The following is a 60,948-nucleotide window of genomic DNA, read 5'->3' as shown; positions in this document are numbered from 1 at the left end:
GTCAATTATTTGAGACCTCCACATAACAAAATCATTCCCATCAAATTTATCAACTCTTGTCTCGACGTCTTCAATCTCCATCTTTCCTCTAGTTCTTGAAACCTTGCTCTTGATGCCACTTGTTAGGAAATTCGGGTCACCCTCCAAATTCCCTAGCCTAAGACCGAAAACCGAATGAAGACAATAATCACAAACTATGCAAGCAAACATAAAATTGTTGACAAGATTCAGTCAAACAGTTGACCCACGTCCCCGAGTGTTGATGATGGTGGATCCACTAGACGAGAAGAAGATTACAAACTTTTGAAGAACATTTTGGTTCTTCCACTCAAATAACCTCTCTCCTCACAACCCAAATTCTCATTAGAGTGTTTTCCACTCAAATAACCTCTCTCCTCACAACCCAAATTCTCATTAGAGTGTTTCCAAATACACCCGACCTCTCAAAGCTTGCAACTCTCAGAATCTCTCAAATTATCAGAACTCTCAATTGATTCACACCTAAAGCTATGCCTCTAAGGTCTTATTTATAGGCTCACAATTAGTCAGTCTTATAATAGGATTCAAAATCACAGAAGGTAATCCTAAACCTTTACTTTCAAGGAAAAACTCCAAGAATCCTAGATAGAATAACTTGCCCAAAGTCTTCAAAAGTAAAGAATCCAACACAAACAAGGAATTAGTTTTGAGCCGCAACCCTAACATCTACTGCTGCATATGACTAGAGCCCTCTCTAGCGTCTCCCTTCTATCTATCGATTTTTAGAACATTGTACAAACGATTAAAATTTTGGCGAGGAGAGAGAAAGTAGACGCGTGATCCCCAATCGCGTGTGAGTATCTTGTGGACTGACTTCCTCAAGAATAAAAAATAAAAAATAAAAAATCGCAGAGACAGCAAACTTTCTCACAAGACCGCAGTGTAAGTGTCCAGCGCCCAGAAGAGAATAGAGAAGAGCAGTCTCGTCGCCGGGAAGAGGACGGAGGACGCGACAGTCGCCGGTAACGCATCCCGATTTCAGGACTCTCAGGTAATTCTTACTTCTATCTCAGATCCTAAATCTCTCAATTTCACCATCCACTGATATCTCTGCTCTGCTGTTCAAGTTGATATGCATATCCCATTTTAGCTTCTAATCTTGTACCCAAGTTCAGTGAATGGGTATATTTGGTTTAGGGTCTTCAATAGTCAAACGAATTTGGAGTGAAAGTAAGACATAATTTTGCAAGTTTAAGCTAGTTAGAATTGCATTGGGTTGATGATGAGTTATAGTATAGGATGATTAAGGCTGGGTTACATCTGCTAATCAGTTTCATAACATGATGATAGGTTATAGAACTTGTAATATGCTATACAATGTGGGAACTTGTAATATGCTATACAATGTGATATGGCAACTCTTAAGGAATCTGAAAATCAAGACTGGGACTTGTAAACGCCTCGTTAAGGAGTTTCATTCTTATGAGAAAGAGGTTGAGAGAGAGGCTGCGAAAACAGCAGACATGAAGGGGAAAGGAGCTGATCCTTATGACCTCAAGCAACAGGTATGGTTAACATTGTTATCATGCAACCGATGGCAATATGGAGTTGGCATTGTATGTAAATGTGTATCTTCTGCAATCTTCTGTGCATGAAACTTTTGCTGTCGTGCAGAGCTTTTATCTTTTGAAAAGAACAAACATGAAAGTCTGTGCTAATTCAAATTTGTTATTTGAATTAGTACAGAATTGGGATTAAATCTGTCTGTCAGTTTTTTACATATCGTCTCCTGAGACTCTTCAACTTTGCAATGCTGTTTTGATCTGTTGCATCCTGTCATGCTGTTCTATTTGAGTCAAGGATCATATCTTCTTGGCAGTTTTATGAAATAGATATGTTTCATACCTTAGGGGAACTATAGTAATGGATATTAGTTACAATTTTGTTGACCTTTCTCAAACAACTTACTATGTTTTCATGGTGATTTTCTGCATGTATTCTTTTTCCTTATCTGTGGCTATTGGAGCCTCATGATGTTTAAAAAGGCTGGCCCCAAATAATGTAAGTGGAAAATCACTTGCCAAGTGAGTACTGATGTCAATGCTCTTAAAGAGATTTAGGGTTTCCCTCCCCATACCATTTTTTCACAACTCTGATTATTTTAAACCATTTCACACCTTAAACCCTTGATCCTCTACGAAATGCAAATGACATATAAACTTCTCTTAAATGGATCCCAGTCAGAAAACCCACAATGTCCTTCCTATTTTGTTGGGGTCTTTGTACTAAACCCAGATAGCAAAATGCCATACTAGGAAGGTGACAGTGGTGTTGATGGTTTTGTTCCTGTTTGTCTTACGAGGTGGAGAAGTTCCAAAGAGTTTTAGCTGCCTGTTAAACTGTTTTTTTTTTTTTCCTCTTTCCTTCTTCTGTCATATAGAGCAGAAACCTTGATGTCTCTGTTAAGCTTGTGAATATTAGTTATTCCAATTGTAAGCAATCTTTATAAGCACAGTGCCTATAAATTGTCTTCGAGCAAGCTTGTTATATGTATGTAATGATACTTGTTTGTAGATAGAGAAGTATAATCAGGTTGGAAACATCACACACAAGATATATAAAGGATTTTCCAAGTAATAAATGGAATGAAACATTTGTGGCTAATCAGTAAGATGTCAATTGACATACTTGACCTGTATACTGTACATATCCATGTAAAGTGAAGACCTATTTGTTTGCTTGCATGCGTGTAGTATGTGCACACTATAGTGATTAACAGTTTCTATTACTGAAGAATAAGGGTATGCAATGCAAAGGCTACAGCCCACAGCATATACTCTGAGGATTGAGGAATGTGGATATGGCTATGATTAGGTGCACTGTTACTAGTGCAGAATTAAACTGCCTTGATTGCTTGATTCATTGCTGTTCTAATCGGTCAATATTTAAATGTACAATTACCTAGTAGATTGTATATTTTGTTGGATCTAAAGTTCATTGACTCAAATCCTTACTCTGATTGCAATATGAAAGTTTTGCTACTTACTAAGGACTCCATTGACGTAGTTTCCATGTGTTGATTTCCAATTAAATTCCTCTGTTCTTGATTTTCTTACAGGAAAATGTGCTTGCTGAATCAAGGATGATGATTCCCGATTGTCAAAAGCGCCCGGAGGCCTCACTAGCTGAGTTAAAAGGAACTTTGATATGTATATAGGTCCTGATTATTCTTACTTGAAATTTCAGCTCTCTTCCCCAGTTTGTTAAGCAATGCATTTATGTTCAGGCTGAGTTGGAAGAAGAGTTGAACCAGAAGGAAGGCCCTGAAATTGAAGAAGCTCGGACCATTATTGCAGAAGTTGATAAGTTGTTCCAGACAACGGAAGCCTAGTCTTCCGGCCTTTGTAACAGTTACTAACTTTCCATGGTTTTCAATCTGCGCAGACTCTATATGTGCCCCCTAACAAAGGGAAACAATGAACATAATGTAGTGTTGCCTTGCCATTGTGTTCCAAGGAATCTTAAGTCTCCTGCTTGTATTGCTACTTTAAGCATATGTACTGAACTGAAATTTCTTGGGTGTTCACTTTCGGTTCCCATTGACTATCTTGAAATCTCAATATCCCAATCTTGGATTTAACAGTGTAGAAAATGAACACTTAATTGAGGATTAAGTTATCCTCACTAAGCTGGTTAGCTTTAACACCCTTATTTCCTCCTGCAGCGTTTGGGGAAACATTCAATCCAAACTTTCTGAAACCCGATGTCTTTGAGCTTCTCTTATTCTTGCAGCTCAGCCAAGCTTGGTTGAACCTCTTTCTGTCACTAGTGTCAACTAAAATATTCATACACCAGCGGATGCTGCATACACCCAGAGAATTTTCTTAATCTGGTTCAAATCTAGCCCTGTTCCAATTTCAAATCTAAAGGATCATTTTTTTCCCAAGTTCCAGACTGATGTCAAGAATGTAAAAAAAGAAGAATGTTATTGTTTACCATCCAATTGACCAATAAACAGGTAAATCTGAGCATGAGGTGTGACAACAGCACACCCCTAGCGCACACTCATTTTTTAACCAAAACAAGAAAAATTAGAAGCTTCAAAGAGGAATAAAAAGATGAGACCCACAAACCTATCCGACACCACTACTATCATCCGACTTCGTCGACCAAGCCGCCGCAAAAATCAGCCCTTCTCCGATCTTCCCAGCCTGAGAACCATCGAATTGAAACCAATCCAAAACCAGATCAACCTTCCAATCTCTATCCATGCCAACACCATCTGCGAGAACAACCAAAACAAAGAGGCCCCAACCTATGAACACGGAGAAACGTCCAGTAAGCCCGCTGTCACCACTGAGGAAAAGATAAGAGAGAGGTGAAACACCACCCTTCTCAATTGCGGGTACAAGATTGCCACCGGTCAGAGCTAGCCACCGTTGAGAAAATTCTCTTTACTTAGTGGAATAATAATAAATAAATAAATAAATAAAACAAAAAAACTTAAACAAACTTAATTTATGATTCCTATTACTTAGTGGAATGAGGAATGATTCCATTTCTCAAAAAAATAAATAAAAAATAAAAAAGAAGAAACGATTCCAATTGAGGTAATCGAATTAAAAAGAAGAAAACCTAAATCCCTAATTTCGAAAGAAAGAGAAGAGGGATAGGGAATTGACAAGGAATTGAAGAATAAAGAAAAGAAAAGAGGGATAGAGAATCGTATAGGATGGGGCGTAGGCTGTGGTGGAGACGAACTATAGCTCGGCCTTGATCTTGTCGTCGTCGGTCTCGTCCTTCATGAAATAGAAGAAGCGCGGGGCCGAGAACTCATAAATCTCGTCAATCATCATCATCGTCGAGGATGCCGTCGTGTTAGGTTCCTCTGTCGCCGGCAGCATTTGGTGTCTGAGAAATCCTTCTGGTCTTAGAGAGAGAGAGAGAGAGAGAGAGAGAGAGAGAGAGAAGAGAATTGGGGGATTAATGAGAGAAAGTGGCGACGAGTGTAGGTGTGGGAATTTTGGCCAAAGTGTTAAAACGCTGCCGTGTTAGTCATCCAAATGGAGGGAGTTGAAAAATTGAATTTTGGCTAAGTGTGGGAATTCAATTAGGGCAGCAGCGTTTAAACGTTTAGACAACAGAAACACACATAGTCATGGTCTGAAGGAGAGTTGCACAACAGACATAGAAAAACTGTTGTCTGAATATATGGTCTGACAACATCAAATACTAACATTATATGAATAATAATCGCACAACAGACACAAAAAAACTATTGTTCGAATATATAGTCAAACAACATCAAATACTAACATTGTCGGAATGATAATCGCACAACAGACACAGAAAAACTATTGTCTGAATTAAATTACTCAGACAACATCAAAATGTTACCATTGTCTGAATAATAGTTGCACAATAGAGAAGTATAACTAATGTGTGATTAAAAAGAACCAGACAACATAATTTCTCAACTATTGTGTTAATCAACCTTGGACAACATCAATGAAATAACTGTTGTCAGAATTGATTGATTTAGACAACATCAGAAAAACAATCATTATCTGATTTATAATTGCACAACAGCAATGTAACAACTGTTGTCTGATTCAAAAACTCAGACAACAGAATAATTTTTGCTGTCGTCCTAAAGTATCAGACGACAGTTAAAAATTCTGCAGTTGTCTGAAATGTACGTGTTGTCTGATGCCACTATTGGCGTAGTGGGTACTGAGTAACTGTGTCTCTCTTTCTCAAGCATTCTTCTGCCTGCATAATTCAGAAGACAGTGTTAGACTAGTCTTAAAACGACGCCACATCCAGAACCATAGTTAGATTACAAAACTCGCCTTCAACATATAATCTGAATAAAGAACTTTCAAAAATCCATTTTGATGCTTGACTAGCATAGAAAGCCCTGGTATGTTCTATTATATCACTCTCCAAACAATCTCTGAATCCTATCCCAATTGAGCCATAGCTGTTTATGACTTGCTTTAGCAATGAGCTATCAATTAGCTCTCCTTCGAGTTCTTCACCAATCTGACGAAAAAAAAGGGAAAAAAAATTGCTATATAACTTCCATTGTGACAGACAACAAAGTATTGAAAAAAGAATGAAACGTACCAAACGCAGAACAATACTTGTGACATTAGCTTGTATTTTCCAAAAAGCCTGCAAGATTAGTAAAATAAATAAGCATATAATTGACAATTTCCCTCAATAAGGGATTATAAGTATGTCACAACTCAAAACTAACCATCTCCCTAAAACACTCGAGTCCGACTTCTTCCAGGGATCCATGAAATCAATGCCTTCAATGTAGTATTCAGTCAGCCAATAGAATGTAGCGGACATCCACCTCACCATTACTTTATGATTGTCCCAACGGTGAACTAGCTCCCGCAGCAACCATTCACCGTGCTTCTCAAGTAAACAAGGCAACACCTAATAATTATATTAAAAAAAAATTATAACCAACACAATAAAGAAATATGACAATAAAGATTTCATTTCTCACCGTTCAATTCATGTATTTCTGAAATACTTCAATGCACTTTTCATATACAAGTTCACAACTTCTCACATCGTTCGTAGATTCTTCAACAGCACTATAATGGCTAATTAAGGAAAACATCACTCGAACAGAATATAAAAGGATACTCTGTAAGATGAAATAAATGCAGGAAATTCAACACAGTTACTTAAGTTAGAACTTGCATAACAAAATGCTAAAATAGGAACTTCAAAAGTTAATGTTAACTGATCTAATACACCTAAAATAGGCGTGTAAAAATATAATTGTGTAAAAAGTTATCATTTTTCCGAGTATTATTCTAAAACTTTACATAGTAACGGCCCCTTAAAAATAAAATAAAAAATAAAAAAGTCAACAATTCAAATCTCAAATAGGGCATAATAGCTGTGATAGCTTCTGGTGAAGCGCATGGGGATCACGCACAACTGTCAAAATTTAAGGTTCTTGATTCCCAAGTTTCTGTGTGTTTATATGTAATAACCGGATTTTTTTTATAATTAATCAAAAGCAAGGAACATGATCATTTCATTCTTTACCTTTCATGATGATTGTCGATTAGAGCACTATGAATTGTTGCCGACACTCGATCGACCGACAGCAGAAACTTAATTCCTTTCCTCTCTATTTCTCTCTCGTTCTCTCTCTCGTTTCCTCTCGTCACAGTCGAAGAAACAAAACAGAGCTTTGTTCATCGTGCTGCACCATCCACCACAGACCACCAAACAACCTCAGACCACCTTCCACGGCTTCGCCTTGACCTTGCGCAGCTACCGGAGGTAACCTTGCGCGGCGGCACGGCCGGCAGCGACGGCGGCGACCCCGAGTCCGGTTTAGCTCGTTTTCGTTCCAAACTCGATATCTCGAGCTACAGAGCACCATTTCACTTGATTCTTGGCTCATTGAGCTCGCCTCATCTTCCTATACAAGCACCAAGAAGGATCGGAACTGGATCGAACGTTTTCACGTTCGTCGGAGCTCGACCCGTGCGGATCGAACAACCAACCTTCGGATCAAGATATCTCGAGCTATACACGATCGTTTCTTGTGATTCTTGGCTTGTTGAGTTCATAAGGAAGTTCTGAACAATTCTCCAGAAGGGATCGAGGCGTGAGGTTGTAGTTTTCACGTCGATTTTGGAGCTCGCCGGTTTCTGGAAAAATTCCGGCCACCGACTGATTTTTGGTACATTTCGATCCCTTCCTGTCATTTTTTGGTCTTGTGCTAGTTATGAAAAGTGTCCAGAATGAGAAAACGAAGGGGACAAGCACAGCCCCGATACCAATTGTGGTGGTCGGCGGTGGCTCTGTCCCTAACTCCGGCGGCCCTTTCCGGCCACCTCCGGAGGTCAAAAATTTAGTTTCTGTCCATTTTATGATTCTATGTTTCGATACGATCATTTCGGCGTATTATACGTATTTTTCGGTTATCGTATGAATTAGTTATGAATTTTGAGATTTCGATCGATTTCGATCGTTAGATTTATGATCTGTGGAATTAGGACCGTCAGATGAACCTATAATTTTGATATGATGATCGTATGACTGCCCCAGAGGCTTTGTGTGGTCATGGGCGAAGATCCGACCGTTGGATCTTCGTATAATTGCTAAACAGTGATTAGGGAGGCGATTCGTGAGAATCCGTCCGTTGGATTTTCGTATAAATTAGCGGAGATGTTAGTAAGGACGATTCAGGAAGATCCGACCGTTGGATCTTCGTAATGATTTTTGGAGGATGATCCTAAAGGCGATCTGTGAGGATCCGACCGTTGGATCATCATTTGATTTCGATCCGACCGTTGGATCATCATTTAATTTCGATCCGACCGTTGGATTGTCGTTTGATTTTGTCTTTGAGTTATTGGCTAAGTTAAGGTCATGTTTGATTAGGTGATCGACGGTTGGATTTGGCGGACGATTCGTGAAATTGTATTTTGAGCTGTTAAGAAGACGCAGCGGGAATTTAGAGGTGAGTAAACCTCACGTGGTTCATATTACGAACCGAATAAATTTAATTACCTTATTTTGTCGTAATTGCGTGAAAATATTTATGAAATAAATATTTGTTTTAAAATCATATGGACTTGATCAACTACGGTCCATGGGTAAGTAAAATGATTTTTACTATACAAATGAATTTCTCGGTTTTATTGCATGTGAACTATAGTTGGTATTAGTGATTATCCCTGAGCGGATAATTACGTATATATATATTTACGTGATTATATGTGAATGGTGTGACATTGAAGAGTGTGGAATTGGGATGATTAAATTATTATGAATTGACATGTGACTTACCATATTTATATGTGATGAACATGATTGATGAGTTCTTGTTAATATTCATGATTTACATTGGAGGATGTATAGAGTTAGAGAATGTAGGGTTCTGAGGATGAGGTGTCCGAAGTTCGACGGTTAAGGATAACCGGAGTGTTTGTGTGCTGAGGACGGGGATGTCCAAGGTGCGACGGTTTATTATTAACCGAAGTTGTGTGCTGAGGACGGGGATGTCCAAAGCGCGACGGTTTATTATTAACCGAAGTATATGGTGCTGAGGACGGGGATGTCCAAAGCGCGACGGTTTATTATTAACCGAAGTATGTCGCATTACTTGCACCTAGGCCAAGGTGACTGGTAGCGATGTGGTTAGAGCTCTAACGTGCTGTTGGGATGGACCAAAGTGGTGTTATGTGGGTTGGGTTTTTGCAGGACCAGTGTGGTGTATTGTGATTTGAGGATTGTGAAAATGTATTCCTTGTGGTTTTACATGAGTGGTTTGATGTCTCTTTGCAGACGTAATACTGTTGAATTTTACTTGAACTGAAATTTAATAAATCAACAGTTCTTTCTTTTTACTCATACGGGCTGTCAAAAGCTTACCGGGTTTTGTGTTGTTGCAATCCCGGTACACTATTCAAACGGTGTAGCGGATAACCCTGCAGGTCAGGAGAACCAGGACGGTGATCGGGCAGCTTAGAGTAGTGTTATGTGAATTACAGCATTATATTGTGAGGTTTGTTATGCTCATTTAGAGCTTTACAATTTTACTTTGTAAGAGTGAATTGTAATAATTAACTCGAGGTTTTCGAGTTTTGTGTTGAGTGGCGAGTGGTGTGTTTGTTTCTGAGAAAAAAAAATTCAGAACGTTATTTGTATTAATTGTTTATTCATGTTTCGGATTTGAATTGGTTATTCAAAATTCGGGGCGTGACATTATAAAATTCTAATGCCCAATTCACACTTTCTGAAACTTATTCAATTCTCCCAAGCACCTCTCTTTCTCACGTTTCAATTCTCCCACATCTTCGATTTCTAAATCAAATTTTTTTTTTCAATTTCTTTGAGAAACTCTTTTATCTAGTGAGTTTCCATGTTGGTATTAAACACATCGATCAATTATAACTCATAAGTTTCTCAAATCGTGGTGAAATCCAAATATCTAGAGCTTCCAATTCCCTAAGAAAGAAAGAAGATTTCTGAGAATATATCGATCTTCTACAAAAAATTTAGATAGCATTTGTTAACTACCAAGTGGCATGAGATTTCATGCAACTGACAAAGAACTGGTAGGTTATTACCTTCAAAACAAGGCTGCTATAGGCCACCAGTTCTGTTCCAATATGGTCTCCTATTGTCTAGATTTTTATGGCCAAAACGAGCCTTGGATTATTTGGGATAAAAAAAAAAGTGGGTCAAGCAAGACATAAGCTATGCGTTTCTTTACGGTGCGTTTGGATGAGAAAATCGTGAAATGCATAGGAATTTATAAACGATGGAATCTTCAACTCCATCAGTAAAAATTTCACTAATTGCAAATTCTATTTTTTTTTTTTGGACGAAAATTTCAAACTCTAATTTTTTGTTATCCTTGTCAAGTTCATGGCACTAGCAACGAGGTTTGAGAAACCCAATCTTGGCCAGCCAATCAATGATGAGGATATCCTCAAATCCCCTAACCTTCTTATAGAGCTGAGGGTGCCTTCCCCATCCATGTAGGTTTCAGCATTGTCTTTGAGTCGGTAAAGCTTCTCTGTGATATGGAAGATCGAGCATTTAAGGCCTGCGTTGGTGGAGTAGAATTCCAAGGAGGAAATTGGCTCGAGCTCCTTAGAGGAGTTGACGTCTCCACTGAGAAAACTAACCTGCGAAATTTGCAAATCTCATAACAGTAGAACTCCGCATTCTTTGCTTCATCCACAAGCTTCTGAAGAGGACTTGTGATGACAGGAGTGGAAAGAGTCACCGGAGTGTTGGGAAGCGAATTTCAACTGCTAGGGCAAAGATTATCTGCCGCTGCTAACACACTGCTCAGGCTCTCGGCTATGGTATCGATAAGAGCTTCTTCTGCCTCGACATTCATCTGGGGTGGAAGATTGATGGAGAGCTAGTTCTTAGCCATGGTGAAAACTAGAGCAAAGAAGAAGCACAATGGGAAGAAGGAGGTGAAGTGAGAGAAAGAGTAGGAGAGGGGTCTGAAATGAGAGAAATGCGGCTTTTTGGGAATGCGGGAATGTAGGCGTATGCGGTTAGAGGGGAGTGGGGAGTGAGACCCCATTCCCCCACTCTAATTTTTTTGTTATATGCATTTAGGATTTAGAATGTGTGATAAATTAAGAAAGTTTAAAACAAATAAAAAAAAATAAGTGGAAAGCAACATTGTTTAGGAATTAATAAAGAACTAAAAATTGAATACTACGAACGAATTCGAATGACACCTATTTCGGTGGGAATTTAAGATTGGAATTCAAACAATGAACTCCTTCGTTTTTTTTTCCACAAAAAATATGAACATTCCAACTTGAGAATACTAAATGAGGGAATTGCCTTCTAGATATTATGAAATCCTCACTTTCAGTTAAGTTCGATCATCCTTTCCTTCACCCAAACACACCATTATTGTTCGTAAGAAACTGAGTTCAGCTGCTAAACGTTTTGATAGGAAGGTTAGTTCCGGAACATGGAGCGGTGAGTCATCTAAAAAGGTTTATAGTAGCAGTGGGAGTGTAATTAAGGTTATTCGAGATTTTCAGTATGAAGGTGGATGTGACTCTAATCAGAATGGGACATGGTTGATGGAAGAAGGCCAAATGAAAAAAATTGATATTACTGTACTTTGAATTTTGAGGAAAAGCCCTAAAAAGCTTCCACCACCAATAATAACACAGCTACCAAGATTAATGGTAGTGATACTAAAAAGAGAAAGAAGATTATGGGTAATGGTGGTGATGAAGATCATTAAGTAAGGAGAAACCCCAAAACAGTGAGAAAGCTCAAAAAGAAAGATGTCTGTCCTAATTAGGATTAGGGACAAGCTTCAACAGTGCTCTTGATAAATAACCCCAATATGGTTTTATGATATTTTAATATTTTATTTATTTTATTGAATTTAGTTTGATTGAATTTAATTGCGTATTTCAATTCCCAGGCCATGCTGCACAAAACACCTTCCATGCATTGCTTCATGTCTACTGAAAAGGAAATGAGTAATCATAATCTGGCAGTAGAAAATCTGAATCCCGAGTCTCAGTAGATGAATCTGTGTCCTCAAACAAGATCTCCACGTTGAAGTAGGCCGGCAATTCCGGATTTTGCAAAGCCAAAATCCTTTCAGCCAACGTCTATAGCTTCTCACCCTGATGAGATGAGGCTATAGACGTTCGCTGAAACGAAATTGGCTTTGCAGAAGGCTCTTGATGAGGCCGCTGAAAAGGCTCTTGATAAGGCCGCTGAGAAGGCCCTCAGTTCCCAGGCCATGCTGCACAAAAATGCCTTCCATGCATTGCTAGATGTCTACTCAAAAGGAAATAAGTAATTAGAATCTGGCAGCAAAAAATCTGAATCCCGAGTCTTAGTAGATGAATCTTTGTCCTCAAACAGTCAAACGAGAACTCCATGTTGAAGTGGGCTGGCAATTCCGGATTTGGCAAAGCCAAAATCCTTTCAGTTAATGTTTGTAGCCTCTCATAAGGGCCCTCATCAAGAGCCTTCTCAGCGGCCTTATCAAGAGCCTTCTCAGCGGCCTCATCAAGAGCCTTCTGCAAACCAATTTCTTTTCAGCGAACGTCTATATCCTCATCTCATCAGGGCCTTTTTCATCTAGCCAGTTTATAGGTTCAATTAATGTTCCCAGGTTATTTTCTTTTTTTTTCTTTTTGCATCTGGCTAGTTTTAGCCTGGTGTGTTCACTTTTGCTTTTGTAAGGATTTTTCTAGGATGGTCCTTGGAGGCTTGGGTTTCATTCTTTGTACCTTTGCTAAGAATGGCTTTGGCTACCTTCGCCATTCCTATTGCACTATTTTGGTGTAATTAATAAATTTTCGAGAGAGAACGATGAGCTAGTCCTCTTCTCGTTTCATGAAAATAAATAAATAAATAAATTGCGCATTTCAATTCAGAATTGATTTAGGAAGGTTTTGATTTTTATTAGTGTAAGTCATGGTGGTATTTACGAAAATAATCACGCGCGTAACAAATAAAGAATCAAAGTATGGTATTGGTGCTATTTACAAAAATAAACAAAAGAATAGAGGAACGTGAAATTGTAATATGGGATGTGGGGAAAATAAAACAAAGAATGTGGTGGGATTTAAAATAATATGGATAAATGGAATGTTAGAAACAAAAGAATCCACCACAAAAAAAAAAAAAAAGAATCCACCACAAATATATGAAAGAAACAAGTTATATTCTCTACGTTCATATCAATTGCACATGTCATGGGAAAGAAGTTGACCAAGTGAAACGTTAAAAGCAAACAATTTCTCTTATTTTACTTTGTTTCAATATTTAATTTAAGTGAATGATCTAAATTAAACCTATTGAACATGCAATCATAGTCTAGAAAGCTAGCTAATCAAAAACACATTCAACGCAATAAGAACAAAGAAATGATTTCAACTTTAGTGCACAACCTAGTACAAAAAAGCTTGTCTATTTGCAATCTTATTTAATTGATCTTAACTTGTGCCCAAAGCCTTGACTACTTTAGAAATTAGGTCACAAAACTATTAGGTGAATTGCTTAACCTAATTCTAGCTCCAATTACTTGCAAATCTTATATGTTTCGAATCACATAAAACAAGCATGCGAAAGATATGTATAATTCGAAACAATCTCACAAAAGCAACATAGCAACCAAGATGTAGAAAATATAACTATACTATCAATCACATAAACGGGGCTTCAAACCTTGCCCCTAATGTCATGTTAACTAACTACACATAGTTGAGGGATCCAACAAAGAAAAACATAAGAGTTCTTAAAGAAAAAACTGAAAGACACTGTGAAGGAATGAAGAGAAACACTTTGAAACATTGACTTGAAGATCTTGAAAGCAATTATGCCAAGGTGACGCACAAAGGTGGTGGATGGCTAGGAAGAGAATATATTGCACAACTTATTCTTCTCCTTGGTTGAAGACACAGACCTCTAGAAGCTAGAAAGGGATTCACGAATTTGTGAGTGTAGAAGGATGTTGAATGGTGAAATTAACGTTGGAAATAGCATCTACATATAGACGACGACATCCTTGATAATCTTCTCCAACTCTACTTCATCTTGTAATTCAAGGAATTAATTCATTAGTGCAAGAGCCAATAAAATAATTTCACGTCATCTCTTCTGCATCATTCAAGCAATAGAAATCTTCTAGGAGCAAGTACAATCCAATATTAAATCTAGGAAGTTGTCTTGCCAAATTTCCTTAGTAATTATCTCCTTATTTCGGCAAAAAAAAAAAAATTATGATTTATCTATTAAGAAATCCAACTTTGATAATTATTCTTCTTTCCTTATCACATAGGAGTTGTAAACCTTCCCAAATTCCTTTTTGATGTCTCATCTAGAATATTCTTTTGATTTTCGCGGCAACAAGGTTCCCTTGTTGATTCAGGACTCTTCTCCTGACGTTTCAAAAACCAATTAGGTTTAGGTCTTTCCACTGCCGAAAATTCATAAGTCTTTTAAACTCTTCTTGAACATTCTTGAGTAATCCTAATGCCACATGATCTCCTAGTGCTTCTAGGTTTCCTTGTCTACCCAAGTTTCCTAATCCTGCCAAGTCTAGGTATCTTAGTCCACTCCACTTCTGTCATTTCCGCCATTTTTCCGAGATTGACTTCTAGTTGACTCAGGAATCCTGCTTCAACTGGAAATCCTTTTCCTAGTAGGATTAGAAAAACTCAATTTGTTCATTTCTGCTCAAATCTGCGTCTGTTGTGCCTAGCTTGCACATATATATCATTTCTGACGTCTCACATGCTTCTATTGTTCGTTAAGCTCATTTCTTTGTCATTTTCTCCAATGTACCGAGAAAATGAAAACTAAGTTAAAAATGTTAAATAACGGAAATGACTTAGCAAAATAGATAAACATTAAAAACGGAGCATTTTATACTCCTATCAGTCTTTCTAATTTCACATGTTTAATCCTCGTACTCTTAATTTCAAATCAACAGGTCCATTCAATTACTCTCCATCTAAAAACTCCGTTAAGTAGCTCACATGACTATCCTTCCGCGTCAAAATATCTATTATACCCTCACCTTTTTTTTTTTTTTTTAATTAAACTTTCTCTCTCTGGATTTTTTTTGGTCCCTTTTAGTAAGCGAAGATATTGACATTGTCGAGATTGACAGCAAGAGGATAGCAGCCATATTCTCAATAACAAGATTCCACACACACATGCATTTAAACTGCGGCCGACGCCCAAAACTAGATACGATCTTCAATTTAGGCTCACTTCCAGTACGTCTATATACAAAGACAACAGCTCTCTCTATATCACAAATGTATGATATCTGGAGGTTCCCAAACAAAATTTCAGCAAGTAACTGGAACCACAAGCAAACAAACTACAAGCATACAATATAAAAGGAGGGGACTGCTAAAGGTTTAACTAGCAGAAAACAAGGGATTGGTTCCCATATTTAGAACCCACTTGAGTCTACTAACGAGGAATAAGGTGCATTTTCATCGGTGATTGTTGCACTTCTGTTACCAGTCGATACTCTGTTACTAGTCTTACGAATCAGATCTGTGTCAAGCCCAGCCATATCATATAACTCAAACCGTTGGAGCTTTGCTGCTTCAGTATCACCTTCCCAGCAGGTATCTGAAATAATTTCAGAAATGTGATTAAAAGGTAGCAAAATAGCCTGCAATCAATTTTGTGAGTGGGCTCATATGTTTTGCTAGCTTAGGCTTCACCAAAATGATTGCAGGCAATATGATTTTGTGAGTATGATATCAAAGAAGGGTTTCCTTGAAAGTGGCCAGAATTCATCGCCATGCAATTCAATTGTGGGAGTTGCTCTGGATTGTGCCGAGTCTTCCATTTCAGACAAAGAGAGTCCCAACCTCGAATCCTATCTCATAGATGAACCTCCTCACCTCTGGCTTCATCAAATGTCCTTTTGTTCCTCTCCATCATACCACCCAAGAAATTACTAACACACCACATCTCTCTAAATACATGCCCCTATTTCTGCCTCCGAAAGATTATTATTTCTCACACAATAGGGCAATACATGGTTCTGGAGAAACATATGTCAAACTTGACTTGCTAAATTATTTTTACCAGTAGGAGAAAGCAATGGAGTCATGAAGAAGAACATAATTGGAACTATCAGCTGCCATATCACGAGTATTTAGCCTCCCAGTAGGAATAACCAAAGCTCATACATGTGCCTTAAGTAGTGGTTCATATTGCATGAGGAACCAAAAAAAAGTTGGAGAGGAGTAGTCAAGCAAAACATTTGAATATGGTTTACACGAAAAAGCTTCTGGCTACCAAAGCTTCTATACTCTTCTATCTGGCCTATTGGAACGAGCCAAAAGAACGCCCAACAAGTATCTATATATTGTTTGTTTGCTGTTCAGCAAATACTGCAGAAGTTTTTTACTGACGAAGTAACAAAGTCTTCACAACACTTTCTGCTTCTTAATCATCATCAGTAGGGGTGCAAAATTTAGCAAGACTCGTTGATCAAAACTCACGGTCCATAACTTTGTTTATGATCAAAACTAAAACAGAGAAGTATGATTTGCACCCCCATTTGATTAATGCAATAATCAAATCCAGCAGTAGTAACAAACACAAGCCATTACTAGTGTGCATAAGATAATGTGTATGATCCAAGTTTATTTTCATCACAATCTTTGGCATGACCCAATTCATGATTTTACAAGAAAAGGCCTAATTACAATGAATGCAGGCAGTCTCTTCATCACTATCCATGGTGTCCCCTTGAAAACTTTGTTGAGAGAAGGGTGACTTGTCCCCCAACAATCTGCAAATGCAACCAGAAATGACTCATCAGGGCAAATCAATCAAACAGAGAATCGGAGGGGGTTTAAATGACATGTCGTCTGTACTGGAAGAAGAGCCACTCAAGAAGATCATAGCACTCCATGCCTGAGTAGAGGAGAGACTGAGCAAGCGCATTGGCTCTTGGGTAGTTCAGCAACAGTTGACAGCAAGTGTACTTGGGTTAATATTTGGAAGGTATCTCAAAGAATGGAGTTGCTTCTTCCAAGCGAGCAAAACAGTCAGATAATGCTCTACGTACTCCTAACTGACAGTAGATGTTAATCCTTCACAAAAATGTAACTAGTCTGAAACTTGATTATCACATCTGTATAAACCCTAAATACAGTTTATCAAGAGCAACAGATCAAAACAGGAGGCAATAATACCAATTTATAGGTCATATTACAAGTTCATACATGAAAAGTAAGATTAGGAGCAAGAAAGTTACACATATTAGGAAGTGTCTCATATAAGGACTATGTACCAATTGAAGTCTTGCATCCTTAAGAGCTAGCTAGCAATGATAATATCATTCCTAACCTCAAGGGCTAGGATGGTCGAGCTAGTACTACTGCAACACCAGCAACGGTGTCTCCTGATAAAATGCAGCATAACAGCTTGAAAATGTAAAGAACGACGTGATTGAATGAAGCTTCTTGCATGTGTGTTTGAATTCTTTGTATTTTCATTCAATCTGAATTGAATTTGGTCCACGAATCTAAGAAATAGTGAAAATTCTTGATCTCTCTCAAATCGAAAATCCAATATTTGAATTGATGTCCTTTCATTAAGTCCTCCTATATTGTATTGATTTATTTCATTTGGAATTTGGTAATGCAGCATATACGAGCATCCCCGCTAAGCATCTATGATAGTTACAATTTGTGACTACTTGTACAATAATCAGAGTTAAACTCTGAAATGATTGTTTTGGTATTCAACTATATGAGTACAGCTCTTTACCTTCCCCTTCATCTTGCCTTGAAAGAGCTACTGTGGGTTGAATTAATAATATATCTTCAGCATCCCCAACATCCTTCCTGATTATTTAGATAATTAATTAGCACCTAATATATCAGAGAAATAAATTTAGTTCCTCGTTTTCTGCTTCGCCAAAGAGTTTGGTTATAATCCAACTAGTTTAAAGGCAAATATGGTCTATTTCAATTTCAAAAATCTTTAAGCAAAGACCAGGACATCATCGCATATTCGCATGCAGTTTCCTATCAAGAAAACAGAATACATAATCTGGTAAAACCATAAAAGGAAAGTGTAACAATTTTTTTTATCATGATTATATGATCAGAGATATAATTCATATACCTTATAGCTTCTTATTCTCAGTCCCCTACTACCTTTGCTACTTTGTTGATGGTGATTTGGGCAACTTGGCGTAATAGAAACGCAAAAGTATGGGGAGATGAAGCTAAGTTAGCTTCGGAAGTTGTGCCACTTACTTTAGGATGGTGGGAGGAATTTAAGGTTGCTCATTCTTCTTCTCGCCTTGCATCTCCAATACAGAATGTTAGATGGAAGAAGCCCCTATAGGTATGATCAAGCTAAATGTGGATGCGGCTTTTAGCAATGTGGATGGGAGTGTAGGGGTTGGGGGTGTGTTTCGAGACTTTGAAGGCTCTTGTTTGGGAGGTTTTCGCCACACACTTCCTGCAGCTTCTTCAGCTCGGCATGCGGAACTGGTAGCGCTGCTGGTGGGCGTCCAGCTAGCTATCTCTCATCAATTTGTCCCTCTGATAGTGGAAACTGATTGTCAAGATTTGGTACAAGCTGTGGCGCATGATTCCCTTGATCATTCGGAGCTGGGCTACCTCTTAAGTGACCTTCGAGAGGCCCTGCAGCTAGCATCCTTTGCACAGGTTCACCATGTGCGCCGTGCAGCAAACATAGTGGCTCATACTTTAGCACAAGATGCTAAAAATGCTCAGTTTTTTATGCAGCTCTTTACTGTACCTCCTCCAAAATTGACTTGAAATTGCTATCAGATGACCTTCTCCATGTGTGCAACCAAAAGGCAACATTTTGCAACATTTTTCACTCAGCATTTTAGGTCTCTAGCCTCAGATAAACATGAAATCAGAACAAAAATAAAGCCAGCAACAAGAACTAGTGAAAACAGAGAAGAAATATTCATCAATCCTAACAGAAATTTGACATCGACATACAGTCACTTTGATAAATCAAAGAGAGATCATACTCCTGGAATTTGGTAGCTGATGAATAACAAGAGCAAGTTCACAAAGTTTATTAGGTAAAAAACTAAGCACCTACAAGGCTACAACAGACAAACTGCGGCGTATTTCTAATTCTTCTTTTCACCTCCCTTTCTTTTTAGCTGTCACCTGCGAATACAAGAATGTCCCAAATATGCCATGGCGGATGCAAGAGCATTAAGAAGTCTAACCGAATTTCTGAACACCAACATACCTGACACCAAAAAAAAAAAAAAAAGCAAGGCTATGAGAGTCAGTAAATTAACAAACTTTCTTTATTAACAGTTTTTTTATTGCCGTTTTGATCACTCAAATTTCAATTTATAATTATGCAATCTCAACTAACAGCTAGTGCCATAAAAATCAGAGAAAATTAGATATAAACCCAAAAATATAAGCTTTTATTGGGAAATCCATAGATATTTTTCTTTCAATTTACACCCACTCTACTCTCTACATAAGCAAACTGATGCAACATGATAGTTGTTGGTGGCAGTAGCCTAACAGAGCTACGTTTTCTATATTATTTTCTTTATTTATTTTCCTTTTCCTAGCTCTTTTTGGATTTTATCAATTACTAGTTGGTTTAGGGTTTGCAAACTATAGAGATGTTGTCTGACCTAGCCGCTCTGCTAGGGTTTCCTCGTTGGCCCTCTCGCCTTCGACAAAATTCCAAATCTATGGCTATTGCCACAAACTCCCCCTTTTCCGGCGTGTCATGCTTTGCTTTAGGGTGCGCTGCAGGTCGTTTCTCTTTGCTTTTCATTTTCCTTGGACTCGCTGTTAGCGGTTTTGATGGAGGACTGTTTGATCCGGGATTGGCTCTTTCTTTGATTCCTGTTGGGTCAGGTGACGGAGGTTCTGGGGATAACGCAATTGATCCGTGGAGGTGGAGGGGTTTTCTACCCTCTGGTATTCGCGTCAATGGCAGCCTAACAACCTGCTTGAGCCTAGAGCATCATCGAGGGCCAGTCGCGGCTGCTGCTGCTGAAGTTGATGGCGGCAATTTGGTGTTGGTGAAGGACGACGCTCTGACTCCGTCTGGGAGTGGTCTGTGTCGGCTTGGTCGTGGTGGCTTGTTGGTGGAATAGTACCAGTGCTTTACGGCGGCGGCACGGGACCGAGGTGGTGGTTGTGCAGGTGTCACCCACTGGGCCGTGTTCAATTGGAGCTCTAACCCTAGCGTTTGGTCTCCTGGCTTTGGGCTTTTTTGGCTCAGGTTTCTTTGGGTGTGGGCTGGCCCTATGCTTTGGGGTTGCTAGATTAGGGTGTCTTGGGCCCTAACTACATGTTGCTTTGTTTTTTCAGATGATGGAGTTGAGGGTGAATTTTCATCCTCTTCTCCTAGTACTCTTTAATTTCTTCTTCAGGTCGCAGGAACTATTAACTCTGTTGTTCTTTTAACTATTCGGAGTTCTTAGTTCTTGTTTAGAATAAAAGTGCGTAACTTTAAAAGGTGGGTGTACTTGGGGTATTTGGTTTCTTATTCTATCTTTAGAATAGGATTTTAGAGTACTCTGTAAACGACGTTTTATGACGACTCTTAGGGGTACGTCGTTTTTGTACTGCTTGCTAAATTATAATGAATGGATGACCTTTTTACTCAAAAAAAAAGGGTTTGCAAACTATTTAAACCCCTTATTTGGTTGTAGTGGTCATTTTTCTGAATATCAATAAAATTGAGAACTTTCTCTCAACTAGCTCTATCAACTCGGCCATTCCGTAGGAATCAACAAGGTATAGGCACTCTAAATCCTTGGCTATTCTCACCTTGAGAATCAACAAGGTTTAGATTTTATCTCGTTTTCTTTATTCATCATATTGGTTTTGTTCTGGTGACATAATTAGAAGTTGGGGTTTGAGGTTGTGAGTTGATTCCCATCACGGGCTGCATCAGTTGGTACCAGAGCTTCAGTCGATCCATTCCAACAATCATGCCTGCTAGGAGAGGTGCTAAGGTTGGCGGAAGGAGCAGAGGAAACAAGTTGGATGATCTCTCTAATGTTTACACTAGAAAGGACATGGCAAAGTGGCAGCATCAATTTGAGCAACAGGCCAAACATCAGATTGATCAATTGTCCGAGCAGATAGCTGCCCTGTCTATGTCAAAAGGAAAGAAAAGAACAAAGAAATCTGAAGATGAGGTAGGAGAAGATGAGGAGGTTAGCATGGGTGATGACTCGTCTGATTCTTCTAGTGATAGTGCAAAGGAAGAGAAGCATGATTCTGGACGTTGGGAAGCCAGAATGAGGACTGAAATTCCTGAGTTCTATGGAGGTATTCAACCAGAAGAGTTCTTAGATTGGTTAGGCGTTGTAGAAGAAATCTTTGAACTCAAAGAAGTGCCTGAGAAGAAGAGAGTTTCCTTGATTGCTACAAGGCTTAGGGGACATGCATCTGCATGGTGGCTACAGTTGAAGAAGCAGCGTGTGCGACAGGGAAAGAAGAAGATTACTTCTTGGGACAAGATGAAGAAGCACATGCGAGCTGTTTTCCTACCTCCCAATCTTACCCGATTAATCTATCAACAACTTCAAAACATTCGGCAGGGTTTACGTAATGTTACTGATTACTCAACTGAGTTTTATCAATTGGTGGCCCGTAATGACTTGTCTGAGACTGATGAGCAGTTAGTTGCTAGGTATATTGGGGGTTTGCAGTGTCAGTTTCAAGATGTCGTCAACATGTTTGATCTTTGTACTATTGCAGAGGCTCATGCTAGGGCCATTCAGTTAGAGAAGCAGATGGGTAGGAGGACAACTGGAGGCAATATGGGGTTTGCAAATGGAACTAATGCTTGGAACGGGGCCAGCTCAAGTGCTCCACCAAAAGTGGTAGCGTCTCATGTTCCACCTAGACCTGGTAATGGTGGACAACCTGCTAAGGCCATGTCTTCAAAAGGGAGAAGGCCTGGGATGAAGTGCTTTAATTGTGGGGAGCCAGGGCACAAAATGAGTGACTGTAAGAAGGATGGTAGGGTGAATAAAGAGTTGTTCATAGAGAATGATAATTCTCAGTATGAGTTCACTCCAATTGAGGGAGATGCGGGTTATGATGAATCATATGAAGATCTTGTGGGTGAGGAAGTTGTGTATGGGGATGATGGTCAATTATTAGTAGTGCGCAGAGCTTGCCTAACACCTTGCAATGTGGAGGGAGATGGTTGGCTTCGTACCAATATTTTTCAGTCTACCTGTACTGTTGGGGGAAAGGTGTGCAAGATGATTATTGACTCTGGCAGTTGTGAGAATGTGATATCAGAGGAGGCTGTAGCTAAATTGGGTTTGGAGACTCAAACTCATCCTCAACCATACAAGCTGTCTTGGCTTCAAAAGGGCAATGAGGTAACAGTTTCTAAACGTGTTTATGTTTCTTTCTCTATTGGCACTAACTACAAGGATAGATTGTGGTGCGTTGTTGTGGCTATGGATGCTTGCCATATGTTGTTGGGGAGGCCTTGGCAATTTGAGAGGGGTGTCATGCATGATGGTAGGAAGAATACTTATAGCTTCATGTTTAATAACATTTAGATTACATTAGTGCCCGCTAGAGAACAAGGTCTTAAACCCCAAGGGAAAAATGTGACTAATCTGTTGTCCATGAATAAATTTGTGGAATAGGAAAAAGAAACTGGAATGATGTACTTGTTGCTGGGAAGGGATTCTAAAGAAGAAGAAGCTAGTGTGCTTAAGCCGGTTCAAGAGGTGCTCAAGGAGTTTCAAGATGTCTTTCCTGAAGAGATGCCTACAGGGTTACCACCTGTTAGAGATATTCAGCACCAAATCGACTTAATACCGGGTGCCTCCTTACCTAACAGGCCTCATTATAGGATGAGTGCTTTGGAGCATGAGAAGTTGAGAAGACAGGTAGAAGAGCTGCTTGAGAAGGGCCATATTAGGGAAAGCTTGAGTCCTTGTGCAGTGCCTACTTTGCTCACTCCAAAGAAAGATGGTTCATGGAGTATGTGCGTCGACAATAGGGCCATCAACAAGATTACAGTACGCTATCGGTTTCTTATTCCTCATTTGGATGATTTACTTGATCAGTTGAGCGGGGCTAAAGTGTTTAGTAAATTTGATCTTAAGAGTAGGTATCATCAGATTAGGATAAAGAGGGTGACGAGTGGAAGACGGCCTTTAAAACTCATGAAGGATTGTATGAGTGGTTGGTGATGCCTTTTGGGCTTTCTAATGCCCCAAGTACTTTCATGAGAGCTATGGATAAGATGTTGCGCCCCTTCATTGGTAAGTTCCTTGTGGTGTACTTTGATGACATACTTATTTATAGTGCTACACCAGAGTTGCATATGGAGCATTTAAGAGCGGTATTGGAAGTTTTGAGGACAGAGAAGTTCTATGCAGGCCTAAAGAAGTGTTCGTTCATGACTGACAACATTCTATTTCTGGGATTTGTTGTGTCGAAAGAAGGAATTAGTGTTGATCAATCGAAGGTAGAAGCCATAAAAAACTGGCCTATACCTACAAATTTGCATGAGGTTCTGATAGGACCATAATGTGCGATATTTTTATTAATATTTCCTTTCATTTTGTCACGCTATTTCTCTTAATAGAAAGTATTAATGTTTGTTTTATTGTTTTAGGATTCTTGTGGAGTAGAGGAGAAAATAAAGGAGAAAAGACGCATGAAAGGCGAAATCAGGAAATCCGCCTGTGCAGATCAGTCAACTTCGACAGAGTACTGAGAGCAGCTCAGAACGAACCAGTTAATGATCTTTATATTTTTGAAAAGCCTCAGATGTCTAGTTTCCACAGCTTTTTATGGTTTGTCGATATCATTTTTCTAGAAGAAGTTATGGCCGATTTAGTACAGGAAGGTCGAGCTGCGCGTGAATCTGATTTTTGACGGGAATTTATATTTCATGAAGATTCTAGAGTCTATAACGTCCAAAGGATTCCCCAATCATACTTGGATACAAATTGGAGATGATGACTCAATCTTGATGACATGGAATTATTTTATTGGCTTGAAAGTAATTAAATTGTACACCAATCGAAGGAAACCTCAAGCAACTAAGGAAGGTTTGCAAAGCAGAATTGGAGAAGGAAACTAGGGTTGTATCCCCTATATAAAGAGCCACTGCAGCACCTTGAAAAAGGACCGCACCCTCCACCTTCTCTTCTACCTCTCTTTCTTGTTCCTCCGCCAACATCTTTTTTATTTTTCCCTATTTTATTATACTATGTTATTTTGCTACAATGTATAACTAAATTACTTTTGTGAGGAGTTATACTTTTGTTAGGGGTGAGGTTTGAAGCCCTAAGACATATTTTTGACATTGTTTTGATTCTTAGTTTTGAAACTACTTTGTTGTGAATTTGTTTATTTGGTTTTGGTTTACAGATAACTCTTGCATGTTTATGTTTTATGAATGCGCACATAAAATATTATGATCATGTGAGTGGGGCTAGAAATATGTATTTAATCTCCTAAAAGGTTAATAATGCTTGTTTCAATGGTAGTAAAACCTATAGGACAATAGGTGAAACCAAATAAAAAGGATTGCATGCTAGGTAGGCGTTCCACACTAGTTTTGCATACTTGTTTCGATCAAACTTTCACATGTGATTAATGCTTAGAATAAATTGTTGATAGGATAGCGTTCTATACCTTGATTGTTTATTCTAAAGGCTTAGTAATGGTGCGTTCATCTTGCTTAAGTAATCTAGGGAAGTAATAAAAACTTATGCAGTGCGTTCACGGTTTTTTCTTGATTGAAACCTTTTCATTACTTGGTAATTGAAACTAGGATAATAAACTTGTCTCAAGCATGTTTTGGTGGTGGATTTCCTAATCTCTAACATCTTCATTCATATCATTGTAAATCCCGCATTGTTTTTATGTTTTACTTTAATTTTCTGTGTTACAAAACCTAAAACCCCCCTTGTTACGATTTCATGTTCACTCATTCTTTCATTATTTTCGTATATACTTATATTCATACTTTGATTCTTTATGTAATTACTTGTGTACCCTCAATCCCCGGCTTGAACGATCCCTACTTATTCTATACTAACAACTACATTTTGCAGGGTTAAGTTGAGCGTCTATTTTGGGCGTATCAGGTTCGGAGCTTTCATGGATTGGTCTCTTTTTACCGGAGATTCATTCCTAACTTTAGCAAAATCATGGCTCCTATTAAAGATTGCATGAGGGCAAGAAGGTTTAGTTGGAGTGATGAAGCAACTACAACATTTGAGCTGATTAAACAGAAATTAACTACGGCTCCAATTCTTATACTTCATATTTTAGCAAACCATTTGAACTCCATTGCGATGCTTCTAAGGTGAGTATTGGGGCAGTATTGAGTCAGGTAGGAAGACCCGTGGCTTTTTATAGTGAGAAGCTTGGGGGAGCTAAACTTAACTATAGCACATATGATGTGGAGTTTTATGCCGTGGTGCAGGCTTTGAAGCATTGGAGTTCCTATTTGTGTTATTCTCTGATCATGATGCTCTCAAGCATATCAATGCTCAAGATAAGCTTTCTTCTAGGCATGCCAAATGGGCAACATATCTTCAACAATTCACCTTTTAGCTGAAGCACAAATAACGAACTTTGAACAAAGTTGCGGATGCTTTGAGCAGGAAGACTAGCCTCCTTACCATGATGAAAACTCCGGTGATGGGTTTTGAATCTATTAAAGATCTTTTGGTCACTGATCCTTATTTCTCTACTATTGTAAAGGAGGTGGAAACATGTACTAGGGGTGATTACTCTTTAAATGAAGGGTTTCTCTTCAAAGGTAACCAATTGTGCATTTCGGATTGTAGCCTGCGTCCTAAAATCATAAGGGAGTTGCACGCTGAAGGGCATGTGGGGCGTGACAAGACTATACAATTAGTCTTGGCTTCATATTATTGGCCTACAATCCGTAGGGAGGTTGCTAAATATGTGGAAGGTTGTTACATTTACCAAATTTCTAAGGGTCAAGTTACTAATGCTGGTTTATATATGTCATTGCCTATCCCTGAACAGCCTTGGGTTGATATTAGCATGGACTTTGTGTTAGGTCTTCAACGAACGCAGCGAGGTGCGGATTCTATTTATGTGGTGGTTGACAGGTTCTCTAAAATGGCTCACTTCATCCCTTGTAAGAAGACTACTGCTGCTATGAGCGTGGCTCAGTTATTCTTCAGAGAGGTGTATAGGCTGCATGGGTTTCCTACTTCAATTGTGTCTGACAGAGACACCAGGTTTCTTAGCCATTTTTGGAGGTGTTTATGGAAGTTAGCTGGCACCAAATTGAACTTTAGCAGCTCTTATCACCCTCAAACAGATGGGCAAACTAAGGTTGTCAACCGTTCTTTAGGGAATTTGCTAAGGAGTTTGGTGGGAATCGAAGAACTTGAAGTCTTGGGATCAGAGGTTGTGTCAAGCGGAGTTTGCTTATAATAGATCAGTTAATCGAAGTACAGGACTCAGCCAATTCTATATTAATTATGGCTATGATCCTAGGTCCCCAGTTGAATTATCTCTCGTACTCGATTCTCAAAGGGTTAGCACCAAGGCAAAAGACTTTATGACACAATTGCTGGACATACATGAGTTGGCAAGGAACAATTTGAGAGAGTCGAATGCTAAATACAAGGGGGTTGCAGACAAGAAAAGACAGCACCTAGAGCTGGACGTTGGTGATTTTGTATGGGCAATCCTCACCAAAGATCGATTTTATGTTGGTGATTATAATAAATTGGCTGCAAGGAAGATTGGTCCTGTGAAGATTATTGAGAAGCTTAATTCTAATGCATACAAGTTGAAGCTTCCAAGTCATATTCATACATCAGATACTTTTAATGTCAAACATCTCATTTCATATCATGGGGATAGTTTAGCAGATGAAGAGTTGAATTCGAGGGCGAATTATTTCCAACCTAGGGAGGATGATGCAACATGATAGTTGCTGGTGGCAGTAGCCCAACAGAGCTACGTTTTCTATATTATTTTCTTTATTTATTTTCCTTTTCCTAGCTCTTTTTGGATTTTATCAATTACTAGTTGGTTTAGGGTTTGCAAACTATTTAAACCCCTTTATTTGGTTGTAGTGGTCGTTTTTCTGAATATCAATAAAATTGAGAACTTTCTCTCAACTAGCTCTATCAACTCAGCCATTCCGTAGGAATCAACAAGGTATAGGCACTCTAAATCCTTGGCTATTCTCACCTTGAGAATCAACAAGGTTTAGATTTTATCTCGTTTTCTTTATTCATCATATTGGTTTTGTTATGGTGACATAATTGGAAGTTGGGGTTTGAGGTTGTGAGTTGATTCCCATCACGGGCTGCATCACAAACCTTCCTTGTAAAGTATATGTCTATTTACATCCTTAATTTATTCCTTGCTTTATATTTCAATTACTAACTTGAGTATGTATTTCTATATGTGCTCATTACAATAGTCTGTATTTCATTTCCAACAAAAATTTTAGTTCTTGTTTTCCTTATATGCTCATTACCTTTAAGTTAGGTTACAAGTAAAATAGAAAGTTACCTTTAAAATAGAAAGTTTAAATTATTTGCTAATCACATTCACGTACTTAAATCTATGTGAGAAACTGCAAACACCCTATGGGTGTGGAGAAGTGGGTACTTACTTGTTTAGAAATGGGTAGTTAGTTTCTAAAAATAATAAAACTTCTTACTAATTGTTTGTTGTTCAAGTATATCTGAATTATGTGTCTGGCCCAAACTCTAGTTACTTGTCTGAGTTGTAATAGGGTTAATTTTAGAGATAATCTTGGAGATATCTTCATAGATATCCATTCATTGTACGATTATGTTTCCATGTACAACTCTGATTCTATGCTTGTAATCCTCTATATAAAGAAACTCCTATTATCAATGAAAGACACAGCAAATTCTCTCTCAAATTTCGATTTCCTTAAACATTTGTTTAATTTTTGACTTTTTTATCCCTAATAATTAGAAAGATATATAAAATTATTTAATATTTTAGGGGTATAAAAGTAAAAAGTTTCGGTTATGGTGATAAAAATTCTGAAGATGCGGTACTTATTGGTGAGCAAGCCATATTCTCTTAAATTTAGTATAGATAACCTTTTAATTCAGAGAATTATATAAAGAAAAACTCTATAATTTTAGCAATCGTGATGAATTTAATGAAAACTTCGATAATAATGAGGCCAATAAAAAATATCTACAATTAAGATATTTAAAGATGATGTTAATCTTGCTAGTTGATTTATGTTTGTCAGATTAAATTACGACAATTTGTGTAATTCTTTGAAAAGTTGGCAATAATTGAATATAGATTGAAAAGAAATAATAAGTGGGTTCTTTCCATTAGAGTTTTTAAAAATTGGGTGTATAATGAATTGCCCCTAAAAATCACAACAAATGCACAACGCATGGTCCAAATAATGAGAATAGACGCTCAAAAAAGACATCAACGTCACCAACAAAGTGCGCAGATATGGTTTAGAGAACAAACTTAATGCAGATGAGATTCTTACATGTGCTGGATATACACCTCGGGCTGGCTTTACCTTCTCATTCTTCCCATCCTCGAAAATCAGCGAAAATTACTGCCGTTTTGTTGTCGTACAAAATGGGCTCAAACAGTATGCTGTTGAAACGATTAAAGGAATTTCCACTGGTTTCACTCTCAGGAAGAACCACTGTTGTTTCTCTTCCATGGGGGGTGTCCTCAGAAAAGCTTGTAGTTCCTAAAGAGTCCATCTGATCATCTTCATGAATTGGCTCCTCGTTATGTCGAGAATCGTCTTCCTTATATGGTAGACTGTGATCCAAGTTGTCAAAGACAGAGGCGAAGCACTGTATAATTGTTTGCTTATATGCTTGCAAGTCTTGCTTGTATAAGATTCGGTAGCTACATTCCTGTACCGACAAAGCTGGGGAACCACTCTCAAATGAAGCTTCTAGTTGACGACGGTGTTTATCCATGGCAAACTTAAAAATTTCACCAGATATGAATTGCAGCCAAATGAATCCTCTACGAGATAACCACATGAATTTGTTGTTTGGCCTGACGCCGAACACACCCTCATTGATAGAAATGAATCGAGAAGGATCAGAACTCCACCGAAAATTGCACTTAACATCAGAACTCAGTTCTGAGTCCTTATAATTGCCAAGGTCAGTTGGAAGTGGGTGTACTGAAAAGGCAGCACATACAACAAGTCCCATCCAATTGTTGTCACTTTCCAAATCATGGGGAAGTGGGTACACATACGTAGATGTGTGAGATTTTTCTTTGAACCAATCTGGAATTTTCTTTTGAGGGAAAAGACAAGCATGATTGAAGCAATCCTGATAGAAGGCGATGGTGTCTTCTTCGAGAACGAGTTCTACGGATAGATCAAGCCTGAAGAAATATTGAAGCAAAATCTCAAAGTTTCTTCTCCACTCGGTTGTATCTTTCTTGAATGGAGTGTCACCATGTATGACCAAGTTTACTTTACCAAATTTCATGGATGGAACCAGTGGACTTTGTGCGCTTCGTGTGGGCAGGATGCAGGCATTGGAGTGAGCAACCAAACTCGAGGCCATATGTATGGGCAGCACAAGCCTCCCTGGGGAAAAAATTTCTGTTTTTTCATCTTGGGAGAAGTAAACAGGCGGAGGACTCCTGATAGTGCTCTGAGTAATTGTTTGGACTAGCCCTTTTATATCTTCATCGTATACTACACGGATCCCACACATTTCAACCTCCGAACCTGGGCTAAAGAAATCAAACCGAGCAAAAATGACAGGACACTGATCACACTGCTCAGGGAAGCGCGCACGTGGTATATGAAAGAAACAAAGTCTTCGTGATCCGGAAAATTGGTCTTCATCGATGCATGTGCTTATGGAATGTACTGAATGTCCTGGGAAGACAAACAAACTACACATGGAGCAACTATGTGAACCTGGAGACTGAGTAAAGGCAACATATAGAGCAAAGCCTACCCATTTATTATCTTTATACAAATCCGGAGGAGCATTAATTTTTACTTCTTTCCCAATGCTTTGATGACTAAACCACGGCAAAACTGCTCTGACTCTAGGAGATAAAATAAAGCCATAATTATAGTGGCGTGCGCTGCCCCCCTGCTTCATATAATGCATACAGATTAGTATATGGAACTCGATGTAATAGTATATGAGAGAGATGAGAAAGAGAGTAACAGATGTACCTGAAATAGTTGTTCAAGCGATGACTCTATCATTCTCAGTTGCCGTGTAACTTCGGTTGAACTTGAATCCGTTGAAGCTGGAGGTTCAGTTTCAATGAAAAATGGCATTAGCTCCGGAGAAGTACTGGATGCAGAACCTCGTTCACCCTGACAAACGGGTGTAGTGCCTTTCCCACTAGTTTCACCCTGACAAACAGGTGTAGTTCCATAATAATCTCTCTCATCTGCTTCAACTGAGGAGACATCAGAAGGGCCTTTCCCCTTCCCATCAGTTATGGGTACATCTAATCTCTCATTGTGAGTTTGCTCAATGACAATATTGCCACCAGTTGTACTAGATGGTCCCATCTCATCTCCATGATTTGGCCACTTATTATGTCCAGAGTCCTCTTCTTCTATATATCGCTTAATGATATCCTCGTTGTCAAAGAAGGAGGTAAAGCACTCTATTATTGTTTGCTTAAATTCTTCTACATCTTGCTTGTATAAGAAACGGAAGCTACATTTCTGTACCGCCAATACTTGGGAAGAATCACTCTCAAATGAAACCTGTAGTTCAGATAGTTTATTGAAGAGATGCTCAACATTGTGACGGGGTATGTAATGCAGCCAAATGAATCCTCTACGATAAAACCACATGAATTTGTTCTTCGGACTGATGCCAACCATTTTACGAACTACTACACCAGAATAGTCAGAACTTGATTGGAAATGGCACATAAGTTCGGGATGGTGTCCTGAATCCAGATATTTGAGGACATCAGCTTTAGAGGCCTGGACTGAAAAGGCAGCACATACAACAAAACCCATCAAATTCATATCATTTTCCAAATCTGGAGGAAGTTCGGGCACCATACTGGCAGAGTGGTGTGGTGAAAACCAGTCTGGAATTTCTTTTTGAAAGAAAATACCAGTATGAAGATTATGATCCTCTGAGAAAGAAATTCTGCCTCCTCTAAGAATGAGACTTATTGATAGACCAGAAAGGGTTAAGAAACGTTGAAGCAAAAGCTTAAGGTTTCTTTTCCACTTGACTACTGTTTCTGTTTTCTTGAGTGAAGTAAATGGAGTTACAGCAAGTATCATTAACTGAATTCCTTGGATGGATTTTAAATCTGTTAAAGGCTCTTGCAAGGTTGAAAACTTCCTGCAATCATTTAAAACAATAAAAACGCATACGTTAGTTAGGAGAAGAATCAATGAGAAGCATCACTGGTATGAAGTATGCATTTCAATGGGAATTAACCTCTTGCTGGATTTAGCTGCTTCAACCAAACTATTCCTCATGTGTGTGAGCACTTCAGACCACCTTCCCGGCACAAATGGTTGGGCAAGTCCATAGTAAGCAGAGGGACTGCATATTGTGCAGTTGGTAATGGTTTGGATTAACCCTTTTAAATCTTCCTGGTATACTACCCGCATACCACACATCTCAACCTCCACACCTGGCATAAGGGATTCAAAAGAAGCACGAATGGTACTCCAGTGGTTCAACTGTTCTCCAAAATGTCTTTGTGGTATGTGAATAACCAGGAGCCGATGTGAACCCATGAAATTGTCTTCACCAGTGGGCGCTAAGTTTAGGCAATACCTTGGCTCTTCAGTAAACAACACAATTTTAAAACAAGAACCTTCTTTAAGCCAAGCACCTGGGGGCAGAGTGAGGATCACATATAGAGAAAATCCTATGCATTCCTTGTTGTTATACAATTCTAAAGGAAGAGGTACACCTATCACGTTCCCAATGCCTTGATGTTTAAACCACGGTAAAATTGCTCGAAGAGAGAAAATGAAACCTAAATCATAGCGACGTGCTTTGCCTCCTAGCTGTAATACATAGACATAAGCTACTGATATCAGCAATTTTTATTTTTATTTTTTCATCTGGGAGTTAGGAAAAATTGAACTTTGGATCTCATCCACAATTGTGGAGAGGAATTATACTAGACTCTACTTAATTGATATCAATATTTTCGAGCAAGTGCTTTTGTGTGTGTGTGTGTGTGTGAGAGAGAGAGAGAGACGTACCTCAAACAGTTCTTCAAGGAATGACTCTACATTTTTTCTCAATTGATCACCAACAATCTTGGTTGAACTTGAATTATCTCTTGAAGTGTGTGGTTCAATTTCAATTAAGAATCTAGTGTCTGAAGCATAACCACATTCTGCTACATGTGTAAGGTCAGAATTAGTTTCATGCACTTGCTCATCGGACTGATCGTTGGATTCTGATCTTTCTAATATTTGAACAGGTTCTTCAGTACTGCTGCCAGTTCTACTAGATGATCCTGCATCATGGTCAAGGGCTTGCATGTAATCTCCAGAATCCTCTACTAAATATGCTCGAATGACATTGTCATTGTCAAAGAAGGAGGTAAAGCACTGTATTAATATATGCTTGAATTTTTCCACATCTTGCTTGTATAAGATGCGGAAGCTACATTTCTGCACCTCCAAGAGTTGGGAAGAATCACTCCTAAATGAAACCTTGACTGAAGTATCTTTATGCAGCAGATCCTTAAATAAGTCACGGGGTAGGTATTCCTGCCAAATGAATCCTCTGCGATATAACCACATGAATTTGTTCTCGAGACTGGCATCAATCATGGGAGCTCTAAGACCATAAGAATGATCAGAACTCAAATTTTGGAAATGGCACGTAAGCTGGGGATGGAGTCCTGGTTTCAGATATTTGAGGACGTCAGCTTCAGAGGCATGGACTGAAAAGGAAGCACATACAACAAGTCCCATGAAATTCACATCATTTTCCAAATTTGGAGGAAGTTCCAACACCATACTCTCAGAGGGATATTGTGGTATGAACCACTCTGAAATTTCCTTTTGAAGGAAAATACCAGAGCAAGGATCAAAATCCCTTGAGAAAGAGGTTCTGCTTCTGTTAAGAGTGAGATTAATAGATAGATCAGAAAGGGTAAAGAAACATTCAAGCAAAAGCTCAAGGTTTTTTTTCCAGTCAACTATGGATTCTTTGAACTTGAGTGGCATGTATGGAGTTCCAGCCTCTATCTGTAAATAAATTTGTGGACCACTGAGGAACTTTGAATCTGTTAAAGGCTCTTGCAAGGTTGAAAGCGTCCTGCAATCAATCAAAGAAAAAAAGAAACAGCACATCAGTTAGCCTGAAAGAATTATCGAGATGCGTTAAAGGTATGAAATATATAAATTTCAATGGGAATTTAACCTTTCGCTGGATTTAGCCGCTTCAATCAAATTATCCTCCATAATAGCTAACATGAATGACTCTCTTCCATCTGGCACGTATATATGAGCAAGTCCATAGTAAGCTGCAGGCGGATTTCTTATGGTGCATTGGGTAATTGTTTGGATTAACCCTTTCAAATCTTTCTCGTATACTACACGGATCCCACACATCTCAGCCTCCACACTTGGAGTTGAGGACACAAAAGCAGCACGAATTCCCCAGCACTGATTCGACTGTTTCTTAAAACGCCCTCGTGGTACGTGGATGACAAGGAGTTGATGTGCTCCCCTAAAATTGTCTTCACAAGCCGCCAATAATTTTAGGCAATGAAAACGTCCATCACTAGTATACAATACACACTTGAAGCGACATGATTTTTCAAGTGAAACACCTGGAGGCAGAGTGAAGGCCACATATACAGCAAATCCTACCCATTCCTTATTGTTATACAATTCTAGAGGAAGAGGTAGGCTTACTGAACTCCCAATTCTTTCTTTTTCTGGAATGAATACATTCCCAATGCATTGATGATTAAACCACGGCAAAATTGCTCGGAGAGGGAAAATGAAACCTAAATCGTTGCGACGTGCTTTGCCTCCTAGCTGTAGTACATAAACATATGGTACTGATATCAGTGTTTTTTATTTCTTAATTTAAATTAGGAAGAGAAAAATTGAATTTTGATCCTCATCCACTATTGTAGAATGTAGAGAGAAATAACACTAGACTAATTGGTAATTGGTTGATAGCAGTATCTCAAGCTAGTGATTTAGCGTGTGTGTGTGTGTGTGTGAGAGAGAGAGAGAGAGAGAGAGAGAGAGAGGGACCTCAAATAGTTCCTCAAGGAATGACTCTACGTTTGTTCCCAATTGATCATCAAAGATCGTGGTTGAAGTGGAACTCTCTCTTGAAGTGTGTGGTTCAATTTCAATCAAGAATCTTTTGTCTGTAGCACAACCATAATTAGTCTCTTGCTCTTGTTTGTTGGACTGATCGTTGGATTTTGATATTTCTAATCTTTGTTGAGGTTCTTCAGTGCTGCTGCTGGCTCTACTAGATGATCCGGCATCATGGTCAAGGGATCGCTTGTTACTTCGTTTAGTATCATACAATGAGATCATGCGGTTCATTTGGGCCTGATATTGGACAGGTACATGTTTTAGTTCCAGCGGATGATCACAAACAGTTTCTTGTTCTTGTTTATTAAACTGATCGTCAGATTTTTCCTTTTGATCCCCACTCGACAGATTTCTCACATGAATTTCATCACGGAGATTCAAATTCCAAACAAATTCTGTCACACCTCCAGAGTATATTAGACTTGCCCGACAGGCTTTCACTTTCACCCCTGGTCTGTTGATTATAACTTCAGCTCGAACAGAGCGTTTGATTAACCTTTCTGCAAACAGTCCTCCTGCTATATAGACCCAATGTCGAAAAGATCCAACATAATCATGATCCATGAGTTTACACACGAGGAGGGGATAGTCATCATGAGGACCTCCATATGTGGACAAGCGACAACTGTAATTGCAACTATATTTTACTTCCTCAGCCGAGATGCTAGAAGCTGTTGATTCCATATTCTCATGCTCCTGCGCTTCATAAACAAAACATAGAGCAAGTCCCATCAACTCACGTTTGCCATCGAAATAATCTAGAGGTAGCTGGAGTGTTACAGACGACTCTCTACCCGGGTGACGGAACCATGATGGAATTTCAGTGTGAGGAGTAATATATTCAAAACCACAACCTTTATAAATTATATCCTGAAAAACAGAATTAAAAAAAAAAAAAAAAGTCAAAACAAGTTTTGAACGTGGTAATGAGAGAGAGATAGATAGAGAGAGAGAGGAAACCTCATAGAACTTTTGCAAATGAGGCCGCAGAAGACGTTGTTCTGATATCGGAATCCTCTGAAGTTTACGTTCTTCACTACTTTGGGAATTTATGAAACAAAATCCTGTAGCAGTTGAACTCATCACAGTTAATTTATTTGAATAAGTTCTGAGCAGAGGACAATTCCGTGCAAAAACACGTCGTATACTTGGTGGAAGATGTGGTAATGATCGAAGCTCGCTACAATCATTCAATAGAAGGACTTCAAGGTTAGAAAGTTTAGTGATGCTTTCCGGTACACTCACTAAATTGTTCCCACTTAAATTTAGATGATTAAGTGAAGATAAGCAGTCAAGATCAGCAGGGATTGCTCCACCAGACAGTTTGCAATAGCTTAGATCCAATTTTGTCAAAGAATCTAATCCCGAGAATGAAGCAGGCAACTGCAAACCCATGGGACATGCTGATGGCGGCAAACCTCCACATCCACAGAAAGATAAACTTTCAAGGTCCTTCAGAAGTAGAATGGAGGAAGGTACTTGTCTTATACAACTTCTGCTTGCATCAAGTTCCTTCAAACCTACTAAACTTCCCAGGTTTTCTGGCAAAGCAGCAAGATTTGAGCAGCCAGATAGGTTGAGAACTTGAAGTTTTGTCAAACTACAAATGACAGCTGGCAGACTTAAAAGGTTCTTGCAGTCTTTTAGATTGAGCCGAATAAGACCAGTCAAGTGCTCAATTGATGTTGGTAGCCCTTTTATAGCTGTCCCCTCCAAATCAAGTCCGGATAATTGTTTCATGTTTTCCCCAAACTTCTCCGGAAGATTTGCAAGTCTGGAACATCCCGAAAGAATGAAAGTTTCGAGAGATCTCATGCTGCAGATACCGTTGGGAAGACTACTAAGAGATTCGCAACCTTCCAGATTCAATGAAATGAGCTTTTGGAGTTGATCTCCATTGGGTAGGCGTACCTCAGACAATCTTTTACAACCTTTGAGAACTAGACTCTCAAGATTTGGCACTGACTGGAAGTCTGGGGTACTGGTCAACTCTTTGCAATCACTAAGGTCCATTACAACCAACTTTTCCAAAGGCTGTAACAAATGAAAAGTAACATATAAATGAACGAAGAATAATTAGCATTCCCTTAACGGCACTAAATGAATTCGATAATGTATATGAGATACAGATATGAAGTGTAAAATCTTACAGGCGTCATATTATCCTCCCATAACTGCTTTATTTGGCTTCGAGGCAACTGCAGTTCAACAAGATTCTTCGGTTCAAACTCAGACGGCAGAAATGTTGAAGGAAAGTCATGCCATTCCAAGAAGCTTAATTTATTTGAAAGATCGTATTCATGGCATCCAGAAAATTTCACATTCTTTATTTTCAACAATCTAAGAAAGTCCATTTTTGAAAATGAGTCGGCCTTCAATCGCACTTTGCAGAGTTGAGGTGAGCTTAAGAAAATACCTTTGACAGCGCTTGTCCCCTAACATCCAAAGGCCCAAAGGATGAGGTAAGGTGCATGAGATAACATAATATGGAGGTAATAAAATATTCATAATACAAATACAAAATACGAATTAAACAGAAGCAATTATCTATTTTAAGAAACCAAGTATTGCATGAAAAGTTTAAATTGTTTGTTTTCTTTTTTCCTCTTATGAAGCCAAGGCATCAAACAGTTGGTGGGCAGTACGTATTTGCACAAGACAGCCATGTAAGTACAGGAATCTCAAGCAGCATAGGTGGAATATGAAATCCACATCAACCAGAAACCACACAAACAACAAGATTGAGAAGGGGTGCATTGAGAAGCCATCATACAATCAAATATGAGGTTTTAAACAGGGAAAGGAACTGAGAGAACAAAAAATCAAGAGAGAGGTTGCAATACAAAAACGGAGTGATTACTCCATTCAATGGAACAGTGTATTTCTTTTTGGCATGAATTGAACCGTGATTACACTTCTGCTATTAAACAGTCAATTTTCTCCTTCAGAATGATATATTTTTAGATAAACAAAGGTGAAAATTAAATACAAGTTGCTACATCTTTGACATGATCTCGTACCTTCTTTAATCAACAAAAATTATCGATCAAGTCAATTTTTCCAAAAATTTGCTCATTTAATCAAACTTTTCCGTCCACGATACTTTCTTCTTTTATCATGTTTAGATGAGAAAAACTCCCTTCTTTGACATTTATTGGTCAAGGATCCTTCTTCAGAAAACTTAAGAACAGATGACTTCAGAATTAAAACTGAATTACTATTTTATCCCATTTATGAAACATAGGCATTTGAAACCAAGTTATGAAATCACATTCTCGTTGACCAAAAATAATCACAGACAGTCTTGAATGACTGGGTAAGATACATTAATAACTCACCTTATTATGTTTAAGTACCGAAACGGCTTCTTCACGATCCCACAATCTGCTGCGATTCTCTGGTAATTCGGATTTTCGAATAACCATTTTATGGCCAGCTTTTTGTATTAAATCATGCATCCACAATTTTCCTCCCACAATTCTCACTAGAGATTTCTCGACGAGAATGTTCAATTCAATGCCTGGATTGAGGCCGCAGCTTTCAAATATCCTTTCTACACGTTTTCTGTCATCTCCTTTAAAGAAGCATGCAATGTCCAAGAAAATTTCCTTTCCTAAATCACGTAATCCATCAATACATAGCTTAAGAATCCCAAAAGTTTTCTCATCATTAGCATCATTATTAGCTTCTAGTGTGCGAAGTTGAGCTTCCCATTCACCCAAAGATCTGTTCAATAACAAGGTTCCCAAAACTACAATAACCAAAGGAAGACCGTCAGTTAAATCCACAAATTTGTAAGCCAACTCAGCATACTGACGCATAGTATGGTCTATCTTGAACTTGAAGTCCAACTCAGTACAATCATGCAGAGGATGGTCTTTGTTGAAGGCTTTCCGGAAGAAGAGCACACGAGGCTCATTTTCAGAAAGTGTCTCAACCTTGTGTGTTTTTGCCTCATAATCCTTCAACAGCTTTTCATCTATTGCGGTTATAATGATTCTACTGCCTCGACCAAACCAATTGATTAATTCTTCACCACCTCTTCCTGCTAGCTCAACAACAGATTCTAACTCAGTCACACCATCAAGAATGATAAGCACCTTTTTGTGAAGCAATTTTCTCCTTTCCCCAGGGACATCATTCATAGTTATAACTTTGCTATCCAACAAGTCGCGATAAAGTTGCTTCTGTATATGCAATAATCCATTCGTCTCACGTATCTCTCCAACATTAGCAAGGAAACTGTTAGCTTCAAAATGGTGCCAATTTCTTCGAAACACAAGTTCTGCAATTGTTGTCTTACCTACTCCTGGCATCCCGCAAATTCCAATGACACCGATTTTATCCAATGCCTCTATATCCAAGTCCAATTCGATTTTCCTCACACGATCCATCCCAACAAAATCCTTGGAATCCTCAATTGAGAATGCAGGATTAAATTTGAGCTTCCATTTTGTCTCGACACATTTTACTATCTCTTCAATAACAGAGGTTTCCGACCTGGGAAAAAAAAAGAAAAGATAAGGTAGAAACATCATGCATGAGGTGATTTTATTCAAATTTATTTATAGGTACCTCAAATGCCTTTGGTTGATTAAAACTCTTAAGATACACCAGTTAGAAGGCTAGTATAGATGTTCACCTTGGGAAAGAAAGAATACACACACAGTGGCAAATCCAGAATGTAAACTTGGGGTGGGGTAATCTATGGCTTGCTCATAATTTTTTTTTTTTTTTTATCAATAATGCTTCTAAGAATTTTGAGACTAAATTTTAAAGAAATATTAATAGAAATTGTTGTAACTAAAGAAAAGAAGGGAGTAGAAAATTGGGAAAGAGGAAAAAAAAATAGGCAAGAAAATTTTAGTAGGAAGAGAAGAAGGGAGGAAAAAAAAACGTAACAGGAAGAAGAAAATGATAAAAACAACCAAGAAAAAAGGCATGAATTGCTATCCACAGGATTCAAGCATGAATTGCTATCCACAGGATTCAAACTAAGGTCATTACGGAAACATCTAGTCAATTTGCCAGCCGAACAAAACATGGCTATCAAAAATTCCAACACTTATAATCAATGAAATATTAAAAGAATTTTGGATTGGGCTACAGAGAGACGCCCCTGTACACAAACACACCCCACAAACACACACAAACAAACATACATACATACATACATACTAGCTTCTTAGAGTGCGTGCCATTTGACTTTTTGTTTCCTTATGTGATATAGTAAAGGATTAATTTCAGTTTACCCACTTCAACTTTGGGGCAATCTTCATTTTAGTACCTGTTCTTTTAATTTCATCAGCTACACCCCTGAGCTTCCAAAATTAATCAACCGTGTCCGATTTCGTAAATTTTGTCCAAATTTTCCGTCAACTGCTGACGTGGCAGGAAATGGGTGGGAGAAAGTCGATAATACCCTTGGTGACCGTTTTCCCTCCTCTCGGCGTGCATCCCCAGAAAAGTTTTCATCCCCAAAAACCCTAAAATTGTATCCATTACGCTCCCATTACCACTAATTCAGTCAAAACCATCGACTCCATTACGCTCCCATGACGGTCCCGAAAATTGAAAACCTTAACTGAACCCAGATTACGGTTTCGATTATAACTCCGTTTTCAAAATATCCACCCCAATCTCTAGTTCAAGGTTGAAGGCACATGGCTGGTAATGAGATTGAAGAGTGGGTACCCAGAACGGAAGGAGGCGATGAAATCCCCTATTATGGTGAGTTTCGAACAACAAATTGTGTGTTAGAAATCGTGATTAATGGTTTAGGGATTTAGCTTGGTTGATTTAAGGGCTATGTGGACCTGTTGGGTTGAGATTCGAAGCTTCTGATTTGGGTGTTTCAAAGCTTCTGATTTGGGGGTTTCGAAGCTTCTGATTCGGGGGCTTCGAAGCCTCTGATTCGGGGGTTTTGAATCCTCTAATTTACGGGTTTCGACTGTAAGGTTTTAAGAATTTCGAAAATTTTCATTTTGGGGTTTCGATGAACCATGAGATTTAGGGTTTAGAAGCTTCTTATTTTGGTGGTTTCGAGTTATGGTTTGGGGTGATGTTTCTGTTAGAACCACTGCACTGCACTTTGGTTTATATATGCATGTATTGAATCTGGGTTGGTGGGATTTAGGGTTTCTTTATCGAATTTTTGTCTTCTTGTGTTTTTTACTTAGAGAATTTGTGATTAAAGTAAGAATGATATGCATGTGGACCTTGTTGGGTAGCTGAAATACTACAGTTTGTGTCTTGTTGTGTTTAATACTCTATCTTTCAAAAAGTGGTGTTGCAGTCCAAAAGGGTGTTAGTGCTGTTGTGGTCCAAAAGGGTGTTAGTGTTGTTGTGTTTAATACTGTATCAAAGTGTTTTTGAATTATTGTTTATGGAATAAATGGCTGTCTGTGCTGCTGGTTAATGTTTCCTTAAGGATGCTAACTGTTGGTTATGTTTGTCATGCAGTAAATTGTGATTTATTCACAGTCAAAGTGTACCATGGTGGAATCATAAGGGAGAACAAATATGTAGGAGGGGAAATCAGCTACTATGACAATGTGGACAATGACAAGATGTCCCTAATTGAGGTGGATTCTATGGTGAGAGGGATAGACCCTGCGTATGTTGGAAGGAGGATGGACTACTGGTATTCAATTGGGAGTGAAGATGATGCTTTGACCAAGCTTTCCACAGACTTTGATGCCATACAAATGTGTTGTTGTGTACCTCACATCAGGTTGGTAATCATCTACTTAGATCATTTAGATCTGCATGACGACTACCAATCTGATGGGGATGATGTCGAGATGCTTGATGATGAACCAACTGCATGGGGGTATAGTCAAGCTGGTTCATCAAGGGTGGTGATTGAAGAACTTCCTGATTCACCAAAGAGGAAGTGATGTGTAAAGATCGAAGAGTTGCCAGATTCACCTAAAAAGAAGCCTGACGTTGTGAAAGGAGATCCAAAGTTAGGACGTCGGGTTAAAGTATGTGCAAACAGAAAAAGGGTTATGGGAATTGTGATTAGAGAGGTCGAAGAAGAGGTTCCAACTCAAGCAAGCAAGGCTGCAGTATGTGACAGCAAAGACAAAGGGAAACAAAAAGTTGTAGAACAGCAAGAAAGAGAAGATTATGAAGCTGAGATGTTTGAGGACTTGGTAGACATAGATGTCAGTGATGCAAAGTGTTACATGGACCCTATGAGCAGTGAAGATGATGCTAGTGAGGATGCAGACTATGATCCATGTAGGGATGATGAAGACTATGCTAATTATGGTGTTGATGATGACTGGTTAGATTATGTGGAATGTGAAGAGAGTGTGGACAAGCATGAGCAAGCTACTGAGGATGTAGGAACAAGTGCTGGAGATACGAAGGGAAAGAAGAAAGAGGCAAAGTCATATGAGCAAGCTAGTGTTGGAACAAGTGTTGATGTGGATGAGAACATGGAGGTTGAAGATAATGAGCCAATGTATGGGGCTCTAGACTCTGATGAAGAGGGGATTGGTCATGAAGCAAACTCAGATGATGAGGGAGATGATATGCAAAGGTTTCCAGAGTTCAACCCCAAGACAGACATGGGGAACCCTCAGTTTTGTAAGGGTATGAGGTTTGCATCTGCTAAGATATTGAGAGCTGCTGTAAGGGAGAAGGCAATACAAAAGGGTTGGGAGGCCTTGTTTGTGAAGAGTGATAGAGTGAGGGTGAGGGTGATTTGCAAAGCAGAAAACTGCCCATTCGAGCTGTATGCCTCTAAGATGCAGCATGAAGACACTCTAATGATCAAGACATACAATGGTCAACACAACTGTGCAAGGGTGCTAGATAATAGCATGGTTAGAACCCCTTACCTGACTGAAAAGTTTATTGATCAGATAAAGCTTAACCCTGATTGGTCCACAGGTAGTTTCCCCAAGACTTTATCAATTTAATTCAATGCCTTTACTTACTAAGCTTTATTTACAATAGCACACTAATGCCTTTAACCCTTTTGTGACACAGAATCTCTAGTCCAAACTATGTCAGCAAAAGTGCAAGCAAGAGTCTCAGTTCAGCAAGCATATAGAACCAAGAAGGCTGCATTGAGTATACTTGAGCGATCACATGCAGAGCAGTATTCAAGGGTGAAGGACTATGCAGCAGAGCTGAAGAGGGTTGATCCAAGCACAACAGTGGACATCCAATGCGACTACAATAACCCTGGCCAGAAACCTATTTTCAAGCAGATGTATGTTTGTCTGGGTGCACTGAAGAAGGGATTTAAAGCAGGCTGTAGGTCATTGATAGGACTAGATGGTTGTCATCTGAAGAGTCCTTATGGAGGTCAACTTTTGTCAGCGGTTGGAGTGGATGCTAACAATAGTACTTGGGTAGTTGGTTATGCAATGGTGGAGCAGGAGTGTAAGGATAGTTGGATATGGTTTCTGGAGTTGTTGGCTAATGACTTGGACATTAGGAGTGATGGAGCTGGGTGGACGTTTATATCTGATAAACAAAAGGGCCTTTTACCAGCATTTGAGGTGGTTTTGCCAAGTGCGGAGCACAGGTTCTGTGTAAGACATTTATGGATGAATTTCAACAAGAAGTTTCCAGGGAAAGCTTTGAAGGACCAATTATGGGCCATCGCAAAGTCAACCACAATGGCTTACTTTACTAAGGAGATGGTCCTAATGAACCAAATGGAGCCAGGGGCTTATAACTATCTCAGAGGTTTGTAATGCTACCATTATTATCACTTCATGTTCTTTATATTCTTGACATTGAATTTTCAATACATTAACTGCCAATGTTGTGCATTTTGTAGAACCTGAAAGACCTGCAAAGCACTGGTCTAGGTCACATTTCAACACAGTGCTTAAATGTGACATTCTACTCAACAATCTCAGTGAAAGCTTCAATGCCTTCATACTGCCCGCAAGAGTCAAACCTGTAATCAGCATGTTTGAGGAAATGAGGATCAAGTTGATGAAGAGGATTCACATTAGGAGGGACAATATGATGAAGGTTCAGGATACCATCTGCCCCAAACCAAGAGAAATACTAGAGAAGAACAAAGTGAAAGCTGCCACAGACTGCATCCCATTTGGTTCAGGAAGCTCAAAAATCGAAGTGGAAAGCATTGGAGGAGCAAGATATATAGTTGATATTGAGAGAAGGAGTTGTGCTTGTAGGAGATGGGATCTGAGTGGGATCCCTTGCAAACATGTTGTATCTGCCATCCACTACATGAGGGAAAAACCTGAGGATTATGTTGATACAGCCTACTGGACAAAGACATACTTGGCCATCTACTCAAACACCATCAGCCCTGTAAATGGAATCGATCTTTGGGAAAGGACTGATGATACTGCAATTCTTCCTCCTCAGTACAACAGACAGCCTGGTAGGCCAAAAACCAAGAGAATTAAGGATTCACAAGAGAAAGCTACTGAGGAAACCAAGCTGGGAAGAGTGCAGAAATCATTGAAGTGCAGCAGCTGTGGGATTTTGGGGCACAATGTGAAGACCTGCCATAGGCACTTGCCACCTAAGGAGAAGATGAGCAAAAAGAGGAAGCTAGACACTGGAGAGGGCACCTCATCTCAATCCAAGGTATTTCAAGTTTAGGATATGTGTGCTTTCTATTGTTCAACTTGTTTATATCTGTAATATGACAATTGTACATTTGAATGTAGGCTAAGGGAACCAAAAATCCTCCTCTGACAAAGAACGAGCTTAGGGCCAAAGTTGTACAGAAAGCAGACAAGATGAAGGTAATTTGTTGGGGCTGTGTGTTGGAATTATTCTATGTTTTGGTTATTGTGGTTTCTGTAAATTGTAGTGGCTACTGAAAAACCAAGGTTTCTAATTTGTGGTTTAATGTAGAAAAAGAGGGATGCATAGAAGGCAGCAGCTTTTGCTCCTGCAAAATCAACCACTGCTAAAGCAGCAACAAAATTGAGCACAGCTTCAACCACTACCCGTGCTGCTACATCAATCAGTAAAGCTTCTGCCTCTGCAAAGTCTTCAACACCAACAAGATCATCACAGAGGATTAGAGCTGGAAAGGAGGCTGGAAAATAGACCTAGAAGGCTGGGATTAGCAAGCCAGGTTATTTTATATCAATTGATGAAGTGTTGCATTATTTTGTGCAACCTTGTGCTGTGTCACAAGGTTGCTAGCTCTAATCTTTTGTTATGATGATTAGAGCTAATCTGGACAAAGCAACTATTTCCAACTTCTTTTTTGTTGTTTGGATGTAAAACAGTGAAATGCATCTTTATTGGCTGCTAATTCTTAGGACAATGTCAGTATTATTCCTATTATTAATGAAGAGTAGGTTGTGTTATTTTACAGCTTTTTAAACTCTATGTTTGGTTATTACAATATCAGTGTTCTTATGCCCAGCTTAACCCAAAAAAGTGAACTTTTCTTCCTCCTATCTGAATATGTAATAAAAGATGCTATTTGGAGGGAAAAAGTATGGTTGTATTTGATTATTAGGATGTTTTTTGCTTTTGTTGGTAAAAGATACAAAATGTCCATTTTGCCCTTCTTGTGGGCCCGTTTCTCCCATCCATTTCCTGCCACGTCAGCAGTTGACGGAAAATTTAGACGAAATTTACGAAATCGGACACGGTTGATTAATTTTGGAAGCTCAGGGGTGTAGCTGATGAAATTAAAAGAACAGGGACTAAAATGAAGATTGCCCCAAAGTTGAAGTGAGTAAACTGGAATTAATCTTATCCTACAATAAAAGATTGGAGACGTTAGATGTGAGTTTGGACACGTGGTGGCTTGTAATGAAAAGCTCAAGCAGCTCAGGTTAAAAGCTAGCTCAGGAGATGATCTTCTCCCATCTTGGACACAAATAAAGTTTTTCCATACTAAATAGTATGAATTATAACTAAAAGAAAAAATAGATTTTCTAATAAAAAAGAAAAAAGAGGTAGGTTTTTTTTTTTAGAAAATTATACATAAGTGTCATTTTGAGACTTTAATTAGCCATAAGGCCACCTAGTATTTCTTGTACATATAAGGCCACTTTCATCTCTAATTTATTTTTGTCTTGACTATTTTGCCCCTCCACAAACAAAACAAACAGTCTCTCACTCTCTCTCTCTTAAATCAAAACCGTATCTCCCTCTCTCTCTGTAAAATCCAACTGCAATTCTTTCCCTCCCTCACTCTCTCAGCCATGAACCGCCGTGCACTAATTAACCACCCACTAGTCCTCGCCGAACCGGTCTGAGTTGTTCCTCAAGTACCTAATACCGGAGCCCTAGCCCAAATCGGAGACTAGCGAATCAACAACTCCAGATCTCACAGAATCAACTGGATCTCCCATATCCGTTCGACTCCGCCGTTGTCTCCCTTCGCCGACTCTTGTCTCCCACAGATCACTGTCGCCGCCGATGGATTCCCTTGCTTCTCCCACAGATCGACAGCGACGACATCGTCTCGGTCATCGAAGGAAACTCCAACCCGGCGACGATCCCGGCGAAATCTTGCCTCTCTCCAGCGTCGCCGAACTAGAACTCCGATATGGAACGTCGAACTCGACGAGACCCGGTCGATCCGGTGTGCTGTCAAAGCCATCCAAGATGAAAACTTAGACCTTCACCGGCGACAATGACTTCCCCCCTGACTCATTGACCGCCCGAGCTGCATGTCGATCGCTTTTAGGAAGCTTTTTTTGATTGCATATTTTCTTTAGTTGAATTTCAGTTCAAATTGAGATAATGCTGCATAAGGAACAATTGAGGTGGAAGAACTGTGAACTTTTTTTTTTTGATGTGCTAATTTTTGTTGTCAATTTACTTAGGTCGATTGCAAATTAAACATATTATGATCCGATGCAATTTTTTGTTTTTATTCTCACCCTGAATATGTATGGTAGCATGATTCTTGTAGGCAATTGTTAACTGGGAGGTATTGTATAGCTTTCGTCTAGTTTATCGTACCATTTTACAAGTTTTAGTTTTATATTAGAGTTTACAACGTGTTCTTGTTTGTGTGGATTGATTTAGCAGTTTGATATTTCTTTTGGCAACGTGATCTTGTTTGGTTGAAATAGGAGTGTTTTGATTGGAGTATTGGATATTGTAAATTTATAGTTGTTTTGATGTTTTGATTGGAGTGTTTGGAGTGTTTTTATCAAGTCCATTTCATTTTGATAGATTTCACGTTAGTAGCTCTTTATAACCGTTACGGTGGTTTTTCAACAAGGTGGTGGTAGCTTTCTATGTCTCTGTTAGTATCTTTTCAAGCTGATGTTAGTAGCTTTTGTTATAATGGCTTTTTAGCACATTGACAGTAGCTTTCGACATTTATTGTAATAGATTTTCATAACTATGGTAGTAGATTTTTAAAACTATGAAAGTAGCTTTTATTTTCATAGCTTCATTAGACTTTGAGAATAGCTTTCTCAGTCTATGAGAATAGCTTTTTTCTACTTGGTAGTAGCTTTTGGTTTTTGTGAGAGTAGGTCTTGGTGTTGGTTAGTGTAGTTTTTGTTTTACTTGATAGTAGCTTTTGGTGATGGTGAGAGTATGAGACTAGCTTTTGTTACTGGTGATGGTGATAGTAGCCATTTGTTGCTGGTGAGAGTATCTTTTTGTGTTGGTGACAGTAGCTTTTGTTAATGGTGTTAGTAGCTTTTGATTTTTGGGAGTGTATCTTTTATTGGTGACATTAGCTTTTGTTAATGGTGATAGTAGTTTTTGTGACTTCGCCGAAAATCTCACCAGCGTAGCTTTTGTTGCTAGTGACAGTAGCTTTTATTGTTAGTGATAGTAGCTTTTGTGACTTCGCCAGAGGTTGCCGGAAATTTCATCAGAGTAGCTTTTGTTGCTAGTTACAGTAGCTTTTTGTGTTAGTGACAGTAGCTTTTGTGGTCGCTGGAGTTTGCCGGAGACTCGCCGGAAGTTGGCCGAATGTCGGCCGGAGTTGACCGGAGACATCGCCGGAGAGGAGAGAGAGAATGGTTGTTGACTTTTTACTCTAGTGGTATTTATGTAAATATGTTAGTTTTTATATCTAAAATATAACACCATTTTTAATTTAGTGGCCTTATGAGGGAAAAAATTAGTTGGTGACTTTTTACTCTTTTTTTTTTCCACTTTTTATGATCAATGGTAGTTTTTCTATCTCTTTTGATAAAATGTTATAGAAAGTTCAAACATTTAACCATTCGAATGTGGAGTTTGCTTTATATAAAGATGTTTAATAAAATTATTTATTTAAAGTAAAAAAAAATTATCAATTAATCTATTTCACTTACCCTCTTGACACCCACTTCCATTTGGTTTTGTGTTTCCACTTTCCATATGTGAAATAGTAAATAGGCATGGATTTATAACAAAATAAAAAAATAAATTTTCTAAAAAAAAGATTAGGGGGTTAAACCTGTCTTTTAAATCCCATCCGGAGAGACCACCTATTTCAGTCAACGCTTTCCTCCAAATATCGACCTTCTCTATGCTGTCCTTGTATTCCTCTTCATGTTCATCAAAGTATTTCTTGAAACTTCCTGTCTGGCTTCGTACCTGGGTTGGTTCGATCTCATAGAATACCGGCAAAGCGATGAGTCCGGTCTTATTTCTGCATTCGGCAATCTTGGCAACTTCTCTCAAACACCATGTCGAAGAAGCATAGTTACTTGAAAGAATGACAACTGCAATTTTCGATTTTTCAATTGCCTCAAAGAGTTGTGAAAGGTCTTCTCCCTTCTCGAGCTCTTCAGAATCCCTAAAGGTGGGGATGCCTTCCCGAACATGTAATTCCTTGTATAAATGGTCTGTAAACTTTGTGCGGGTGTCCGCACCTCTAAAACTGAGAAAAACATCATATTTTATTGGATGGTTCAAAGGTGGAGGAGGAGGAGTAGAAGTTGAGGAGGTTTGGATCACCATGGAAGCCATGAGAGACTACCCACTGACCATACTGTGGCAGCTCTGCCAAGTTAGCTGAGCTATGGGTAAAATGTGTTGCAAAACTAAAACCACAACCAGCTGGGAATGATAAATTTATTGAGACAGCATCGGAGAAAGAGAGCACTCCACCCACCCAAGTCCAGGCCAAAGACAAAAGGACAAAAGGACTACAGTAACCAGTCCACCATCTAAATAAGTTTATTGAGAAAATCTTGCGTATGTAGATTGGTACCGCTTACCAATCAGTGCCATACAGGAGCGCGTACGTAAGAATTTCTCTTCCATCATGTATTACATTATGACAAAAAGAAAAGAGAAAAAAAGGACACCCACCAATCCAACAAGTATTAAAACAAAATTGCCACCCAAAAAACAAAAAGGCTACATCCACTATGTATTAATTAAATATCAAATACCGAAGACACGCAAAACATGGATTAATTAATATCTCTAGTGCAGAAGACCACAAAATCTAGGGCTATTAGATAAGATTAATAATAATCAACTACATTGTAAATAAATACTAATCTTCTTTAAGCCTTGGATTCTCTGACAGGCTTTCTAGCTCACCCAGCATTGAACAAGAAAATAATGGTGAGGAGAACAAGACCAAAACTATGATCCTTCGCTGATATTGACCCACATTGTTAGGGTTTTGGCCCTAACCACTGGAATTTTAGATAAGGTACGTTGAAATGAAAAAGAAGAAAGGAAGCAAAGGAAATTCTATTATCTTCGATGAAAATCAAGTACAAAGGTAAAGCAGTTCGTATAGGCTGGATCGTTCTCGTGATTGCCACGTGTCATGTCAACACTGGGCAAGAGAAAACAACGTAACAGCTAGATAGATTCCTCAATGAAGCCAAACCAAAACGGTGCGCAGCATAAAAATAAAACGATGCGTTTAACTCTACAATAAAAGAAGTCCTAGTCAACCGAGGATGCCGGCTAAGTTGACCCTCCTAACATTCCACCCTCCTTCAAAAATTACTTGTCCTCAAGTACAGCACCAGTAAAACCGGTATTCACTGAGATGGACTAGTTTGATCTGCATCAGGGTTAAAATTGGGAACCTCAACAAAATCATTTCTGCATCCTCCCAGGTAGCTTCTTTAGGGGTAGTTCCATGCCACTGAACCAACCACTGTGTAGCTGCAGCCCCACTCTTCTTGAAGATTCTTCTTTGCAGAACTGCTGTAGGCCCCCATTTTGGGTATTCAGGGTCTACCAAGTAGGAGGTGAAGGAGTTGCAGAATCACCAATTTTCTTTTTTAGCAGTGAAACATGAAACACATTATGTATCTTGAAATTTTGAGACTATGAAAATGCAATTTCATAGTGGTGAAAGCCAATATCTGCTACAAGGTGAAACCAAAAACGGTGCGCAGCATAAAATAAAACGATGTGTTTAACTCTACAATAAAAGAAGTCCTAGTCAACCGAGGAAATCGGCTAAGTTGACCCTCCTAACACACATGAAATGGGAAAACTTGAGCTGCCATCTCCGATTTGCCACCTCCGATCTGCTACCAAAGTCCATGACTTCAACCTACACACAGAAGCAGTGGTGGCTCCCAGTCGAGAGATGCGCAACCCTACCCATCATCCATTCACCCTCCGTCGTACCTCTTTGCAAACCCCTACGATCTCAGGCGAGAAAAAACCGGCGCCGTCAACCTCATCGGAGCCCCACCGCCGCAAACGCACCGGAATCAATATCTAATTCTTATCAGAATCGAGCTTGTTGATCACAGTCTCGGCCTCTAGATATGGGATTTGGTTGGAGTGCATCAGAGAAAGATGGGTGCCTAGAGCACTTTTGTGGGTGCCCAGATCAAATTTGGATCTCATAAGGAAAATAAATCAACTAAGACATGAAGGGACGAAAATACCGTTCAAAAATTACCACCTGGCAGCCTCCGTAACGGAGCTAACGACTCCAGATACCAAAGTTCGGTCGAGGTTAGTACGTCAGGTACCGTTCTGAAGTTTTTCAAACTTGAGGTACGAAAATTTAGAATGGCCGAAACGTCAGATACTGTAAAGACCATTTTCCCTAATTAATATCTCGTGCAGAAAACCACAAAATCGAAGACTATTAGATAAGATTATAATTTTCAACTACACTGTCACTGTAAATAAATACTAATCTTCTTTTGACTGATACTAATTTTCTAACGATGATGATTTCGAGCACTCTATTTTTACTACTTGCACAGTTGCAGTTCATTTTTCATTTTTATGCCGTTAAAGATTGGTGCAAGTGAAAATCACTCTTTTTATATATACAGAATATTAAGTTTTATAATATGATTATGTACACACACACAGAAGAAGAGACAAAACAACTCAACTTAATAATAATTCTCTCCACCATTGAATTTAAAGGGCAATTGAACATTATTTTCTTGGTCAATAACTAACCGGGTGAACATTTATGTGTTGATCTAACAATATCAACTTCTATTTCAAAAAACAAGTAAATAAATAAATTCAAAAACCAAAATTTCAAAATCTTTTATGTAAGACTGACCTCCTCCGTATCCTCCCTCATAGTCACCGTCGTCAGCGCAAGAACCGTCGTGGTCTTCCGAGTTGCCTTGAACCGCCTGCCATTTTGCGAATTGGGCCTCTTGGGTGGGGGAATAGTTCGTGGCTGACGTAGTCGTCATCGTGAACGGCGTGGCATCCTTTGGCGCGGAGTCAGCTTTTTTGGGTTTGAAGGAGAAGAAGGGGTTAGTGAACCGAAACAACAATCCCTTTGCCAAAAAAATAATATTATCCCATTGAAAACCGAGAGTTTTACATTTTTTTTACACAAATGGCTAATTCCTATTGGTTCTTAAAGAACCACCCGTTGGCACGCATGTACTTGATCATAGTCCCAATAATCACTCCTGGTGGGACGCTGATAAACTTCATCCAAGATAGCCAACAGGTTTGTTACTAATGAATTGTTTGTGCCCAAAACTACACGCAATCTTCGATTTAGGCTCACTTCCAGGAGTACATGTATATACAGAGACAACAGCTATCTCTATAACACAAATGTATGATATCCGGAGGTTCCCGAACAAAATTTCGGCAAGTAACTTGAACCACAAGCAAACAAACTACAAGCATACAATATGAGAGGGGGATTGCTAGAGGTTTAACTAGCAAAAAACAACTTCTTAAACAAGGGATTGGTTTACACATTCAGAACCCACTTGAGTCGACTAACGAGGAATAAGATGCATTTTCATCGGTGATTGTTGCACTTCTGTTACCAGTTGATACTCTGTTACTAGTCTTACGAATCTGATCTGTGTCAAGACCAGCCATATCATATAACTCGAACCGTTGGAGCTTTGCTGCTTCAGTATCACCTTCCCAGCAGGTTTCTGAAATAATTTCAAGCGCTTTGTCGATCTTGTCTTCAGCCACAAGACCCTCATTTTGCAAGAGAACAAGGTAAACTTGTTCCGCAGAAGCTTTCCGTATCTGGGTCAAGGAAAGCAGAAATAACTTATAAGGAAATAAAACTACAAAGCCCTTCGATAAAAAGAGCAAATGACTTACGAAGGCATGATGCATCCTGAGAAGTAGGCAATGCAACTATGAATGCGATTTTAATTCATAAATGCTGAAAGTTCCACAAACCTTAGGGTAACGATGGCCTAGAAAACGGAGAAGCTGAGAGAAGGCCCGACTATTTATGGAATCTGAAACTGAAGCTATATATCCAAGTATTGCAATGCCCGCATATAGCTTCGAAAAGTCCTTTGATCCTTTTAATTCAACTTCCAGAGAATCCAAAGCACCAGCACAGAAAACAACTGTTTGACTCTGTAAATTGAAATCGAAATCTAAATAAATCAGAACCATGAATATCAGGTGTATAACAGGGGACTGACAGCAATATCATATATGGAACAGAAATCAGTCACATAAGTAAAGATTCAATATGACAAAGGGCTAACCTCCATAGTCAAGAATATCCTTTTGCTGAAAAGAATCTCGATGGTCTGAAATAATAAGGTGATTTCATCAAAATCAACTTGACCAAGCTAGCCACAAAGTAAAATTATAAGCTAGTGGGTTTCTGCCAATCATGCATGTGCTCAATGACTAGGTTACAGAAACAATGCAAAGGCATAAACAAAGAAACACAAGAAATTGAAGAAAACAGAAACTATGAAGCTTATCTAGTTATGTGCACAGAAAAAGTGTGTGCTATATGTTGTGGACAAATAAGAATGTTACTGTAATCAACTGTGATCATGGACAACTAAGAATTGTCAGCCAAAGCTAACAAAGTTTATACACGGTTCTGGCATTCTCTTCCAGGCCAGCCAATGTTCCAGGGACAACATCTGTCAAAGTCATCATCTTTTGGCAGACAAAAAACAGAAAGTCCAAACATAAACTCATCTTGCAATTTCAGTAGAATGAGTGGTATATAAAATAGGGAATGAAATGAAAGAAAGAAGGGCTAAAGATAAGAATTCATTTTTCTTAGCAATAGGTTTTATATGTGACTACCTTCAATAAAGGTACAATGACTCTGTCACATCTCCTATAGTGTTCGAGAACCCAAAGCATGTCAGTAGACAGCATATACTCTCTGGACTTTTCATTCTGGTCTTCACTTTTTACCACTTGAAGATACTCTAACAATGCTGTGAGTGATGCCTTCCTCAAAGAATCTTGCAACCCACCAATAGAGATAACTAACCCAGATACCACTGATCTGCTATAACAGCCAAACTGAAGCAATTGCACAAAACGAGGATACGAAAAGGTTGGTACCTACAAGCAAGTACAGGATGCGCTCTCCATCAAAGAACTCCAATGACTCATCAACAATACTATAGAAGTTGTATGTGTTAACTTACCCCCCACTTTAAGTCAGCTTCATTAGGAACAATTTCTTCCAACTTTTTCCTGTGTGGTATATGTTCGACGTAAGCTACATTATTGTACAAAATTCTCTGTAGCACCTTTGCAGCTGCTTCTCTCAGTTTATCCATCTTCTCTACAGCTTGCTTACATATTCCCCCAACTATACTGGTAGCAAGATTTGCATCAAACAACAAATGTAACTGGTGATTGTCAGCATTGGGCGCCAGCTCAATTGCAGAATCGATTCCACCTGATCTTCCACTCAGACCAATAGAATCTCTCTTGCACAGGATATATGTACATCTCTCAAGGCCATTCATAGCAGCCTCGCGGACCCAAGAACCCACATCACCTCTGTTATCCACAGAATAGTCATCGAGAGCTTTCAATAAAGCTGTCATTATTCTATCCTTGATAAGAAGGAACAAAGACATGTCATCCTCGATCAATTGGACTCCAGAATGCTCCTTCTCCTGAGTTAATGCTTCACATACTGAAACAAGCCCTTTGACTGCATTTACTCGTGCTTCCGCATCTCTATCATCAGGGTTGTCCTGCAAATGGTAAATATCCAATTAGGAGATCATTAGAAATATTCTTCATCCAAAGAGGTTAATCACAAAGAGTTGCACCTCAATTGCACAAGAGTTACAAAGCTTCAGAAGCACATCCTTCCACCTATTGGCAAGAAGTTTGCAGGGCAAAACACCTATTGCCAATGCTGATCCTCTTCTTACAGCCACATTTGGATCAGTCAACAGTTCCAGGTACTTTGATGTTATACTAGCACCTCCAACATCTGCAGCAATTAGATATGCTTGCACAAAGTGCTTCAGAGCTTTAACTGCTGCATCCTGCATAATGGAAAAACTTGATTACAAATTCAGATATCACAAAGAAATAAAAAAGCAGTTAGGTTGAAAACCTAACATTAAGAGATAACCACCTGAATCTGAGAATTAGGATGTCTCAAGTTCTCATTAAGAGTATCAAGCAAACTGCGCTTTATCTTTTCCGGTAACGACACAGAAGATACAGATATACATTCTATGAAGCGGGAAACAGCTGAGCGCATAATCTCTCCACCTTTCCCGCGATAAAGGCGTGCTTTCGCAATAGCAGGTACAACACCAGCAACACGTTTTTGTTTATCTGTAAGCAACAAGATTAACTAACTTATAATGGTTTATGCAATCACTACATCATATCAAATCCACCCCCTCCCACAACACACTCGCACAAGCAAAAATAATTATAAAAATAAATGAATACCGACAATTGAAAACCCAGATGATAAAAAGAAATATTGGAATGAAACACTTACAGTGTCCCAAACTTGGCTAATTTAGCTCCTAGACATTTCATTTCATCTCCCTGTCAAAGTTTTTCCCTAAAGTAACCATGGCTTCAAGTAATTAACCAATGATGATCCTCTTCTTACAGCCACATTTGGATCATTTTATTAAAAAAATAAAACCAAAAGAAAAAAATGCACCATCTCTACGTCTTTTCTCTCCTTATCCCTCTGTACATACTTTTCCTTACCCACTTCTGCCGAAACATTCTACAATAGGCCGTCAACAATAGCTATTTTCATCAAGGCAAATTAGTTTATTTCATACACTGAGCTGTTTGGAATTTATACATGGGAGTATTGTCACACTCCCCTTTCCAAAACTTCCACTCTTTTCAATTTCAAATTGCTCTTTTTTAATAAGTGTTCTTGATGAATTTGTTTCCAAAACTAACCCTTACAACATTTCCAGAATATTTTATTCCCATCTAGAGGAGGTGTAGGATAGGAACATTAGTAACACAGAAATAAATTTTTTTTTTTTTAAAGCATAAAAAGTTGGGAGTGCAATTGTTGAAAAGGGGAGTGTAAAGTCACTTCCCTTTCTCAAATATGTCCGAAACTTTCTACTACTCAGCTATGCAAAAATCAAAGAATGGGAATTCGTTGGGGATGGACAAGCGTATAAACGCTACTATCCTACGGCAGGACAAACTTCAAATTCCACCTACTCTTGGTGAGCTTTTGTTTATATTTCTAAGAGTCAGAATACTAACCAGCGGAAAGAGCATAATCACATTGATGTAGTGCTAGAACAAGTTCTCCAGTTGCCAGTGTCGCTCCATGGCGCATGCACAGATCAGATGAGAGAGTACAAGGAATTATTTTCTCCAAAGCATAGTTTGCAAAATATTCAGGATCATATTTAACAAGAGAAGAGAGAGCCTCGGCAGCAAGTTCTCTTAAGCCTTTTTCCTGATGACATCAACATTCAATAATTATGTCTAAATTTGCCAGCATATTGAACTTGGTGACACTATAGTAACTATATTAATGGCTAACAATGAAATAAATTTCCTTAATAAAAAAATTAAAAAAAAAAAAAAACAACAACGAAATGCATTAGTGCGGCAAAACTATAATAATAATAATAACCTTATACTCTATTCAATGTAAATCATGTGTATAGACACAATTTGCCATCTTCCAACCATTTTTGGCTTTGTTCTTTTCTCTTTTGGTGGTGGGGGTCACAAGACCCACAACACAACCACCAGTCTCTCGATGTCCTTGGAATTAATATTATTGCACACTTCACATAAGGGTTAGAAGTTCAGATCTCTTTTCTATTGAAACTTTCACCTTCCACAACAAAAACATTTAAAACTTATTTAGAACTATTTGAGTTCTGAATACGTCTGCTAGTAGCAATCTAAAATAACTAGAGAAAGATAATCTTTGAGATCCAACTTGCTATTGACCTAATTGTTCTGCAAAAACTGAATGGCTGAAAGGGCCAAAAACTCATAATGGACAAATGAACTATGAATTTTATGGGCTGGTTTTATATCTTATTCACACTAAGCTTGTTCCTTACAAATCAAGTGCTAGAAGGGTCACCAACTAGTTTTATGGTGATATATCACATACTTTCTAATAAAAATGGAGCTAAGATTTCATGGGGGGGGGGGGGGGGGGGAAGACTTTTGCAAAACAGTAGGCACCCTTTACAGTTAGTTGGAAAGGACATCAAAGGAACTGAAGTTAGAGCATACCCAGTGACAAATTTTGTTATACAGTAGCTCATCCACAAAGGGATAAAGATATCCCTCATATTGAGCGATAGAGACAGCAACATGAACATAAGAGTTTGCTCGTGAAGAAAGTGAAAAATAGTCTGCAGTGTTCACTATGTCAATTCCATGAGGGTAACTACCCTGTCTCCCAACATTTTCCTGAAAAGCTGCTGCTGCTGCTCTTCTACAATTAACCTAAGCATCATAAAAAATAAAAATAAATATCAAATGAACAACCTAAAGCAGAGGTAATAGGAAATAATGGTTAGAATAATATTAATTGTAAATTTTAGCACCTCACGGTCATAGCAGGCCACTGTTAGAAGGTGTGGCGCAAGCTGATCCAATATATTTCTCATATCCGTATGATAGTATGCACGGCCAAAAGCCCAACAAACATAAGCTGCAGCATCTCGTACATGAGATCCAACACTGTGTGGACCTCTTCGAATATCATAATGTAGCGCCTATTTATAAATGATCATTAGTTCGTATTGGAACAACGTACTATCTGCTTCAGATTTATAATTGGATAACAAAAAGTTCAAATTTTCAAACAACCTTCACAACAACAGGTACAACTTTAGGAAGGCTGACAGGTAAGAGCAATCCTCTGCGTGCCAATTCAGCCAAAGCTAAGCAACCTCCATGCCATGACCCATCACCCTGTGAAAAAGAAAAATCTCATATCAAAACTACGTGAGCTTCAACTCTGGTACAATTAAAACTAATAAAAGGACATGAAAATGAAATATGTTAAGGCCGTAAAGGTCATCATAACCCGTGTGAGCATATATTTTACGAGTAATGCATGTTAATATGACTTAGAGATTTCTACCATGGACATCTTAAATAGTCCAATGGTAAAAGTGCAGAACAAGATACTAAAGAAAGCAACCACACTATACCTCGCCTGGCGAAAACAGCTCCAAAACAGATGATAGGACCTCCTCTGAAAGGGCAGCTGTAAGACGTGAAGTAGTGCGACCAATACCTTTTGCAGCAGACCAACGTACAACAGTGTCCTGCATGGACATGCTATTAGTGACAAGTAAATATCATATAATATATATGAAAGATAACTTTAACAATAGGAAACTAAAATACAGATGAAATACTAGCAATTTAATGCTCTCTGGTACGACTCAGATCCATGCACATGAAACTCTCCTTTGTGCTTTGACAGAAGGCCAAAACTTACTTAACAGAAGACTTATGGGAAATCATGCACAAAACAGTGGGCTCTCTCAGACAGAAAGAGGATGCCATGAGTATTTCATTCCTTGAGAACATCCAACTATTTTACGCACTGTACCTCATGGATTAACCAAAATGCTGGTAAAAAGGATAATGCCAAGAAACTACACTAAACAATAATTCATCAGTTTTTATCATACCAGATAAACACCTATGTGTTCTATAAGATGCAGATGGCCACTGCTCCTTTAATGTTATTATATATTTTTGGATTTTGTAAGTGTGTTTTCAACTTCATTGCAACATCAAATATCTCAGATAACGAAAAATTCATCAAAAAATGAGCAGTCAGAACTCGTAATCATTTCCCTCTATCTCACAAGTACATCTATAACAAATTAATTTGTTATGTACTGTAATTAATAAGAATCAACTCACACTTACATGGAGAACCATTTTAAAACTGCAGGTAGATGATCTTTGTATTTCAATTGCACAACAACAGTTGGTTAAAAGAGCTATATTGTTCTATTTAAGATTGAAAGCATATCCAAAAGGTAAGTACCATATTAGACAGCAAGTAAGGTTTCCATTAATGAAATTATAGTGAAAGATCAAGCAACTGATCTCTATGTAGACCAACTAAACTGAGAGAACAATATTGACACTTGCCAGTTTTACAACCCGAGCAACTTAATTCAATGTAACCAAGTTCTTATAGAACGTCACCCTTTGAAACATACCGTATCTCTCAGTCCAGTGAGTAACATCTCAATAATCTCCTCTACAATTTCTGGAACATCCATTTCTTCATCTTCCACGCAAGTTGAACTTGGTTCTGAGTTTAAATCCTTGGCATTTGTAGCATCATTGCATTCGCCAGCTTTCCCTGATGCAGACAAAGAAATGTTCTCTCCCAGCGAGTTTGTTTTTCCCTGCATCAAGGAAATATGGTCAAGGCAAGAAAGCCAACAGAGAAAAGACACATTTCAGAACATATCTGGGCTTCTTTCCAAAGTTCAGTCATGCAATGTATTCCTGAATCTTAATCAATGTAGAGGAACAAAAACTAAAATTTTGTTTATTTGTCAAACATAAAGACTTTCTGCATGTGCAGCTGCACTTGAAATATGTGTACTTCTAGCTGCAGAATGGCATCAATTAATTGAATTCTTAAGTACTACAAAAATTTTAAATATGAACACCGCCACATTCTAAAAGAGCAACAAACAAAATTGAAAAGAACAATACCAGAGTATAAGACATAATTGGAATCCCAGTGGAGATACATGACAAGACAAAACACATATTTATAAAGTTTTACATGTGTAAATGGATACAAGTGACTTAAAAATTGGTATGTGGAAACTTCTTAAAAATCAAATTAAAAGTTAGGAATTTGAAAAAGAATAATATAGCATTTCTTACCACATAGCGCCAGGAAGGTGAACGATGAGGGAGGCAAGTAAGCCCTATCCTCTGAGTTAATTTCATCAGATACTTGCGAAGCAATGGACTCTTAGCTGCATAGCTAGACTTGATCAACAATGAGATGTCATCCCAGACAATAGGAACCACATCAAGCAAGAGTTTCCGCCCACCAGCCTGTCTACGAAAGATACATGAGAAATTGAAATTAACCAAGGCAGTATGAATGGAAACCATTTTAGTAAATGTGAACTCTATTAAAAGTAAAAATTGTAGCATCCATAAAATATCCTTCATAACTTAATAAAGTTAAACTTGTACACAGAAACATGTCAAGTGTTGTATCTGAAGCCAAAGGGAGCTTCAAACCTCATGGCTATCATTGAATACATCTAATCATATCCAGTTATCTCAATTACGAAACTGGACTGTAGCTATGAACTAGGCATATAATATAGCAGAGGATGAATATTTAATTGCAAATCAAGACTTGACAAACAGATTTTGATACGTAAAATGCTTGGTGATTCCTCATTATATTGAGCAAGCCTGATTTAAGAAGAGAAACAATGGGTTGGTGGGGCACAATAGTAGTTGTTGGTTCTTAAGAAATCATCTTTTTAAAATACATTTAAGCGGGAACTACAAAGAAGAATAAAATCATGAAGGAAAAACTACGAATTAAGATAAAAATAATAATAAAAAAAAAACACACCTTGAATATAGCAGCCAGGGCTTCTAAAGCTCCAAGTAAGCGAAAGTGATTCATGACATCATCTGTGAGAGAAGATAGGACTTCATGTGTCCATTCAACGAAGCTGAAGTAGAAATTATATCATAGATAGGTAAGAAAAAGGCAGAAATACAGTGGACAGCATTCAGCTGAAAGTTTGATCAATCATTATTACAAAAAAAAAAAAAATGAGAATATTATAATAAGTTGGGACTCTATGGTTACTACTTATATGCATGATAATAGATACCTGGAAAAGGCCTTTGGCATGTCTGGACGTGTTAGAAGCTTTGAGAGCAGCAAAGCAGCTATAGTGCGCATCGGACCAGCATTTGAAAGGTAATCCTTAGATATCCCTGTTATTCTCAATACCAGCGGAGCTGGCTCTAGTTTACCAAGATTACTGTTGTTTGCAATGCTAGTATCAACAGTGGAGATATCAAACGGAACCAACACAAGTATAGAGAGCCACAAAAGTATCACGCATTTGGCCTCCATCTCTCCTGTACTTTCCTGCCGCAACGATGATACTGAAGTTGTGTGGTGGCACTTCTCCAAGAGAGACACAGCAAGTTCCAAGTCTGAAACCTGATGCGGGAAGAACCTGACGACGGCCTTGTACCCGCAAACTGTGACCAGAGAGTAAATGATGATGCATATAGGCTTAATTACTTGAAGAATCTTGTTTGAAGCCACTCCTAATTCAACTGTCTTAGAGCGGACGATAAACATGAGCGGAGAAACAATGCTCTCCAGGTAAGGCTCGACCAATTGACCCTGTTCTTGATACTTGTCCATCTGCATAGAGCAAAAACAATATAAAGAAACTATTGTTGCTAAAATTGATTACTTAGTTGGCAAAGCAAACATAGAAACCAAATTGGATGATACCCATAATTGCTACAATTGGTCCAACCACAAAACCCTACTCCTAAACCCCAAACCAGAAATTGGATCTATCCCACAAATCCAAAAGAAAAACCAAATCATTTCACACCAACACAAAATGGGTGTTGATCAAAAACCTAAAGGAGCAATCTTTAACAACAGAGTTGATTGAAAATGCAGAATCCGTCCTATCTTACACTAATTCTTTGAACCCAAAAAAAAAAAAAAAAAAACTTTGACAGCGATTTCAAAGTGGGTAAGTGGTAAAAACGCATAGAAGCAAATGCAGGGAGAGAGAGAGAGAGAGAGAGAGAGAGAGAGAGAGAGAGTTACAATGGATCGGATCTTGTGGGGAGCGGAGGGATCGGAGACGCGCTTGTGCGAAACGATGTCGTCTAAGATGGACTTGACGAGCTTCCATTCTTGAAGGAAGTACTTTTGGAGCACTGCCTCCTTTGCGC

At 38.7% G+C, this 60,948-nt stretch overlaps 4 protein-coding genes and 1 pseudogene across 11 annotated transcripts in view; 3 read left to right on the top strand and 2 right to left on the bottom strand.

Moving 5' to 3' along the window:
• Nucleotides 1-815: 815 nt before the first annotated feature.
• LOC133713578 (tubulin-folding cofactor A-like) lies at nt 816-4,894 on the top strand (annotated as a pseudogene).
• Nucleotides 4,895-18,356: 13,462 nt separating this feature from the next.
• Nucleotides 18,357-18,815, top strand: LOC133716453 (uncharacterized). The gene has a single exon (XM_062143165.1). The coding sequence runs from the start codon at nt 18,357-18,359 to the stop codon at nt 18,813-18,815; it is 459 nt and encodes a 152-aa protein (XP_061999149.1).
• Nucleotides 18,816-18,952: 137 nt separating this feature from the next.
• Nucleotides 18,953-48,400, bottom strand: LOC133718846 (uncharacterized). 8 transcript variants are annotated; one of them, XM_062145727.1, is made up of 12 exons: nt 47,741-48,400; nt 37,692-38,853; nt 36,504-36,788; nt 35,314-36,387; nt 35,148-35,223; nt 34,282-35,054; nt 33,434-34,056; nt 32,260-33,328; nt 31,478-32,058; nt 30,232-31,378; nt 28,546-30,148; nt 18,953-19,269 (listed from the first exon to the last, which is right to left on the bottom strand). In XM_062145727.1, exons 1-11 carry the CDS (start codon nt 48,253-48,255, stop codon nt 28,583-28,585), a joined length of 8,871 nt encoding a protein of 2,956 aa, XP_062001711.1. In that variant the 5' UTR covers nt 48,256-48,400; the 3' UTR covers nt 18,953-19,269; nt 28,546-28,582. The 8 variants fall into 8 exon arrangements, with proteins under 8 accessions (XP_062001711.1, XP_062001710.1, XP_062001704.1 ...); XM_062145726.1 differs by having other exon boundaries at nt 34,282-35,223; nt 37,692-38,575; nt 38,657-38,853; XM_062145720.1 differs by having other exon boundaries at nt 34,282-35,223.
• On the top strand, nt 20,720-22,585 carry LOC133718811 (uncharacterized). The gene has a single exon (XM_062145694.1). It carries the CDS (start codon nt 20,990-20,992, stop codon nt 22,583-22,585), a length of 1,596 nt encoding a protein of 531 aa, XP_062001678.1. The 5' UTR covers nt 20,720-20,989.
• A 2,627-nt stretch (nt 48,401-51,027) lies between the features above and the next one.
• The window catches only part of LOC133715507 (tubulin-folding cofactor D), a 10,073-nt gene continuing 152 nt past the window's right edge, over nt 51,028-60,948 (bottom strand). The window contains exons 1-17 of the mRNA XM_062142021.1: nt 60,821-60,948; nt 59,850-60,397; nt 59,582-59,684; nt 58,867-59,043; nt 58,182-58,373; nt 57,150-57,266; nt 56,803-56,907; nt 56,538-56,708; nt 56,221-56,436; nt 55,222-55,420; nt 54,098-54,303; nt 53,784-54,005; nt 53,145-53,705; nt 52,792-53,058; nt 52,230-52,274; nt 51,910-52,095; nt 51,028-51,750 (exon numbers count right to left, since the gene is read on the bottom strand). The exon at nt 60,821-60,948 is cut by the window's right edge and continues 152 nt beyond it. Of these exons, the coding sequence (XP_061998005.1) occupies nt 51,466-51,750; nt 51,910-52,095; nt 52,230-52,274; nt 52,792-53,058; nt 53,145-53,705; nt 53,784-54,005; nt 54,098-54,303; nt 55,222-55,420; nt 56,221-56,436; nt 56,538-56,708; nt 56,803-56,907; nt 57,150-57,266; nt 58,182-58,373; nt 58,867-59,043; nt 59,582-59,684; nt 59,850-60,397; nt 60,821-60,948 (3,728 nt within the window). The 3' untranslated portion in view covers nt 51,028-51,465. The remainder of the gene's footprint in view (nt 51,751-51,909; nt 52,096-52,229; nt 52,275-52,791; nt 53,059-53,144; nt 53,706-53,783; nt 54,006-54,097; nt 54,304-55,221; nt 55,421-56,220; nt 56,437-56,537; nt 56,709-56,802; nt 56,908-57,149; nt 57,267-58,181; nt 58,374-58,866; nt 59,044-59,581; nt 59,685-59,849; nt 60,398-60,820) is intronic.

Source organism: Rosa rugosa, chromosome 6, assembly GCF_958449725.1.
Source record: "Rosa rugosa chromosome 6, drRosRugo1.1, whole genome shotgun sequence".
In the NCBI taxonomy this organism is placed as follows: Eukaryota; Viridiplantae; Streptophyta; class Magnoliopsida; order Rosales; family Rosaceae; genus Rosa; species Rosa rugosa.
This window is presented reverse-complemented; position numbering and strand designations above follow the sequence as displayed.

Coding starts and splice junctions, on each gene's coding strand:
- LOC133718846 (XM_062145720.1), bottom strand. CDS start 48,255: ATGGCTTCCATGGTGATCCAAACCTCCTCAACTTCTACTCCTCCTCCT. Junction 38,854..47,740: donor GGATGGGATTTAAAAGACAG/GTTTAACCCCCT, acceptor TTTTTTTCCCAG/GTCGGAAACCTCTGTTATTG. Junction 30,149..30,231: donor CGCTTGAACAACTATTTCAG/GTACATCTGTTA, acceptor CATTATATGAAG/CAGGGGGGCAGCGCACGCCA.
- LOC133716453 (XM_062143165.1), top strand. CDS start 18,357: ATGGAAGAAGCCCCTATAGGTATGATCAAGCTAAATGTGGATGCGGCT.
- LOC133718811 (XM_062145694.1), top strand. CDS start 20,990: ATGCCTGCTAGGAGAGGTGCTAAGGTTGGCGGAAGGAGCAGAGGAAAC.